The 72,089-nt window shown below is 32.6% G+C and overlaps 1 pseudogene; it reads right to left on the reverse strand.

The window, feature by feature from the left end:
* Positions 1-24,787: 24,787 nt before the first annotated feature.
* Positions 24,788-52,293, reverse strand: LOC118607728 (annotated as a pseudogene).
* Between the last annotated feature and the right edge of the window lie 19,796 nt (positions 52,294-72,089).

Consider the following 72,089-nt stretch of genomic DNA (forward strand, 5'->3'; position numbering starts at 1 on the left):
AGCAGATACTATTGAGAAAACAGAACAAATATCCAGGAATAATGAAATCAAGTAATCTAATAGACGCAAAGTTCAAAACACTGGTTATAAAGATGCTCAATGAACTTAAGGGAAGTGTAGGTGAATTCAGTGAGAGCTTTAAAAAAGAGATAAAAACAATAAAAATGAAAATGGAAATTATAAAAGGGAACCAGTCAGAAATGAAAAACACATTACTTGAGATGAAGAGTATATTAGAAGAAATCAACAGGCTAGATTAAAGAAAAGGAACAAATCGCCAATATAGAAGATGGGGAAGCCAAAGACACTTAATCAGAATGGCACAGAAAAGGAATCCAATACTATAATAATAATAATTTAAAGAGCTATGGGACACAATTAAATGCAAAACCTGTGTATAAGAGTATCAGAAGGAAAACAAGATGTTGAAGAGCTATTTGAAGAAATAATGATGGAAAACTTCCCTAGTCTGGTGAAGGAAATAGACATAGAACCCAAGGAAGCTCAGGGAGTCCCAGGAAAGATGAACACAAAGAGGCCCACACCAAGACACATCATAATTAAAATGCTTATGCAGGACGGAAGGATTGGCACAAAATATTCAATATGATGAAAACCCAATATCTACAACCAAGAATATTTTATCCAACAAAGCAATCATTTAGAGTCAAAGGACAGATAAAGAGCTTCCTAGACAAATATAACCTACAGGAATTTATCAACACCAAGCCAGTATTACAGGAAATATTTGAGGGACTTTTTAAGAAGAAAAAAGACATATCCTAAATATTAATAAAGCATGGTAATAACTACATTCCTATCAACAAGTACCTTAAATGGAAAAGAATGAAGTGCTCCAAACAAAAGATAGAGTGGCTGAGTGGATAAGAAAACAAGCCTCCTACATATGCTGCCTACAAGAGATTCACTTCATATTTAAAGACACACACAGACTAAAATGAAGGGGATGGAAAAAGATATTGCCTTGATGAAGCTATAAGGTGTTGCACTGAATGAAATATGTTGGATAGAGAAATACAAATATTACATGATTGTATGTACATGTGGAATCTAAAGAACAAAATAAACAACGATAACAAAAATGGAAATAAACTCAGATACAGAGAATATTTTGAGGGCTACTGGATGGGAGGTCATTGGTGGGGCAGTGAAAAATGGCAAAGTGACAAGTACAAATGGATAGTTACAAAATAAACATGGATATATAATTTGCAGCATAAGGAAATTAGTTAATAAAGTTGTAATAAATATGTAAGGGGAATAGAGGTACTAGAATTAGTGGGGCGATCACTTTGTGAATTCTGTAAATATCTAATCACTATGCTGTACAGCTAATATATTATTGTATGCCAACTATAATTGAAAAAATTGATTGAATTGTACAATATAAATATGAGCAATTATTGTCTATTATATTTCAATAAATCTGGGGGAAAAGTGTAGAATCATATATTCAAAGTTCAGAATAAAAAATGATCCAATTCATAATAATAGAGCTACAAAAAAATATCTTTCAAAAGTGAAAGAGAGGTAAAAACTTTTCCTGAGAATTGAAATCTAAGGGATTTCATAGGCACTAGAAGTTCCTTATAAGAAAAGCTTAATGAGAAGTTTACATCTGGAAATGAATGGAGACTAAAGAGAAATATTAAAACTTAAAAAAAACATAAAACTTGGTAATTAAGGTAAATAAATAGACAAATCAGAATACTGTAATGATGTAACAGTAGGCAATAGATCACATTTAATTCATGTATAAAAAATAAAAGTAAAAATGTATTAAGATATCTATAATTTTAAAATATGTTAATAGATACCAAATATAAGAGACATAAATTTTTACATCAATAACGTGAAATGTTGGAAGGAAAGAAGGAAAAGTGTAGAGTTTTTATATGTGATTTAAGTTAAGTTGCTATCTGTTTAAGATAAACTTATAACTATAGGTTGTTTTATTAATGCCCCTTAACAACTATAGAAAACTGAATCAAAACACAGAAATACAATAACTTGGTGAAGCACAAAGGATGACAGAAAGAGTAAAACAGGACAAATGCTTTATGAGGCAATAAAAAAAAAATAATGGCAGCAGTAAGTAAGTCCCTATTAATAATTATACTAAATGAAAATGGATTAAAATTCTCAATTAAAAGAGAGTAGCTGAATAAATAAAAATACATAACGTGGCCATATGTTGTTCAAAGGAAACTTTTTTTAGATTTAATAACATTCAAACTGAAAGAGAGCAATAGAAAAAGATATTAAATGCAAATTATAACCACCAAAAGAGATCAGGGGCAGCCATACTTATAGTAGACAAAATAAACATTAGGTCAAAATTATCACAAGACAAAAAAAGGCATTATATAATAGTAAAATAATAAACTAGGAAGATATAATAATTATACATATATATGCACCAACATCAGAGCACCCGAAGCAAATATTAATGCAACTAAGGGGGGAAATAGACAGAATAATGATAATAGTATAAGAAATTAATACTTCACTTTCAATAATAGATAAGCTATCTGGAAGGAAAATCAATAAGGACTCAGTACAACTGGACAAGACTTTAGAGGCAAAAGATGTAACAGATCTACATATATAGAATATTACACACATCACAACACAATGTACATCCTTCTCAAGAATATATTGAATATTCTCCAGGATTGATCACATGTTAAGTCACAGAACAAGTTACAGAAAATTTAAGAAATTAAATAAAAACAAATATCTTTCCCATCCATAATGGTATGAAATAAAAAACCAATAAATAGAACAAAAATTGGAAAATTTACAAATATGTGGAACTTAAACAATATACTCTTAAAAATGGGTCAAAGAAAAGATTAAAAGGGGAATCAGAAAAAAAAAACATGATATAAATGAAAATGAAAACACAGCATACCAAAACATATGAATGCAGCAAAAGCAGTACTAAAAGAAAAGTTTATAATGATAAATGCCTACATTAAAAGTAATGAAAGATCTCAAATAAAGAAATTTACTTTTCATATTAAGAAACTAGAAAAAGAAAAAAAAACAGTAAAGTTAACAGAAAGAAGGAAATAAAGATTAGAACACAAACATGCAAAATAGAAGTAAGAAAATGGAAAAAAATATTTCTGAAAAGATCAACATTTAACCAGACTGAAAAAAGAGAGAAAACTCAAATTTCTAAAAATCATTAATAAAAAAGGAGACATTACAACTGACAACTGAAATTTTAAAAAGTACCATAAGAGACTACAATGGATTGAGTAACTACACACCATTTAATTGGATTACCTAGAAGAAATAAAGTCCTAGAATCATATAACCTACCAAGACTAAGTCATAAAAATATATATGAACAAACTTATAACCAATGAAGAAATTGAATCAGTAATCAAAAACCTCAAAACAAGCAAACAAGTTCAAGATTAGACAGGTTTAACAATGAGTTCTACCAAATATTTAAAGAATTAATGCCAATCTTTCTTAAATTCTTCCAGAAAATTGAAGAGGAGGCTACAATTCTAAACTCAATTTATGAGGACAGACTTATAGCAAAGCTAGACAAAGACACTATAAAATATTATAGGCCAATGTCCTTGATAAACAAGATGTAAAAATCCTCAACAAAATACCAGAGAAAACTAAATTAATTAAAACAGTAGTAAGATTATACAGCATGACTAAGTGAAATCTATCTCTGGGATGCAAGATATTTCGAAAAACACGAATCAATAAATGTGATACACCACACTAACAGAATGAAGGATAAAAATCATGTGATCAACTGCATAGATAAAGTACAAGAATTGGGCAAAATTCAACATCCTTTTGTAATTAAAAGTGCTCAACAAAATAGGCAAAAAATGAATGGACCTAAGCATAATAAAGGTCATGTATGACATACCTACAGCTAACATAACACTTAATGGAGAAAGAAATTAAAAACTTTTTTTTCTAAGAACAGAAACAAGACAAGGATGCCCACGTACACAACTTTGATTCAACATAGTACTGGAAGTTCTGGTCAGAGCAATTGGGAAGAAGAATAAATAAAAGTAATTCGAATCCAAAATGATGAAGTCAAATTATCAGTTTGTCAATGAATAATCCTTTATGTATAAAACCCTAAAGAATTAATTTTAAAAATATAAAGTTAATAAACTAAATAAAAATGCATTATAGAATTTTAACATACAAAAAATACTTGCATTTCTATAAAACAAGAAATCATTAAAAAGAAAATTAAGAAAAAACTCCCATTTACAATAGCATCAAAAATAATAAATATACTATGGGGCTGGGGGCTGAGTGAAAATGGGAAAGGGATTAAGATGTACATATTTCCAGTACAAAAACAGTCATAGAAATGTAAATTACAGCATAGGGAACATAGTTATTTTGTAATAACTATGCATGGTGTCAAGTGGGTAACAAGACTTATCAAGGTGATCATTTCCCAAGTTATATAAATGTCTAATCACTGTGTTGTAAAACTGAAACTAATATAATATTCTACATCAATTGTAATTGAAAAACATTAAAAAATAAATATACTTAGCAATGAACTAAACCAAGTAGATAAAGGATTATACACTGAAAAATACAAAACATAGTTGAAAGAAGTTTAAAAATACACAAATAAATAAACAGACATCCTGTTTTCATAGATTAGATGACATAATATTGTTAAAATGTCCATATTCTCAACAAAATCTACATATTTAATACTATCCTCTTCAAAATCCCAATGGTTCTAAAGAAACTGAAAACAAAAATAAATTGTGGGATCACAAAAGAGCTTAAAAATCAAAACAATCTTGAGAAAGAAGAAAGCTGGTGACCTCACAATTCCTGATTTCAAAATATATTACAAAGCTACAATAATTAAATCAGTATACTACTGGCATAAAATCTGACAAATTAACCAATGGAACAGAATAGACATCCCAGAAATAAACATACATGATCATGGTCAACTGGTCTTTGATAAGGATGTCAAGAATACACAAAGGGGAAAGGACATTCTCTTTAACAAATAATGCTGGGAAAACTGTATTTCTACATACAAAAATAAATAAATAAAATGGATGTCTTAAATACACCATACACGATCAACTTAAAATGATTACAAACTTAAACATAAGTCTTGAAACTGTAAAACTCCTTGAAGAAAATTTAGACAAGCTTCTTGACATTGATATTGGCAGTAATGGGTTGGATATGATACCAAAAACACATACGACAAAATTAAAAAAATACAAAAGTAGGACTTCACCAAAGTAAAGATTTCCTGCACAACAAAGGGAAAAAAAATCTACAGAATGCAAAGACAATCTATGGAACAGGAGAAAATATTTGCAAACCATATATCTAATAAATGTTTAATTTAAAAAAAATATGTAAGAAAATTCTACATCTCAATAGAAAAAAAATAAAGTAACCTGATTAAAAATGGGCATATGGTTCACAGGGGCCAAGATATGGAAAAAAAAAACTGAAGTTTCCATTGATAGAGGATGGGATAAAGAAGATGTGGTACATATAAAAATGGAATATTACTAAACCGTAAGAAAAGATGAAATACTGCCATTTGTGACAACATGGCTGGATCTTGAGGTTATCATATTAAGAGAAATAAGTCAGACAGAAAAAGTTGAGAAACATATGATTTCACTTATATGTGGGATATAAAACTAAAAGTAACAAACAAGCTTGACAATCACAGACTCATGGACATGGACAGTGAATTAGTGGATACCAGATGAAAAGGGGGAGGGAGAGGTAGATAAGGGTTAAAGGCAGTAAAATATATGGTGGCAGAAGAAAACTTAACTTTAGGTAGTGAACACACAATGCAGTATACATATGATGTATTAGTGAATTGTATAGTTGAAACCTATTTGATTTTATTAACCAATGTCACTCCAATAATTTTAATAAAAAGTTAAAAAATAAAAAGTGAACTTATTAATCCATGAAAAAATGTTCAAAGATTGATTAAATATTACTTCAAAGAAGACATACGAACAGCAAACAGGTACATGAAAAGATACTCATGTTCACTAATTATTAGGGCAATGCAAATCAAAACTACATCGAGATATCATCTGTTATAATGGCTATTAATTTTTAAAAAGCAAAAAGTGTTGTGAAAGATGTGGATAAAATGAGAATCTTGTATAGTGTATGGAAATTCAAAAATTAAAACTAGAACTACCATAAAATTTGGCAATTGTATTTCTGGCTATTTACCAAAAAAATTAAAAAAATAAAGTAAAATAAAATCTGTGTCTGTAAGAGATATTAGTACTCCCATGTTTATTATAGCACTATGTATAATAGCCAAAATATAGAAACTTCCTCCAAATCCACCAATAAATGGATGGATAAAGAAAATTAAGTGTATCTTATAATTGAATATTATTCAGCCTTAAAAAGTAAGTAAATCTTGGAATATTCAACTTCTTGTTAAGTATTAAACTTCAATCTCATGAATCATAAAAGCATTGCACTAAGTAAAAAAATCCAGTCACATAAAAACAAATACTACAGAGTTTCACTTATGTAAGGTATCTATAATAATCAATTTCATAGAAGCAAAGAATAGAATATTGGTTCTCAGGGACAATCAGTATGTAAACATGAAAGTTGCTAATCAATGAATATATAATTGGAGTAATTTTTGAAATAAATTCTAAAATCTCATGCACATCTTGTGTCTGTAGTTAATACTGTATAGTACACTTAAAATTTTGCTAAGAGAGCGTATCTCACATTATATGTTTTTACAATAATAAAATACGATTTTAAATTTAAAAATTATCATAGAAAAAAATATTCTACTCTTCCATGGAAGAAAAATGAGCAAAATTTGTAAACTGAGGTGGACCCAAGATGGTGGCACAGGGGACTGCTGAGCTTTCCCCCTCCAAAGAATACTTCAAATGTGTACCTATATTTGAAGCAATTCCTCCTGAGAGACAACTGTGAGCCAATTGAACAACTTCTCCACAACAAGCAAGAGAGAGAGACCTCATAAAGAAGGTTGAGAAATCATGGAGATCTTGGGAAGGTCAGGGAACAATGCAGGACCATAGGAACTAGTGAGCACCATTGTTTATGTTTCCCCTGCATGTGGATAGCAGGTGAGAACTCCATCCAGGTTTGCTCCCCAGCCATTCCTCTGGAACTAGATCCACCATAAACAGGAGGGTACCAGAGCATGCATAGAAGGAGCCCCTTGAATTAGAAATTGATCTAATAGGTACAGCAGGATGCTGCTACGTGCACCCACTGGTTGAGCATTCACATAGAATTCTCTCACCTGCAATGACTGTGGAGCTATTAAAATTCTGCAGTACCCATCTGCAGGATTACACTGTCCAAATAACATGTGGAGATAGTGAGATACTCTTGTGTGTTCATGTGGGGCTGCCCCTCCTGGGAAGAGTGTGGAGCTAGTAAAATGCAGTGGTACTAACACACAGAAATTTCATGTCCAGAAAAAGTGTGGAGAGAGTGGGGCACTACTGCATCCAGACATGGGCTGCCTAACTCCAAAAAAGTGTGGAGTGAGCGAAACTTTGTGATACACACATAGGGCTGCCCCATGAAGAACGAGTGGGGTGTTGTGTCTGCACACGAGACTGCCTATCCCAGAAAAATCGCAGAGGTGGTAAGAGGTTGAGAGGCAAGCAGGCAGGACAGCCCCTCCCAGGCCCTCTACTGACAATAGACAATTAAAGTAAAAAGTCATTCCAAGAGAGCATTTAGCAGGGCTGTTTATACCAGGCAGCATCACCTAGAAAAGAAGGGAAAGGTACCATAAAACAGACTGCCCCATATGGAACCTACTTCTTCAGGTCAGGGGGCACACCAGGCATCTCAAGCAACCATATCTCAAGCAACTAACTATAATCAGCTGGCCAAAACTATTTGACATGTGGTCTACACAGAGACCACATCTTCAAGACCAAGAGAGATGGCTACTTCATCCAACTCATGGAAACAAGCACATTAAGTCAAACAAAATGGGGAGACAGAAGAATATGCTCCAAATGAATGAACAAGAAGTAACCTCGGAGAAAAAAGCCTAACAATAAAAAAAAGTCATTTTCCCGATAAAGAAGAAAAGAAATGGTCTTAAAGGTGGTCAACAAACTTTATAGTTGCATAAAGGAATTCAGAGAGATATTTAACAAAGAGAATGAATATGTACTAGAGAACCAATCAGAGATTAATATAATAATGGAAATGAAGAATAGATTAGAAGGAATTGACATAAATCAGTAAATAAAGAAGAACTGATTAGTGACCTGGAGGACAGAATAGTAGAAATCAGCCAATCAGAATAACAAAATGAAAAAAAAAAGATAAGGATAATATAAGAGATCTTTGGGATAACATCAAGCACCATAACATTTACATTGCAGGGATTTCAGAAGGAGAAAACACTACAAAAATAATAATAATAACTAAAGGTCAATAACCCTGATTAACATAGAAGCCAAAGTTCTCAACAGAATACCAGCAAACCAAATTCAACAGTACATTAAAAGGATTATCACCATGATAAAGTGGGATTAAAATCAGCAATGCAAGGGCAGTTCGACACTTGCAAAGCAATGAATCACATCAACAAAACTAAGGATAAAAATCCTATGATTATCTCAATAGATGAAGAAAAGCAGTTGACAAAATTCAACTTTCATTTATAATAATATTTTTTTAAAAACCCTCACAACAAAGTGGGTATATAAGTAACTTATTTTAACTTGAGAAAGGCTATATATAATGAGCCCACAACTAACATTATACTTGATGATAAAATACTGAAAACGTTTCCTCTAAGATCAGAAATAAGATGAGGATGCCCACTGACTACCATTGTTTCATATATTATTGGAAGTCCTAGCCATAACACTCAGACAAGAAAGAGAAATAAAAGGCATCCAAATTGGAAAGCAAGAAATAAAATTGTAGCTATCTGCAGATGACATGATAGCATATATATAAAACCGTAAGAATCTACTAAAAGTTAATTTAATTTATGAAAGAATCCAGTAGCATTGTGGGATACGAAATTTATATGAATAAATTCATCACATTCTTATACACAAATAACAAACAATTAAAGGCTTAAGAAAACAATCCATTTACATCGAAAAGAAAAAAAAAAATTACCTAGGATATAAATTTAACCAAGGATGTGAAAGACCTGCACTCTAAAAATTGTAAGACACAGAAGTATGAAAACAAAGTGGACAGAAATAAAAGGAAGGATATACCATGCTCATGGAATAGAACAATTTATATCATTAAAATTACCAAAGCAATCTATAGATTCAGTATAATCCCTATCAAAATACCAATAACCTTCTTTTATGAGCTAGAACAAATAACCCTAACATTTATATGGAACTAAAATGCCCCTGAATAGCCAAAGCAATCTTGAGAAATAAGGACACACTTGGAGGTATCATGCTTTCTTATATTAAACCACACTACAAAGTTATACCAATCAAAACAGTATGGTATTGTCACAAAAACAGACACAGATCAATGAAACTAAATAGAACCCAGAAATAAATCCTTGCTTATATGCTCAACTAATCTATGACAAATGAGGCAAGAATATACAATGGAGAAATGATAGTCTTTTCAACAAGTAATGTTGGTAAAATTGGACAGACACGTACAAAAAAAAATTGAATTTGGACCTCACTTACACCATATAAAATTATCTCAAAATGGATTAAAAATTTAAATGTAAGACCCAATACCATAAAATTCCTAGGAGAAAACGTAGGTATTAAACTATTTTAGAACAGTTTGAGTAATATCTTTTGGTATATATGCCTTGAGCAAGGGAAACAAAGACAAAAATAAATCGATGGCACTTCATCTAAATAAAAAGTTTCTACACATCAAAAGAAACCATAAACAAAACAAGAAGGCAACATATTGAACAGGAGAATACATTTGCAAATGACATATTTCATAAGGGATTAGTATACAAAAAATATGAGGAACTCATACAAATCATTAAAAAAGAATCTAATAATAAAGACGCAGAAGACATGAAAAGATATTTCTCTGAAGAAGACATACAGGTGTCTATCAGACATATGAAAAGGTGCTCGACATTACTAATAATCAAGAAAATGGAAATCAAAACCACAGTTGAATACTCCCTCACACCAGTCAGAATGTCTGTTACTAAAAATTCAACAAATCTCAAGTATTGGTGAGGATTTAGAGAAAAGGGGACCTTTGTGCAAAAAGGTGCTTCCTCTATGAAAATGGTATAGAGATTCCTCAGAAAACTAAAACTAGATATACCATATGACACAGCGATTCCACTTCTTGGTATTTATTAAAAAAAAAACAAAACAACAACACTAATTCTAAAAGATATTTGCACCCCTATATTCACTGCAGCATTATTTACAACAGACAAACTATAGAAGCAAACTAGGTGTCTATTGGCAGATAAATGGATAAAGAAGATGTGGTATATATAGAAAATAAATAATAGAATATTATATATCAATAACAAAGAATTAAATCTTTCCATTTGCAATGACATGAATGGACTTGGTATCATGCTAAGTGAATAAGTCAGACAGAGAAAGGCATATACCATATAGTTTAACATATATTTGGAATCAGAAAAAAATGAGCAAAACAAAAATATATTTATAGAAATAGAGATCAAACGGATTGGTGGCAGAGGAAATGAGAATGGGAAAATAGGTGAAAAAAGTGAAAAGGAATATAGTCAATAATATTGTAATAAGTTTGTACAATAACAGTTGATTAATAGAATTAGTGAGGTTTTCATATTATAATCTATAAAAATGTAAAATTACTATATTGTATACCTGAAAGTAATTTAACTAATATAATATTGTATACCAACTATATTTAAATTTTAAAAAGTTTTTTTCAATTAAAACCTCATTAAAGAATATAGGCAGGTGGAAAATAAGCATATGAAAAGATGCTCAACATTAATGTTAACAGAAAATGTGAATTAAATCAACAAGATACTGCACAGCACATAGAATGTTTATTCTAATTTAAAATAGAATGTTAATTCTAATTCAGAATGATGACAATTTCGAATTCTGGCAATTTTTGTAGCAACATGAATTTTCATCCATTGCTAGGGGGAATGCAAAATAGTACAGCCATTTTGGAATATAGTTTTCCAGTTTCTAACAAAACTAAACATAGTTTTATTATAATAACCATTAGTCATGCCCCTTGGTATTAACCCAAGTGAGTTGAAAACTTATATTCAAAAATAACCTGCACTGGGATTTTGATAATAAATTTATTAGCAATTGCTAGACTTGATAAGAACTAAGATGCCTTTTAATTTTTTAATGTATAAATAAACTCTGGTACATTCATATAATGTGATGTTATTCAGTGATGAAAAGAAATAAGCTATCAAGCTATGAAAAGAGATAAAGAAATATTAAAAGCATATTGCTAAGTTAAATAAATCTAAACACATACTTTATAATTTCAGGTACATGACATTCAGGAAATGGAAAACTATGAAGATAATAAAAAAGTTCAGTAGTTGCCAGGAGTTTGGTGAATGGATTAAGTGATGAATAGATGGAATATAGGGGATTCTTGGTAGGCACATGTCAATATGTACTTGTTATAACCCACAAAATGTACAGTACAAAGAATGAACCCTAATATAAATTGTGGACTTTGTAAATAATAATATGCCAATACTAGTTTATCAGTTGTAACATATATACCACACTAATACAAGATGTAAATAATAGTTTTAAAAGTTTGTGTTAGGGGTTGGCGTATGTGAAAACTCTTTGGATTTTCTGATAAAAAGATTTTGTAAATATAAAATTTGTATAAAAATCAAAATGTATTAGTCATTTTTTTTCCTCTGAATGAAAAGGAACAGTAAAATATTACAAAAAGCCAAGAAGGAAAGTAGTTAACAGAAAATAATCCCAATACTTGGATTTAGCTTACATAGGCTACATGTTATATTTAGTGGCAAAGAATTTTAAAGAAATTATAAATATATTTAAGAACTTAAAACAATTTTTTGGTTTTAATGAGTGATTGTATATGCACTTTGATCAGAGAAATAAATGAACCAAAAGGCAATTCTAAATATTAAACAAAAAACTACAAAACTTATATAATAAATTCACTGGCAGATATTTTAAAACAGTAGAAGATGGGACAGGAAACTTAAAAATAGAACTATAGTAGTAAGACAATTTAATATTTGAGAGAGAAATGATTGAATACAAATGTTAAAATAAGAAAATTGAGAAAAATTATGAGTAATGAATGATATTTTCCAACTTTTGGTGAATGACACGTATACCAATTTTGAAAGCTCTAAAAATCTCAAGTAGTAATAAATACAATAAAAAAACACAGTTAGACACATTATATGGTCAAACGGCTGAAAAGCAAAGATAAAGAAACTAATCAGAGAGATCACTTTGTAAATTATATAAATGTCTAACTGCTATGCTATACTCCTGAAATTAATATAAAATAATATTAAATGTCAACTCTAATTCAAAAATTAATATTAGAAAAGAGAAAATTTAGAAAGCAAACAAAGAAAAATATGACTCAGATATCCTTCAATAGGTAAATGGTTATATAAACTAGGGTAAATTTATGCCATGGAATACTACTCGCTGTTGAAAAGAAATACAAAATCGATACACATAGCCATATAGTTAAATCTCAAGAACATAATGCTGAGTGAAAGGAAAGCTCATTCCAAAATTTTACATACTGTGTGATTCTATTTACATAACATTCTTGAAATAAAATTATAGATATGGAGAACAGATTGTAGTTGATAAGGATTAATGAGATGGTGGGGGTTATTGTGACTATACAAAGGGTTATTGTAACAATGAAACTATTCCATATCATAATTGTGGTGGTGGTCACATGAATCTATAAATAAGTAAAAATGAATAAACTAAATATACACACAGTGACTGCATGGTGAGATTTTAATTCATTTGTTGTATTATATTGGTCAATATTTACATTTTGATATTCTAATATAGTTATATAAAATGTCACAGTTGAGAAAACCTGGGTAAAAGACTACAGGAAGACTACATTATTTTTTTAACTGCATGTGAATCTACAATTATCTCAAAGGCAAATAACTGGAGACAAAATGGACGGAAATTAGGAAATAAATAGTCAAATCTATAATCAAAGCTTTAGATTATAATACTTTCTCTAAGTAACTGATAGTTGATATTCACACCAATACGATTACAGAATATACATTTTTGTCAAGTGCACATGAATTATTTACAAAGTTGGACCTTGTGTAGTTTACTTACATGTCATTAAATTTTAAAAGTTCAAAATTGTACACAGTATAATTTTCCTAAAACTGAAGTAATTTAGAAATTAATTATTGCAAGCTGTCTTCAAAGTCAATAAATATTTTAAATTATCTAAAGCAATATTAAATAACCCACACGTTTTAAAAGCTACTATGTGAGAAATTTAAAAAAATATTTTAAATAAATGATGATGAAAATATATCAATATTCGATATTTGTTGTTTAAAGCAATTTAAAAGGAAATTTATAGCTTTATAGACTCTATTAACATAAAACAACTATTTAAAATATTTGATTTAAAGGTTTATTATAGGAATGTATAAAAATAAAAACAAATTAAACCTAAAATAAGTGTAAGAAAATCAGTCTTTAAACATAAGGGCATAAGTCAATGAAATATACAATAGACAAGCAATAGAGAAAATCAGTAATGATAAAAGTTGTTATTTTAAAATAAACAATAACATTGGTCAAACACTAATAATTTAATTCATAAATAGAGAAAACACACATTATTAATGTCAGGAATGAAAAGGTAGGTATCACCAGAGTTTCTATAATCTTTCATATGTTCATAAAGGAATTTTATTAATTTTGTTTAAAAACAAATTCCTTGGAAAATACAGTTTACCAACTGACTTAACCTCAGTAAAAAATCAAAATGGCATTGCAGGTTTTAAGAAAATATTTCTGGTTGTAAAATCATTTTCCAACATAAATTTCTGGTTTATATGGTTGCACTAATACTTTTAATAAACTACTAAAGGATAAATATTACAAATCTTACAACAAATACATTCAAAATTTAGAAAAGATGACTGTGTGTTCCAAATCCGTACTTGAGGTTACCAAAACTTTGATACCAATATCTGAGAAAAAACACTAGGAAAAATATATGTACAGGCAAAAATTCCTCATGACCATAGAGAATATTTACTGAAAATTTAAAAATTAAATGGAAAAAAATGTTCAGATTTCAAAGTAGAGTTTATTTTGAGGACATACAAAAATTAACAAATAAAAACAAATTTATGTAATTTACCACATTTACAGATTCAAAGAAGAAAACTGCATGATCATCTTATTATATACAGAGAAGGCATTTGGCAAAAATTGACAGCTATTCATTTTATGTTAGCAAGAAAAACTAGCAATAGAAATATGTATTTTTAAAAACCTAGCGCTACATCATACTTAATAGGGAATTATTTAAAATTTTGCCTTAAGATTATAAACAGAGCAAGGCTATTCATTCTGACCATTTCTATTCAATGTTGTCCTGAAGTTCTTATTTAGTGCAATAAGATGCTGAAAAAGAAAAAAAGATTTTAAAAGGAAGAAGTAAAATTTTGTATTCACATTTGACACAATTGCTTGTATAGAAATTCTTTAAAAATTACTTGAATAAATAAGCAAAAATCAATGAAGTCTTAGGCCATAAGAAAAACACAAAAATAAATTGTATAAAGTTTAACTGCTAGTATGTCAGTGTCACACACTACAGGTCAGCTATTCATTTGATAACTGGAAATGCTGGTTAAAAAGTCACCATCGGAGGTTTCTAAATAACAACAAACAACAACTAAGTAGATTGTAGTGGGGTTACATCTGGAAGATCAGCACAGAAATGAGTTTTCTTCATTAGTTTTTTGTTTGTTCATTTCTTGATATGTGACATTGACTCAAATATGAGCTGAAGTTATAGAGCTGAATGGTAAAGAAAACTAAAGCTCTGAAAGAGAGTGTATCATCATTCTGGCTAGAGCAAATGGGGAAAGGAATCCAAGTAACTTCTAACACAAAAAAGTAAGATATTCCAGATGAGAGAAAACTAAATATAAATAGGAAGAAGAAGAAGAAGAAGAAGAAGAAGAAGAAGAAGAAGAAGAAGAAGAAGAAGAAGAAGAACAAGAAGAACAAGAAGAAGAACAAGAACAAGAAGAACAAGAACAAGAAGAACAAGAACAAGAAGAACAAGAACAAGAACAAGAAGAACAAGAACAAGAACAAGAAGAACAAGAACAAAAAGAACAAGAACAAGAAGAATTCTTAGTATAAAGATTGTACAACTCTCAGGCAGAGCCAGACACAGGCATACACAGAAAAAAGTCGAATAAGAGTAGAAGAGCCTTAAAATTAAATATGATAAAAAGAACCACCAGTAGAAGTTAAGACAAAATTTATAGTCTGACTATAACATAGTTAATTGCTATAAAAAAAGTAAATAAAAAATCTGCAGAGGTCATACAGATCTGTAGATGTCCAGGGCAATAGATTATGAATAGTGGCATACAATAATAATCTAAGGCCCTGAGGTGGGAATAGGTTGGGCTTTTTTTTTTGGAAATTACAGCATTCAAAAGCATTCATGTATATGAGACAATCAAGTGAGTCACATGCGGCCCTAGGCAAGAAGCACATTTAGAGAACTGAAAATAAATAAATATACTTTAAACTCAGGATAACCTCAGCGCACAAAGAACACCCAGCTAAAAATTGGGTGACTGGTATGGAACAGAGTAAGTTTGCAAAAACTGGCAGAGCTGGTTGTTTTTGCAAATGCCTTATGTGTAACAACAACAACAACAACAAAATCACAAAGCATACAAATAAATGGGAAAATACAGCCCATTTATGGAAGAATATTAAATCTTCAAAACTATCTCTTAGAAAGCTCAGACCTTAGACTTACAAGACAAAAAAATTAAAATAACTGCCTTAAATATGTTCAAAAAGCTAAAGAAATATACATGCAAAAAACTAAAGTACATCAAGAAAAATGATATTTGACCAAAATAAAAATCTCAACAGAGATACAAATTATAAAAATAAATCAAACAGAAATTCTGAAGCTGAAAACTAAAATGTCTGAAAAGAAAAGTTCAATAGAGGGTTCAACTACAGATTTGAGCATGTGGAATAAAGAATCAGTGATCTTGACCACAGGACGTTTAAAATTATTGATTCTGAAGTAGAGAACAAAATAAAAATACTAAAGTAAATAGAACCGGAGACTTACAGAAAATTATCAAATACATCAACAAGTACATTAGGAGAGTCCCAGAAGAGATAGAAAAAGGGACAGGATAATTATTTAAAAAAATAATTTCTGAACTACTCCAAATTTGAGGAGATATAAATCTATAAATCCAAGAAGCTCGACAAACTCTATTTGGATATAGCCAAAAAGACTCACACCAAATCACATCATAATCAAACAGTCCAAAGAAAAAAGTTTTAAAAAGTGCAAGAGAACAGTGACATGTCATATGAGACCCTAAATAAAAAACTCAGAAAATTTCTTAGCAGAAGTCTTGGAAGCCAGAATGCTGAGAGATGATATACTTAGAGTGCTGAAAGAGAAAAAACGTCAACTAAAAATTCTGTATCTGGCAAAAGCGTCTTTCAGAAATGAAGGAGAAATAAATTTGTTCCCGAATAAACAAAAAGTCAAAAACATGAGAAAAACTGAAAATTAAAAAAATATATTTAAAAATCAAATAATAGCCAAGAGGTCGAAGAAAGAGAAATAAAGAAAATTAGTATGTATCTTTAGACAAAAGAACATGAAAACATCACATATTAATACTTGTGAAATGTAGTAGAGGTAGTGCTAAGAGGATTATTTATGGTATATGCTTAGATTGAAAAAGTGCAAATATCTCAAATCAATAACTTAACAATGCATAATAACAAACTATAAAAAATAAAATAAAATAAAACTAAGGCTAGAAAAAGGAAGAATATGGTATTGGTTAGAGCAGAGATAAAATAGATAGTAGGAAAACAATAGAAAAATCAATGAAATCAAGATTTTTCTCTTTAAAAATGAAAATAAAATTGGCAATCCTTTATTAAACTGACAAGGAAAAAGAGATGACTAAAATAACTGAGTAAGAAATTATCATGGGGTGTTACTACTAATTTTACAGAAATTAAAATGATAATAAGAAAACTATGAGCAAATTTACATCAACAAATACTATATCCTAGAGGAAAGTGACTAATTCCTAAAGATACACAACCTGCCAACACTGACTTGTGAAGAAATAAAAAATCTGAAGAGATCTATAAAGAGTAAGGAGATTTAATTAACATTGAAAAATTTCCAAGAAAAACCAAGATCAGATGGCTTCACTGATGCATTCTACTAAATAAAGAGGAATGATAATTATATTCAAACCCTCTCCAAAAATTAACAGAGGAAAACTTCTAACTTATTTTATCACTCTAGCACTACACTGATACTATAATAAGAGAGATATAAAAAAAATGCAGGCTGATAGAGCTAATAATTATTTATACAAAATTCTAAAAAAAAGAAAATTCAATTCACCATATTAAAAGGAGTACATATTATGACAATGCGAGATTCATTCATGGAATGCGAGTTGTTTTATCATACTAAAATTAACGAAAAACATCATATAAACAGAATAAAAGAAAAAAAAAACTTGATAAAGAAAAAGCATTTGGAAAAATTTAACATATTTTCATCATAAAAACACTTAAAAATCTAGTAATGAAAGAAAATATATTTAATATAATAAAGGTCATTAATGAAAAAATACAGATAATGTCATATTCAGTGGTGAAAGAATGAAAACTTCCCACCGAAGCACAGGTAACTAGACAAGGATACTTGTTTTTACCATTTCTACTTAATGTGTTGTCTCAAATCCTAGCTACATTACTTTGGCAAATAAAAGAAATAAAAGCCATCATAATTAGAAATGTAGAATTATCCTGATTGAGAGATAACATGATTTAATATGTTGATGGACAGATTATAAATAGATATTATACATAATCTAAGATGTATAAATCTTTAAATATTCCATGCAACAAACTGTTAGAATGAATAAATAATTTCATCGGAGTTTCAGTGTACAAAATCAACACATAAAAATGAGTGCGTATCTATAATCTAACAATGAAAAATTCAAAAACAAATAAACAAAAAAAAATTCCATTTATGCTGACCAAAAAAGTATGTATATATCTGGGATAAATTTTACCAGAGAAAAAGACTTGCACAAAGAAAGCTATAAAACATTGATGAATTAATAAATGAAAAGATATCCAGGCTCTTGGAAACATGGCACAGTCAGAGAAGTCCCCAGATCTTTCTCCTTGAAATAACAATAAGCTTAATATTTAAAACTCAACAAAAGACACACAAACTGCACACCAGTCCATCTGAGTGTGGGATCTGCACATAAGAGCGACCATAGGTCAGAACCCCTGACATTGGGCGGTAGACAGGAAGAAATAAAGAAGCTGCTTCTTGCAGCTGATGGAGCTAACTGTAGGAGAAGGGGGAGGAGAGAAGGAGCGGTGAATTCCTTGAAGAGCCCTGGCAGGGAAAGCTGTGAGCTCCCTGTGGCTGGCCGGGAGCAAGTTTCAATCATTAGGGAAGAAGGCAGAGAAGCAGGATGGCAGAAAAACAACAGTGGATTTTTCCCAGCCACAGCTGAAAACTCAAGGATGAGCCCAAGTTCCGATCCCCCCAAACAAAGGACCCCTTTTCCCATACCCTGTGAGATCGAACACTGCCGAGCCCCAGGGGAATCTGAGCAAACACTACCAAAATGGTTGCTAACACTGAAAGGGAGTGAAACTGAGGGTAATGAGCGTGATTAAATATCTATCATTTAAAAAAAGGCATATTTAAGTCTTTCTATAAAGCAGAAATCCAAGAAGCTTATACACCATGTACTGGAAACCAAAAGAAAAGCACCTTCCTTGCAGCAGGCTAAAGAGAAACCTTTATATAATAAATCTTCTTTCTGGAAAAAAAGGAGAATACATTTCCATTAATGCTCATGTGGAAAATAGTCCATTAAAGAACATGAAAAACCAAGGTGAAAAGGCATCACAGAAAGAAAGAGAAAAACCTCTAGAAAATAAACTTACAGACGTAGATATATGCAATTTAAAAGACAGAAGATTCTAAAAATACTCAGTGAATTCAAAATGAGTCATATCAACAATTTCAGGAATAGAAAAAAAAAAAAAAAACAAAAAACAAAACTAGATGAGTGCCGGAGCCAGCCGGCTAAAGTCGAACAGCACCTAAAAGAAGGGCATGAAGCCTAAGGGGGAAAAAAAAGACAGGAAAGTACTTCAGGAGGGCATACAGTCACTGCTGCAGCATTTATATATCTTTTTGAATACAATAGCAAAGCACAGGGTACAATAGCAAAGCACAGAGTACATACCATAGGAATGCTGACATTTACATAAGTTCCTAAAACATCTTTCCCTCAGAGTACAAACATCCATGCTTTCTGGGCTATAAAACATTCCAATATCTTAAAAAGGATTTCTTTTGGAGGCAAACCTCCCCTCCAGGGTCAGAAATGTTTAACTCAACACCCTGCTTCCTAGAACCATTGTTTAAGTAGTCTCGGCAGCTGCTTTATGGCTATCAGCTACGTGACTTCTTCAGTGTCTCATAATGGCTCCCGACAGATGAGCAGAGAAAGAAGATTGAAATGCTCAAAAAGAACCAAATAAAACTTCTGGAGCAAACATAGGAATAAATTGAGACAACAATGACTAAAAAAGGGAAGATTCAAAGATCAAAATTCGCAATGGGGAATGAAGATAAGTCACACACAGAATAAAATAGATGACTGTGTGTGTGTGTGTGTGTGTGTGTGTGTGTGTAATGATCTTTTACATACTTGTAATGGTAATTACGCACAAAAGATTGAGAACAGAAGTATATGTAACATAAAGCAAGAAGAACCAGAGTCAAAACCAACAAAATCCAACCAAAATAAAGAAGATAGAAATACAAGGACAAGAAAGCAGTGAAAACGCTTAGCTACCAGAAAGCAAAAATAAATAAATAAGTAAATAAAATGATGAAAAGAAGACCTCATATTTCAATAATCACCCTAAATGTAAATGGCTAAACTCACCAATAAAAAGGCACAGAGTTGCAGAATGTATCATTAAAAATATATATATATTCTGCCTCCAGGAGGCACATCTCAGCTCCAAAGACAAATATAGACTCAAAGTGAAAGAGTGGAAAATTATATTTTGAGCCAATGGCATTTAGAGAAAAATGGGAGTAGCAGTACTAATATGAGATGAAATAGACTTCAAAATAAAAAAAAGGTAAAGAAAGATACTGAGAGACACTTCATAATGGTAAAGAGGATCATAGGCCTAGAATACATAACTCTTATTAATACCTCTGCTCCCAATTAGGGAACACTAAAATATGTAAAGGAAGTATTAATGGAAATAAAGGAGAAACAGACCAAAACTCTATGGTAGTAGGGGACCTAAATACCCCACTGTCGAATATGGACAGGTCATCCAAAAAGAAAATCAATAAGGAAATAACATCCTTAAATGACACATTAGACCAACTGGACATAATTGATATTTGCAGAGCCTTTCCTCCCCAAACAGCAGCTTATATATTTTTCTATTGTGCACATGGAACATTCTTGTAATGGACCACAGACTGGGACTCATAGATAGTCTCAACAAATATAAGAGGGTTAAAATCATACCAACCACATTATCTGATCTTAATGTTTCTGAAACTAGAGATCAACTGCAAAAGGAAAGCAAGAAGAACCACAAATACATGGAGATTAAACAACGTGCCACTGAAGAATAACTTGGTCAGAGAAGAAATAAAAAGTGAGATCAAGAGATACATAGAAATGAATGATAACAATTGTACAACATATCAAAACTTTTGAGACTTGGCAAAAGTGATCATAAGAGGAAAGTTCATATAAGTACAGGTCTACCTCCAAAAAACAGAACCAGCCCAAATAAAGAACCTAAGACTTCATCTAAAAAAAAATTGGGAAAGGAAGAAAGAGTGAAGCCTAAATTCAGCAGAAAGAAAGAAATAATCAAAATTAGAACAGAAATAAATGAAATTGAAAAGAAAAATAGAAAAAAAATAAATGCAACAAAGATCTGGATCTTTGAGAAAGTTAATAAAATTGACAAAACCCTGGATAGACTCACTAAAGAAAAAATAGAAAGGACAAAAATTACCAAAATTAAGGATGAAATAGGGGAAATTATGATTGACATCACAGAAAAAAAAAGGATCATGGAAGATTACTATGAAAAAGTAGATAACACCAAATTTAATAATCCCGACGAAATGTGCCAGTACTTATAAAAATACCACCTTCCTAGACAGAATCAAGGAGAACCGGAGAATCTAAATGGACCGATCAGCAGTATGGAAATTGAAACAATCATCAAAAACCTACCAAAAAGTAGCAGTCATGGACCAGATGATTTCACCAATGTATTCTACCAAACACTCAAAAGAGATTTAATACCTATTCTCAAAATCTTCCAAAAATTTGAAGAGAAGGCAATACTTCCCAGATCACTTTATGAGGCCAATATTACTCTGATACCAAAAATTTGTAAAGATAACACACACAAAAAAACTAAGTCTGCAGACAAATATCTCTTATGAACACAGATGCAAAAATCTTAATAAGATACTAGCAAACTGAACACAGGAACATAGTAAAAAGATTATACACCATGATCAAGTAGGCTTCATCCCAGTGGCACAGGGATGGTTTAACATACACAAATAGATTAAGGTGATATACCACATAAACGAATGCAAAAATAAGAATCATATGATCATATCAAAAGATGCAGAAAAAGCCTTCGACCAAATACAGCACTGATTTATGATCAAAACACTTAACAAAATCAGTATAGAAGGAAAGTACCTTAACATAATAAAGGTCATATATAAAAAACCCTCAGTCAACATCACACTTAATGGTGAAAAACTAAAAACCTTCCCTCTAAGATCAGGAACAAGGCAAGGCTGTCCACTATCACCACTGTTATTTAATATAACATTGGAGCTCTTAGCGAGTGTGATCATACAAGAACAAAAAAATATATATGAAAAGGATACAAATAGGAAATAAAAAATTTAAACTCATTATTTGTAGATGACATGATTCACTATATAGAAAACCCTGAAGAGTCCACAAGGATACTACCGGAAACAATAAGCAAATACAGTAGTCCCTGGATAGAAAATCAACATTCAAAAATCCATAGCATTTCTATACTTTAATAATGAAGTGTCAGAAAAACAAGTGGAAAATTAATTCCTTTTGCAATGCAACAGAAAGAATAAAATACCTAGGAGCAAATTTAATGAAACATGTGAAGGACCTATATAATGAAAACTATTACACCCTATTAAAAAATCAAAGAAGATAAAGAATTGGAAAGATATTCCAAAGATTTTAGATTGGAAGAATCAACATAGTTAAAATGACCATATTACCTAAAGCATTATACAGATTTAATGTAATTCTCATCAAAATCCCATCTGTTGGGAGCCATTTTGAGACACGATGGGAGCCATTATGAAGCACTGAAGAAGTCACGTAGCTGATAGCCATGAAGCAGCTGCTGAGACTGCTAACACAATGGTTCTAGGAAGCAGGGTGTGGAGTTAAACGTACTGACCCTGGAGGGGAGGTTTGCCTCCTAAAGAAATCCTTTTAAGATATTGGAATGTTTTACAGCCCAGAAAAGGATGTTTTTACCCTGAGGGAAGGATGTATAGGAACTTATGTAAATGTCAGCATTCCTATGGTATTGTACTCTGTGCTTTGCTATTGTGTTCAAAAAGATATATAAAGGCTATGCTAAATAAACTCGAGCCTGCAGTAGTGACTGTATGCCCTCCCGAAGTGCTTTCCTGTCTTCTTCTTTTTTCCTTAGGCTTCACCCCCCTCTTTCAGGTACTGATTGACTTAGCCAGCTGGCTCTGGCACCCATCAGCGTTTTTTAAATAAATAGAAAAAGAAAGTCATCAGATTTGTATGGAGGCACAAAAGACCCCAAATTGCCAAATTAATCATGGCAAAAATAGCAAGGCTGGAGGCATCACTCTGCCTGACTTCAAATTATATTACAAAGCCACAGTAATCAAAATGGTATGGTATTTGCAGCAAAACAGATACACGGAACAGTGAAACAGAATTGAGAGTCCAGAAGTAATCTCATATTTACATGGGTGAATAATTTTTGACAAAAAAGCCAAAAACTTACAGTGGAGAAAAGAAAGCTTCTTTAATAAAAGGTGCTGGGAAAACTGGAAAGCCACCTGTAAAAGAATAAAACTAGACTGTTGTCTATCACCACACGTCAAAAATAATTCAGAATAGATTAAGGACCTGAATATAAGTCTTAAAAAAATAAAATCCATGAAAGCAAACAGGAACTAAACTCAATGACCTTGGACTTAAAGAGGATTTTATAAATTTGACCTCAAAAGCAAACGGACTAAAAGCAAAAATAAATGAATGGGACTACATCAAACTTAAAAGCTTCTGCTAAGCAGAAGAAATCATCAAGGTAAATAGACAACCATCAGAATGGGAAAACATATTTGTAAGCAACACCTTTGATTAAGCCCTAATATCCAAAATTACACAAAGAACTCATACAACCCAATAACAACAACAACAACAACAACAACAACAAATGATCCAATCAAAAAATGGGCAGTGGACCTGAATGGACACTTCTCCCTAGAGGATATACAAATAGCCAACAAATATATGAAAAGATATTCAACATCGCTGACTATTAGGAAAACGCAAGTCAAAACCAAAATAAGATATCATCTCATACCTGTTAGAATAGTTATAATCCACAGGACCATTAATAACAAATGTTAGAGAGGATATGGAGAAAAAGCACCCCTCATATACTGCTGGTGGGACTGCAAATTGGTACAGCCATTATGGAAAACAATATGGAGGTTCCTCAAAAAACTAAGAATTTATGTACCATATGATCCAGCAATCCCTCTACTGTGTATTTACCCCAAAGACTTGAAAACCTATATCCAAAAAGATATTTGCACAATGATGTTTATAGCAGCATTATTCACAGTTGTTGTGGAGATGGTTAGGAAGAAGAGTCGGAGTCTGGAAATGCTTTTACTAACATGGATAAGGGAGAGAAGGAATGGCAATGCTAGCATCCCCCACCCCTGTTTCCATGGCTTTTTATTCTCCCTCACAAAGCCGGCTTTGCAAAACATCATTAGTGACTATCAGGTTAGCAATACAAACTATAGCCAATTCCCAGACTCAGCCTCAAGGCCACTACTGTGTTATCAGCTATTTCTCCTCAGGTATCTTTTTCCCATCCTCATCCCTAGAGCAAGAAGTCCCAAAATAGGTCAATTGTGTGTGCCCTCCCTGCAATGTGTCCTTGTGTGCAAGTCCACATCTGCTTCTGATGACCTTGTTGCTCCAAGCACCAAGCATCCCACCAGGACTACAGGTGTTTCTCACAACATATCCCCCTTTTCCTTTTGTTGAATTTTATTCAGCGTTATTGAGAACACAGTGGCCTGAGTCTTTCTTAGTCTTTGGCTTCTTGAGAATCTCTTCCAGAATAAACAAAGAAAAACAAGTAACAATCAAATTACAATCCAAGAAGCGATAGATGAGCCAAATAACCCATGAATTTGTGGAATAGGATGTAAGTCTTCAATAATATTGACCATGCTTTGTAGCACTGCGATCCCCTGTAATTCAGGAAGCTGTTTTTGAAAAGTGCCAACAATATACATTTGTAAATCTGTAATTAAACCTGAAGCATTACCATACCCCTAAGTATGCTGTCTTGCTTTATCCCATTCAAACAAACTTTCATTATACAATACAGGAGTTCTGCAAAAAGAAGTAGTATTCCAATCACATTTAAGTTGCACTCGCTTCTGCAAACTAACAATTTGATATCCTAACAATATAACTGCTTGCTGTAATTCTGCCACTTGACTTTACAATACAGAGTCAACTTGTCTTTGAGAAATCCATAATTGTTCAGTATCCTGATGCCAGGTTCTAACATATTTAGCAGTCTGTACAGATTGATGCAGAGCCACTCCAGTCACCGCTGCAGCAGCAGCAGTAACAGCAATGATACCCACAACAGCAGCAATCAACATGCCAAGGAATCTTTTAGTTCTTCTTTTAACATGGTCCATCAGTTGCTGCAATATCATAGTGGCAGGGGAGTCCTGCCAGGGTCAGGACAACTTAACCAGCATCCATACTCCAGTTCTAGCTGTAAGAATGTATAAGCTTTCATGTGACCTGTTAAAAGGAATAGAAGAGTTAATGCAAGTGTAAAAGGGACAGTATTTACACAAAATATAACCTAAGGTTTTATTCCACCCTACTGTACCTTTCATAATGATATAGGACCTAGAGAAGTTCGCCACCTACCACCTAGACAAGACTAAAGACAATAAACAGAACCTGACAACAGGGCACAGGAGGCGGCGTCCCATGGCCTGGCCATGGTCCGGGAGATATGACTGCGTTCAGTCTCTCTACAGACCCCCGGTGACTGGTCAACAGAAACAGGAACAGAAAGGTACCTTAAAAAGCACTGAATTTTTAAATTTACTCATTACTTTTCTCATCTCTAACACAAAATCATGTTATCTTCACTGTTGACTCTATGCTAAAATGTCCTAAGTTTTAGACTAATTGACCAATAAAAGGAAAAGGAAATCATTAATAGTTTTTAAATTTTAAGTTAGAGAAAGAACCCTTACCACATAATAATGAAACCTGAGCAATGCAAGTTTGTGACTACAAGAGCGTCTTTCAATAATACAATTTTTTAAATTCCTTTTCCACCAGCAGCGTTAGTTCCTGAGGACTATCTAATGCTGTGGACCCTTCTAAAATAGAAAACAAGTTAGTTAAAGCATATGTGGGGATACTGAGAGAAGGACAGAGCCAATTTATAATGCCTACTAATTTTTGAAAATCATTAAGAGTTTTGAGAGCATCCCATCTAATTTCTGTCTTTTGAGGAGTAATTTTTTTGTTGCAAAATTTTATATCCTAAATATTGATAATGAACAAAATCTTTTATTTTTTTAGTTGCTATCTTGAGCACATACTTTTCCAGAGCAGTTTTTCCAAATGAAAACATATTTTCTAATATTTATTTCTGTTCATGCCCAAAAAGAATATCATCCATGTAGTGACACACAAGTCCCTGAGGGAATGGAACTTTTTCCTTACTTCTTGCAAAAACATATTCACAAATGCTTGCCACATGGTAGGACTATTAAGCATGCCGGGGGGGGGGTGGGTAATACTTTCCATTGATATCGATGAGTAGGCTGAGCATTGTTTAGAGTAGGAATTGTAAATGCAAACTTTTCTCTATCCTGAGGCTGTAAACAAATAGTATAAAAATAATCTTTTAAATCTATAATCTTTAAAAACCAATTTCAGGAATTAATGCAGGGTTAGGGAGCCCAGGTTGCAAAGCCCCCATAGGCTGAATGACAGCATTAATTCTTTGTAAATCTGTTAACATTCTCCATTTTCCTGACTTCTTTTTTATAACAAATACTGGTGAATTCCATGGAGAAGAGGAGGGTTCAATGTGATTACTGGCCAATTGTTTACCTACTAGTTGCTATAATGCTTCTAACTTTTATTTTGTCAGGGGCCACTGCTCAACCCAGACAGGCTGTTCACTGAGCCATTTAAGCGGAAGGGTGAAGCACTGAGCAGTGGCCTCTACTCTAAATTTGGAAACCCCAAACCATGTTTGTTGAATTTTGGAGATGTGGACAAGGGAGATACTATGCCTTCTTCTGTCTCACCTAGACCTTTGAAAGGATTATAATTCATATTAAACATAATATTTTGAGTAGCTTGTGATAAAGCAGGAATATTTAAAGAAGCTCCCCATTGTTGCAATAAATCTCTTCCCCATAAATTCACCACAATGTTAGCAACAAAAGGCTTAAAATAAGCTACTTGCCCCTCAGGACCACGGCAAGTTAGCAAGTTAACACTTTGAAAAATTTCTGTAAGATGTTCAATTCCCATGAAATGAGTTTGCATGGGATCATATAACCATTGAGATGGCCAATATTGTAGAGAAATAATAGAAATATCTGCTCCAGTATCAAGCAAACCTTCAATCTCTACTCCATTAATAAATATCTTTAATTTAGGACGCTGTTCACCAATCATAGTTTGCCAGAATATCTGTTTCCCTGTACTCCTAAATCCTCTAGTTATTTTAACTGGAGTAACCTTACCTTGAACATAAGATAATAATAATATTTGAGCAAATCTTTTTCCTAGTGCAATTTGGGTGGTGATGCTCGCACTAACCATAACTTTTATCTCTCTGTCATAATCTTCATCAATCACTACAGTGTGAACAAAAATTCCTTTGGAAGTATAGCTACTTCATCCTACTATTAAGCCCACTGTTCCTTCAGTTAAAGGTCCAACAATATTTGTTGATAATTTGTACACCCCTCCAGCAAGAATTAATGTAAAATGCTGAGGTTCAAGAATGTCCAAGGCAGAACTTTTGCAGTAGCATGAATTAGATCTCGAACACACTGCCTGGTGTATTCTGACTCTGCATCATTTGATGGGGAAGACCTGAGCTGATGGGAAATGGCAACCCCAAATTGTTTTCCCTGGGCCTCGGGGGCAAGGGCCCTGCTTCTTGTTTCCCGACAACCAGCTTCTATTTCTGTCCTTTTTAGATCTATAGTCACTAGTCCAATGAAATCCTTTCCCACACCTCCTACAGGATTCAGTAAGAGCCTGTCCCCTACCAGGGGGTTTTGAATACATCACTTTTCCTTCTTACTTATTCTCTCTCCTGTAGTCTTTTCGAAAGTGCCCCAGTTTCCCACATTGATAACATTTCATTCGAGAATTTTGAAACCCTTTCGGTAAAGCTCTTGCTAACAAATTAGCTTGATGTGTTGAAGAGCCAACATCATGACAAGCTTGAACATATTCTTCCAAAGGTGTTCTTTGAGCTTTCGGGGGCCTTAAAGCCCTTTGACACTCTGCATTTGCATTTTCATAAGCTAGAGATTCTAAGAGTAATTCTTGGACTTCAGGAAGAGCCACTGCCCTGACAATGGCCATATATAGCCAAGACAAAAAATCAGTGTAACTCTCCCTAGGACTCTGTATAATTTTAGCGAATGACTGGGGATGCTTCCCAGGTGGCTTGACTGGAGACCAAGCTCTTAATACTATTAATTTCACTTGTAACAAGGTTTCTTCAGTTGAATGACATTGCTGCTCATGAGTAGTAAAGTTTCCTGTACCTGTCAGCTCTTCAAGAGTAGCCCCTGGAGGATTTCATACAGCATTTCTACAAGCCACCTGTTGGGCTTCCTCTCTCCACCAGGTTTTCATTTGAAAATAAGGTTCTAACACAGTTTTTATAATAGCTTCCAAATCTGACACCAACAATTGTCGTTCTATGGCTATACCGTTTAAAAGACCTGTCACATAAGTGGACTGAATACCATACTGATTGATAGCTTATTTAAGTATTCTCAAGAATTTATGCTCCAAACAAGTATAATTCACATTGATACCCCCCTGAGGAAATTGAGCATTGGGGGGAAATGCCTGTCTCACTATAGGGAACCCCGTCAGCTGAGGAATAGCGGTCTGTCTAGGGAGATTTTCTCGACTACTCTCTTCATCTATTATTTCCTTAGTCAAATCAGGTGAAAGGGGAAAAGTAAATGAAACAGGACCAGCAACTAAAGGCTCGGCCCCAAATAAAGTATTTATAGGTGGTACAGAGGGCTTTCCTGGTTCTTGAAAATATCTTCCAGTTGGCCCCAATTGCAGTTGCTTCAACCTCTGATTTATTGCTTTTACTTGGGCCAAAAGAACCTGATATGACTCTTTACTAGGAGGAATGTGGCCTGCACATTCCTCTTTAGATGAGGACTCAGTAGATTCCTCTTGCTCTATTTCTATAGGATTTTCATAAACAGGTTCAGGTTCTTCTTGGCATGCAGCACCCTCAGAGTCAGATTACAGAGGCTGTAAAGCCTGAGAAATTAAAGTGCATAAAGATCAAACAGAAACAGGGATGGTAACCCCCTGTTGAAGAGCTCTCTGCAGAGCTCTTATGACTTGTTTCCACACTTTAGCATTTAATTGGGATTTTCCCTCTGGCTTGAACCAGTAGCAATGTCTACTTACATACAAAAACAATTCATGAAATTGGCTTTTCTTTATTTTTACTCCTGAAGATGGCAATAAGTGTTGCAATAATGTAATATATTAGGCCTCTACCTTTGACTGATAATTCCACATGCGAAAACTATGCCGAAAGTATCGCTTACTCATGAGGAAACTTATCCCTTTCAGTTTCCGGTGTAATCTGGAAATGTGCTAAAAAACAAAACAAACAACAACAAAAAATAAACTATGCTAAAAAACTATGCCGAAGGTACCGCTTATTCTGAGCGGATATGCCCCTTTCGGTGCTAAAACTATGCCGAAGGTATCACTTACCGTGAGCAGACTTACCTCTTTGGTTTCCAGCGTAGTTCCGCACCCTCTTCTCCGTGCCCCACGTTGGGTGCCAATTGTTGTGGAGACGGTTCGGAAGAAGAGTCAGAGACTGGAAATAAATTAACTAACATGGATAAGGGAGAGGGGATGAATGGCAATGCTAGCATCCCGCACCCCTGTCTCCATGGCTTTTTATTCTCTCTCACAAGGCTGGCTTTGTAATTTATTACTAGTTGCTATCAGGTTAGTAATTACAAACTACAGCCAACTCCTTGATTCAGCCTCAAGACCACCACCCTGTTAGCAGTTATTTCTTCTCAAGTATCTTTTTCTTATCCTCGTCCCTAGAGCAAAAAGTCCCAGAATAGGTCAGGTGTGTGTGCCCTCCTTGCAATGTGCCCTTATGTGCAAGTCCACATCTGCTTCTGATAACCTTGTTACTCCAAGCACCAGGCATCCTGCCAGGACTGCAGGTGTCTCACACAACAACAGTAACCAGGACATGGAAGCAACCAAAATGTCCTATGATAGGTGATGGGCTAAAGAGCTGTGGTTCATATACATGATGGAATATTACTCAGCCATAAGAAGAGATGAAATACTGCCATTTGTGACAAAATGGATGGACCTCAAGATAATCATGCTAAGTGAAATAAGTTAGACAGAAAAATTTGAAAATCACATGATATCACTTATATGTGGGATATAAACCTAAAAGCAAGAAATGGACAGGACAAACAGAGATTCATGGACATATACAATGGACTAGTGGTTACCAGAGGGTAAGGGGTGGGTGAGGAGGTTGTAAACTAGATGGTTAAAGCAGGTTAAATATAGGGTTTAGGGGAAGGGTGAAGTGGGTAAAGGGGATCAAATATATGATAGCCGAAGGAAACTGGACTTGCACGATAAACACAATAGAATATGTAGATGACAAATTTTAATGTACACTTCAAAATTATATAATTATACTAACCAATTTTACCCCAATAAACTTAAAAAAAGATGTCTTGTTTTTATGAATTGGATATTTTAATATTAAAATATCAATCTTATTGAAATCTACCTGTTGGTTCAATGTAATCCCTTTTTAAACTCAAACAAAATCTGGTAGAAATAAAAATCCCATTCTAAAATTCATACAGAGTTTCAAGAGGCCCCACATAGTAAACACGATCTTGAAACAGCAATTTTTGAGGTCTCACATTTCTGGTTTTCAAAACTTACTACAAAGGTACTCTACTAAAAATAGTGTAGTAATGGCAAAATAACAGACATATTAGGCAGTGATTGAACAGTATGTTCAGAACAGAACTCTATCATATTGTCACAAGATTTTTGTCAAGTGTACCATGACCATTCAAGAGAGAGAAATCAGTCTTTTTAATAAATGGTGCTGGAAAAAGTAGATATTCACATGGAAATGAATGAAGTTGGACCCATACCTTATACCAGGTACAAAAATTAACTCAAGGCAAATGAAAGACTTTAATATAAGTGGAAAATTTTTAAAACTCTAAGGAGAAAACATAGTTAAAAGTATTTATGGTGTTGAATTTGGCAATGATTGCTTGAATATAAAACCAAAAGGCATAAATAAACGAAAATGTACATAGATAAATCAAATTTTATCAAAATTAAAAATTCATTGAGTCAAAAGATACTATCAAGGATGTAAAAATCTTCAAAATAGAAAACAAAACAAAAAAATAGAAAAATTAATGCAATAAAGAACTGGTTCTTTGAGAAGATTAATAAAATTGACAAATTCCCATTTATACTCACTAAGGAAAAAAGAGAAAAGACTCAAATAAACAAAATCAGAAATAAAAGAAGAGAAATTATGAAAATACCACAGAAATACAAAGAACTACACAACAATACTATGAAAGACTTTATGCTACCAAATTCAACAACATAGAAAAAAATGCACAGGTTCTTAGAAATATATAACCTTCCTAGACTAAATCATGAAGAACTAGAAAATATAAATAGACTGATCAATAGTAAGAGAATTGAAACAATCATCAAACACCTCCTAAAAAGCAAAAGCCCAGGACCAGATGGCTTTACTAGTGAATTCTAACAAACATTTAAAGATAATTTAATATTTATCCTTCTCAAAATCTTTCAAAAAAATGAAGAAAAGGTAATAATTTCTAATTCATTTTATGACATATATTACACAAACCATTGATGAATATCTCTGATGAATACAGATGCAAAAATTTTAAATAAAATACTGCAAATCAATCAATGCCATACACCACATAAAATAAAGAATAAAAATCATATGATCATATCAATTGATGAATAAAAAGCATTTGACAAGATACAGCATCCATTTATGATTAAAGCAGTCAATAAAATGGGAAAAAATGTACCTCAACATATTAAAGACAATATATGACAAACCTTCAATTAATACCGTACTCAATGGCGAAAAACTGAAAATCTTTTGTCTAAGATCGAGAACAAGACAGGGATGCCACTCTCACCACTGTTATTTAATATAGTATTGGAAGTCTTAGCCAGAGCAATGAAGCAAGAGAAAGAAATGAAAGGCATCCAAATTGGAAATGAAGAAGACAAATTGTCTTTTTTGCAAATGACATGATTTTTTAATACGAAAAACTAAAGACTTCACCAAAAAAATATTAGAAAAATAAGCAAATACAGTAAATTTGCAGGATAGAACATCATTGTAAAAAAATCATTGTTTTTATATACTAAAAATACAATTTATAAAAACAAATAAAAATAATTCCTTTTGCAATTGCAATGGAAAACAACAAAACACCTAGGAATAAAATTAACAAAGGATGTAAAGGACCTCTACACTGAAAACTACCAGACATTATTAAAGGACGTTGAAAAAGATGCAAAGAAATAGAAAGATACACCGTGTTCATGCACTACGAGGATCGACATAGTTAAAATGGTTATATTGCCCAAAGCAATATACAGATTTAATACAACCCTCATCAAGATCTCAATGATAATTTAGAAGAAATAAAAATAAAATTCATCAGATTTGTAAGGAACCACAAAAGACCCTGAATAGCCAGAAAAAAAAGAACAAAACCAGAAGTATCAAATACCCTGACTTCGAATTACTGCAATGAGACAATAATCAGAACAGAATTGTATTGACAGAAAAAACAGACACACAAACCAAAGGAATAGAATTGCAAACCTAGAAAGAGAACCCAACAAATATGTGAGCAAATAATTTTGACAAAGGATCAAAGACATACAATGGAGGAAAGAAAGCCTCTTCAATAGATAGTGCTAGAAAAATCTGTAATCGGCCTGCAAAAGAATGAAACTAGACTGTTGTCTATCACCACGCAACAAAATTAACTCAAAATAGATTAAGAACCTGAATATATGACCTCAAACAATAAATTGCATAGAAGAATACATATATACTAAACTCATGGACCTTGGATTTAGAGAGCGTTTTATGAATTTGACCTCAAAGGCAGGGGAAATAAAAGCAAAAATAAATGATGAGGACTATATCAAATTAAAAAGCTTCTGCACAGCAAAAGAAACCATCAACAAGGCAAATAAGGTACCATCTGAATGGGAAAATATATTTGCAAACAATGCCTCTGATAAGAGCCTAATATCCAAAGTATATAAAGAACTCATACAACTCGAAAACAACAAAATACAGGATATTACAAACTTAAATATTATATGATGCTTAAAAGAGATAAAAAGAACTTTTTCTCAACAGTAAAACAAACAAACAAAAAAACTCCAAACAGTTCAATTATGAAATGAGTCGAGGACCTGAATAGACACTTCTCTCAAGAAGAAATAAAAATGGCCAACAGACAAATGAAAAGTTTCTCAACTACACTAGCTATTAAGGAAATGCAAATTAAAATGAAAATAAGACACTACCTTATACCTGTAAAAATGACTATCATCAACAGGAAAACCAATAACAAGTGTTGGAGAGGTTGTAGGGAGAAAGGCACCCTTATACATTGGTGATAAGAATGTAAATTGGTACAGCCACTATGGAAAACAATATGAAGTCTCCTCAAAAAAATAAGAATAGAATTACCATAAGACCCAATAAACACTCATTTTAGTATCTACCCTCTACAATTGGTAACATTTATCTGTAAAGATATTTGCACCTTGATGTTCATAGCAGCATTATTCACGGTGGCCAAAAAAAAAAAAAAAAGGAAAAAAACACACAAAAAACCTAAGTGACATTCAATAGATGATTGAATAAAGAAGAAGTGGTGCATATATACAATGGAATATTACCTAGCCATAATAAAAGATGAAATACTGCCATTTGGAACAACAAGAATGGATCTTGAGAATATCATGCTAAGCAAAATTAGTCAGATGGAAATGTTAAGAACCATATAATTTTACTTATGTGTGAGATATAAAACTGAAAGCAACAGTTGAACAAGATAAACAAATAAACAAAAACTCATAAACACTGACTATAGTATATTGGTTTACCAGAAGGAAAGGGGCATAGAGGTAGAACAAGGTAAAATATGTCAATATATGGTGATGGAATGAGATTTGATTTTGGGTAATGAACACACAATGCAATACGCAGATGCTATGTTAAAGAATTTTACACTTGAAACTAATTTAATTTTATTAACCAATGTCACCTCAATAAATTTAATAGAAAAGTAAAGAGGCAACCTACAGAATAGAAGAAAATATTTGCAAATTGTATATATAATGAGATTAATATCCACAATATATAAAGAATTCCTACATTTCAACAACAAAAATAAAACAACCAACCCATTTAAAAAAAATGTCAATGACCTGACGTGATATCACAGTTAATTTTCAGTGATACAATACACACTCCCTCTTGAAAGGGTAGCAGCAACAGTTTGGAGGCCCTATGCCCCCCACTTGAAGCAGCAATCAGGAATGATGGAACTCAGTCATGGAAAGCAGTATATAGCCAACTGTTACAGTAGACAGAAAACATATAAAGACAAAATTCTCTTCAGTAAGACCATAGGTCTGGTTCCACCCAGATTCACCCAACTTGTAAGTGGGTTTTTCCTCTATCATTAGAGGTACATTTCATAACATCTTCAAGACTGAAACAAAAAAAATACTAGGAAAAGCCATCCATGACAATTCAGGGCAAACAGCACATGCATTAATTAATTATGCTCACTCTAAACATAAAAAAATAAACAGAATCCATTAGTAAAATATGAAACAAAAAGAAGAAAATTAACAACTCAAGAGAGAACATTCACATTTGGGTAAAATACTATAAAATTACTTTTTAAATCTTTATATTGAAGTATAAATTATGAACAATTAAGTACAAAAATGTTATGTGTTTATAAAATGTTGATGTGTTTATAAAATTCTCAGCATCCCAGAAGACTCCATTGGGTCCCCCATCAGCTAATACCACTCCCTGTAAATTTCATGAGTAATTGGTTTTCTACCAGCATAGATTAGTTTTGCCCGGTTTCAAATTTTATGTAAATATGTTATTTATTAAGCAATATGGATTTTTTGCTTTATATTTTTTCTGTGATACTCATTGATATTGTTGTAAGTAGCAGTATATCATTTTACCATTGTTGTATTATTGTTTTCCAATGTATGAATATACAAGTTATTTTTAAAATAATACTTCAAAACTTTAATATCTCATTTTCAGTAAAAGACAGAACAGACAGATCAGTAAGAAAACAGAATTTGAATAAAACTATAGACTAATTTGAACTAACAGAAAAATACAGAATACTCCACATAACAATAGCAGAATTCACACATTTTTCATGTGCACATGGAACATTATCCAGGATAATTTATTTTCATTCTACACTTGATAAATATTTAGGATGTATCCAGTATTTTGGTAATAATGACTAAAACTCTAACTAACAAAACAAAACAAAAAATATATAGGCAAAGGACTTGATAAACATTTCTTAAGAAGGTACACAAATGGCCAATAAAGACATGAAAAGATGCTGAGTATCACTGGTCATTTGATAAATGGAAATCAAAGCACAATGAGATATAGTTTCATATTAATTAGAATAATTATTACAAAAAATAAATGAAAAAAATAAGTTGGCAAGGGTGTGGAGAAGTTGAAATCCTTGTGCACTGATTTTAAAACCACTGTGAAACATAGAGAGGTTGTGGTTCCATGATAAAATAAACAGAATTACCATATGATCCAACAATTCCATTTCTGGATATATATCATGCAGCTTTATTCACAATAGCCAAAAGACGGAAAAATTCCAATGACCATCAACATATAAATGGATAAACAAAACATGATATATGGAATATTAAACTTTAAAAATGAATGAAATTCTGATTCAGGATGCAACATAAAAGAACCTTGAAAAAATCATACCAAATGACATTAACCAGGCAAAAAAAGAAAACATATTTTGTAATTTCACTTATATGACTTACACAGAATCATCAAATTTAGCCAGAGGGAAAGTAGAATAATGATTAGCAGAGACTGGGTGAAGTGAGGAATGAGGAGTTATTGTTAATGGATATAGAGTTTCAGTTAAGGATGATAAATAAGTTTTGGAGGTAGTGGTGATGGTTGTGCAACTATGTGAATATACTAAATGCCACTGAATTATACACTTCAAAATGGCTGAAATTTAAATTTTACTTTATGTATATTTTATTACAATACAAATTTATATGCTTCATAAAAGTAAAAATTACAAAATACTTAATGTGCCAAATAAAGAGAGTTTTGGTTGATATTTTTATGTGAGAACTACGTGTCTATTACTTTAATTTTAAACAAAACACATCATTTATTTGAAAAGAAGTCTCTACATATGAGATTTTTCAGGAAAACTGATTATTTGGAGCTTTCTTTGATAAGAAAATAAAACTCAAATTGCTATTCGTTAGTTATTTTGATGTCTATACCATCTTTCTATCACCTAGGACATTCAGTTGAATGAGAAATAAATTATAGACTTTTCATACTACTTGATGCACAAGAAAAGCCTAAAACAAATTCAATTTCATCAAATCAGATTTATAGAAAAAAGGGTAAACAAATCTATTGAACATAGGCTATAATAAAGCAAAGAAGTGCCCTGTCTGAAAACTATATTTAAGAAAAAAAGTAGGTACAAGTTGTTTCATTAATTTGATTTAATTCCATGACAAATGAAGATTTCTCTGTGAATCAAATATTAATTTCTAACTCTGTTTAATTGAAGTACAATAAAGAAAATAAAAGCAGTAAAGCTACAAGTTACAGAAATCAATTTCTTCTGTAGAGTTGATGACTGAGCAAAATTTAAAATAAAAAAAGAAAAATCAGAGAGTTAAGAGTTTAGGCTTTGAAGTCAGTCTATAAGGATTTCAAATTTGACTCCACAACTCATTAAGTGCATAACCTTAGGCAAGTTACTAAATGATTCCAAACCTATTTTCCTCATTTAAAATGAAGATAATAGCTTAACCTCATAGGGTTCTGAGGATTAAATTACTCAATCTATGTAAATCAATTGCAATAATGCCTGGTACATAGTAAGCACTAAAGAAACATCATCTTTTTAAATTTTTTTTGCTGTGGTTTACATTTTTTATTAATTTATAACATATATACAAAAAGTACAGAAATCAGGGGTGAATACATTAAATTATAAACTAAAGAAATTTCAGAAAGTTAACACATTCAGGTAACCAAGATGTAAGTTATAAATAAAACATTTTTATAGCACCCAAATATCCTCTTCTTGCTTTCAAAGGTAACCGCTATCTTGACTGCTGACCCTATTAATTATTTTCCTTGCATTTGGAAATGTGTAAAGAAATAATACAATTTGTTTCATCTGCTCAGAATTGTATTTCTTCTATTTCTTCATGTTTATGCCTTAGCTGATGCTAATTTGTTTTTTACTGGGGGATAGTACTCTATTATGTGACTATACTGTAGTTTATGTGTCTATTATAATGTGCCCATAAATTTGGCTTGATTCCAGGGTTTTTTTTTTTACTATTTTAATTAAAGTTGTTATGAACATACTTGTATGTATCTTTGAGGAAACATACAAATACATTTGTGTGAGATATATATAGGAAGAGAATTACTGGGCCCTATGATATTCATACATTCAGCCTTTGAGGATATTTTGAAACTGATTTCCAATACGGTTATACCAATATATACTCTCATCAACAATGAGCGAAAGTTCCAATTGTATCATATCCTTGCAAACAATGATTTTATCTTATCTACTTTAATGAATGCATACAGTATGTTGTTGCTGTTTCAATCCAAAATTCGCTTATGACTAATAATGTTTAGCATCTTTACACATATTGACCATGTCAATATCTTCCTTATTGAAATAATGACTTCACAGTTTTGTTCATTTTTCATTGAGCTGTCTACCTTTTACTTATTGATTTACAAAGCTTTTCTTTAAATATATTATGGATATGAGTCCTTTGTCAGATGTATTTCTTATGAATATCTTTTCATATTCTAGACCTTGTTTTCATATTTTTCTGATTTCTTATAATGAGCAAGTTATTTTAATTTTAATGAAATCTTCTATATAATATACAATATATAAATAATAAACTATATTATTAGTTTGTATGTTTATTTATACATATTTACTAATACAAATGCATATATAGTATATATAGCATTACATATATTAATGTATATGTATGCAATGCAAACATATATTAATATATAAAATATAAATAATGAACTATATATACAGGTTGTTTTTTTACAATTAATGCTTTTTTGTGTGTCATTTAAGAAATTTTTACTTTCTTCAAGCTTATAAAGGTACTCTTAAATATTTTCTAATGGATATTCTTTGTTTTATTTCTCACAATAAGGTCTACAATCATTTTGTGCCTGGTGTCATATAGGAGCCAAGATCTATTTATTTTCCATATCAATATCCAAATGACCCAGGAATATTTTTTGAAAATTCAATCTTTTTCTCACAACACTTCAGGGGGATATAGGATATAGCATAGGGAATATAGTCAATAGTATTTTAATAACTATGTATGTTTTCAGATGGGTACTCAATTTATCAGGATTATTACTTCATAAGTTATATAAACGTCTAATCACTATGTCATACACCTGAAATTAATATAATATTGTATGTTAACTGTAATTATAAAACGAAAATATAAAAATTAAAAAAGAAGAATGAAATCTTGCCATTTGGAACGACATGGATGAATTGAGATTATCTTTTGCTGAGTGGAGTAAGTCAGACAGAGGAAAAAAATGCCACATGGTTTCACTTACATGTGGAATCTAAAGAGCAAAATAAATAAACAAAACAGAAACAAACTCATAGATACAGAGAATGTTCTGATGATTGCCAGATGGGAGGGTGATGGGGTTGTATAAACAAGGGGAAGGATTAAGAAGTACAAATTGGCAGTTACAAAAATAGTTATTGGGATGTAAAGTACAGTATAAGGAATACAGTCAATAATATTGCAATAACAATGTATGGTGTTAGATGCATACTAGATTAAGCAAGTGATCACTTCATAAGTTATGTAAATTTCTAATCATATGTCATAAACCTGAAACTAATATAACATTGTATGCTAACCGTAATTAAAATGGTTTAAAAAACCTATGTGTAACAATGTAAATAGTAAGAGTAGGGGAATTATTTTATTTTAATATGGACTATACAAGAGTATTTATGTAATTATCAATAATAAAATCAGATTAGAGTTCTCAATAACATCCCAAAAGTTTACTTCCTTGGGACTTAGAGGGAATGCACTCATATTCAAAAATGAAAGCAAGCACATTGAAATCATTAATATATTAAAATTTCTTCTACAATAATTATACTAAACATATGTATTTTTTGAACAAGCACACAAGTATTGCATTTTAATTTTATCTGCAACTATTTCTAAAGTAATAATGGAAATAGAGGATCTATTTAGAAGTAGTGGTAAACCTCACAGACACATGAACTCTATGTGAGCTATCATTCTGCTACCGCAAACACTAGGTTAGTAGTGAGTGCCACATTAATCAAATCTCATATTAGCCTGTTCATTTAAAAAAGCTTTGAATTTGATAATCTGTATCTGTTCTATAAACTAAATTGTTTTCTTTCTGTGGATTAAAATAAGAAGTGAGGGTTCCAATATTATAAAGTCAAACATCAAATTCTGAGCATCAATAATTCTCGTATTTGTTGTGCGCTCAAAAGAAAAAGACCTTTGCTTTTCTATTTGCAATTGTGTGCTCATAAAACAAAACTTTTATATTATTTGATAGGAAAAGTATTAGAATTCTTTCAGCTCTCCAGCCAAATGTCTCTTATAATTCTTAAATTGACACTATTTCTGTGAGGAAATTTTTGCTCTTTTCTGAGTAAAAATTGATTTTTAAGTTCAGATTCCTGCATAAAATTAATACTGTGTTGCAATGTAGATACTTTTCATTTTTTCTCTTTGTTCTATAGAAGCCCATAGATGCTCTCTATCTGCAGAAGATTGGCAGCTCTTCTTACTGAATAAAAGTGTTTTTTTTTGTTTTTTTGTTTGTTTGTTTGTTTGTTTTTTGCCTTTTCAACATGATTAACAAATAGTATCTGGTATCCTAAATCATAATGGCTTTCTGGAAACAGAGCAGCCTTTCTTCTAAGTATTCTATAATTTCTCCAAGTCTCATGGGTCATTCTTCTCTAAGAGAAGTAACCTCACACGTTAGCCACAGTTTCTACACAAGTCCAAAAATAACAGCTTCGTTTCACTCAAAATGCTTTAGTATTGGGGGATGTATGTCTCTTCACTGGTGCCTTCTCTTCTTATAATTCATAATTTCAGGAAAAACTCTGAAGTTTCTGAAGGAGTTTCCACTTAAATGATCCATTACCGAATCATAATTTTTTAGAGTCTGATGACTTTCTATGTGATGACAGCTTTGCTTTCTTTTTGAAAGAGGTTGGTAGTGACTTAAAAGAAACTAAATGTATAACTAATTATTATCTCAAAATTATTGGATCCATAATGCTGAATGAAGAAGGAATACCCACCGTACCCGCTTTCCCCTGCCTTGCTATATCTGGAATGTTGTCAACACCCCAAATAGACACAGCCACTATTTCTTTTTTACTCTGTGCACATCTTCCTACCTGTCTGCACATTCATTACTGACTTGAGAATTCAGGCCCTTAGCACTGTAGCTGTAGCAACCAGTATATTCACATTTTTTTATTTGTGCTATAATTTACATAAATATTACAGTGTTGAAGTTGGAAGTAGCATTTTAAACACATTAATTCTAATCACAAAAATAATTTAAAGACCTTTTTATCTTCTTGTCTACTTACCTATAAAACCCTCTCGAAAGGCAGTTGTTTTTTCCAGGTCTGTCTCATTTTCTTAATGGAATAATCAGGCATATGTATGTGGAAGAGATAGGCTTACTACAAGAAAATATTCCGTGATTATTGAGAAGTTATTCTACGCATTATACTATAAAATGACAGAATAAGAATCTCAGAACTGACAGGCACAAATGCATTATATAAATTAGCATTTTGTATTTAGGGTATGTTGCCCTCAGTCAAGGCTGTCAATATTCTGTTACTCAGTCATGCAATTCTCAGATCCAACCATACCTTGACCTCAAATTTATAAGATAATTCACTTAGCTGCGAAGGATCTTAGAGATCTGTAGTTGTGCTAGGCACCACTTTTCTTAGAGAAAATGAAGCTGACATGAGTGGTCACTTGGGAGGCAGTGTAGTTGATGCTGAAGGGGTGATTAGTACTTCTCTATGTGGTAAAACTTCTTAGCATATCATATACAAAATTTTTTATTTGAAACATAAGACTGCTACTCCTTCATCTGGAGGTCTGAAGACTTTAACAAGACACAATGAACAAGTATATATAACACATATACTTTTTGTATATGTGTTAACAGGATCTTTATTCCTTAAGACTTGTCTATAGTAGGGTTGTTGTGAAGATACTTCTAGAAAAAATTAAGGCTGCTCTCCTTGTAAGCCATAGTTAATGTCCTGAAAGTTGTCAGCACAGTTTCTGAAAAGAGGCTGAATCTGTTTAGATCACAGGTTAGATTTTCATTTATTTTCATAACAGTAAGGAACTCTTAGAAATCCAATTTAGTGGGACCACCTGGATTTGCCAAAGAAGAGTAACTATTTCCATAATCCTTGGCCTCTAAAACACTATCTTTAAGGAAAGTAGTTGGAAACAGCAGCTTGGATATGCTGAGTTTTTAGAACCAAGTTACCTGATGCTTGGAGTTGCATTTGTAGCCAGGTGTCATTAATGTTCTGTCTATGTACACTAAACATTCTAATACTTCCATTCTAGAATCAACAATTATAAACAAAGAAAAAATAATTGTTAAATGTTCTTTTCTGGTAGTATAATAGGGATTTTTTTTTCTTTTTTTTTGATTTATTTTTTATTGAAGTATAGTTGGCATATAATCTTATATGGGTTATACTAGTTTCAGGTGTGCAATATAGTGATTCAGCATTTTTATACCTTATCATGTGATCATCCCAATAATTCTAGTAATTATATGTCACCATGTAAACTTATCAAAGTATTATTGACTATATTATCCTTTCCTTTTCACCCACCCCAACCTCCTCTCTTCTGGTAACCATTACTTCAGTCTCTGTTTCTATGAATCTATGTTTGTTTTGTTTGTTTATTTTTAGAGTCCAAATATACGTGAAACTACACAGTATTTGTCTTTCCCTGCCTGACTTATTTCACCTAGCATAATACTCTCTAGATCCAAATAGTGTCACAAATGGCAAAATTTTGTTCTTTATTATTACTACATAATATTCCATTATGTATGCTTGTGTGTGTATACATATATACACACATATCACATTCTCTTTATAATCTATCAATGGACACCTATGTAACTTCCATATCTTGACTATTCTAAATAATGCTACAATGAACATAGGGGTGTATATATCTTTTTGAATTAATGTTCCTGTTTTCTTTGGTTAAATACCCAGAAGAGAAATTGCTGGATTATGTATCTATTTTTAGTGTTTTGAAGAATCTTCATATCGTTTTCCATAGGGGCTGCGCCAGTTTGCAGTCCCACCAACAGTGCACAAGGGTTCCTTTTTTGCCACATCCTCACCAACACATGTTATTTGCTGACTTTTTAATAATAGCCACTCTGACTGGTGTAAGGTGGTATTTTACTGTGGTTTTGATTTGCATTACCTGATAATTAGTGATGTTGAATGTCATTTCATATATCTGTTGGTCATCTGTATGTCTTCTTTGGAGAAATGTTTTTTCATTACCTCTGCCCATTTTTTGATCATATAGTTTATTTTTTGTTATTGAGTTGTATGAGTTTATCATGTTTTGTATATCAACCCCTTATTGAATATATTATTTGAACATATATTCTCCCATTCAGTAAGTTGCCTTTTTGTTTTGTTAACATTTTCTTTCACTGTGCAGATTTTCAGTTTAATGTAGTCCCATTCCTTTATTTTTTATTTTGTTTCCATTTCTTGAAGGGATGCATTCAAGAAAATAATACTCAGACTGATGTCAGATAGTTTGCTTTAGGTTTTCTTCTAGGAGCTTTATGATTGCAGGCCTTACATTTAAGTCTTTAACCCATTTTGAGTGTGTTTTTAGACATGATGTAAGAGAGTGGTCCAGTTTTATTTATTTTTGCATGTATCTATCCAGTTCCCCCAATATCACTTGTTGAAGAGAGATTTATTACTCCAGTGTGTATTTTTACCTCCCTTGTCATAGATTAATTGACTATATAAACAAAGGTTTATTTCTGGGTTCTCTATTCTGTTCCATTGATCTATGTGTCTGTTTTTGTGTTAGCACCATACTGTCTTGATCATTATAGTATTGTATTATAGTTTCAGATCAGGGAGCATGATACCTCTGAGTTTATTCTTGTTTCTAAAGACTACTTTGGCTATTTGGGGCTTTTTTTGGTCTATATAAATTTTAGGATTATTTTATTTCTGGGAAGAATGACTTGGTATTTTTATAGGAATTGCACTGAACCTGTAAATTGCTTTGGGTACTATGGTCATTTTAACAATATTAATCTTTCCTATCCATGACTGAGATATATTGGAAGGATTTTCTTGAAATGTTAAATTAAAGACCAAATTAGTAAAAGTACATTTATTTTAATATCTATTTGATCTTTCTTTTTCTCCTTTTAATTTTCCCCTGACACAGAAAAGCTTCATATATTTTTCTCTCCCCAGGAAAAAAAAAAAAAAAAACATTTTCACTTTTCCTCTGTATCTTTGATATAAAAAGCTGAACCAAAGAAAGAGGAAAATTTTCATATTTCCTTAGTAATAGTGTTGGATCGTTTTTTGCCTTTTATTAAAGCATAACATGCATATAGTGATATGCAAAGGTTTAAATATATAAGATAGCAATATTTTATAAAATTAAGACACTGAATAATACCAATAATAACTAATAATAATATCACAGTACTTGATACCTCTCTTGGTGCTTAGTTTCAGCCATTCTCACCAACTATAATAAAAATAAATATTTGCTTTCTATATCTATTTTAAAATCATATGATTTTATCTTTTATACATATAGAGGGTGAATTGCATTGATTCATTTTTTAATGTCAACACAAATTTGCGCTCTGACTTGTTACATGTTTTTTTTTATTTATTTGGTTGTTTTTGCCTTTGCATTCAAATCAGTGAAAGGGGCTGGCTTCTAATTTTCTTTTTTTCTTTACAGAACTTATTAGGTTTTGCTTTCAAGAATGTAAGTTAGAAAGGATATTTTTTTCCTGTCTACAAGAGGTGTAATGTTTGTGTTATTTCCTTTTTTGGAAGAATTTAGCAGGAAAGACTACGGATCCTGGAGTGCTTTGTTTTGTTTGTTTTGTTTTTCCAGATGAAATTTATGATAACAAAATTATTTATTTGTTTCAAATAAGAATATTTATATTTTTTATCTCTTACTGTGTCACTTTTTGTAAGTGGTGTTTTCAAAGAATTCGTGCATTTATTAAAGCTTTTAAAATTTTTCAGCATAAGGTTATTTATTATATCCTCTTCTCTTCTTTAATGTCTACAGGATCAGTAGTGGTGTCCAGTATTTTTATTTCTCTAATGAGTAATTTGCATCTTCTCTATGTTTTTCCTGATCAGTCACATTTTTGGTTTGTCAATTTTTAATTTTTTTTAACAAAGCAATTTTTGTCTTTGATGATTTTCTTCATTATACATTTGTTTTTTTTCTTTATCATTTTCTGTTTCATTAATTAAATTATTTTTTCTATTAGCTTGCTATTTTTATATTTTATTACTATAATTTTAGCGAAATATCATTGTGACTTATTGTAGTTTAATATCAATTACTATTTTTACCATTTTGCAATTAAATATCTCACAAAACTTAATTATATTTATATTCTTTACACTTTCATATTACTGTTTTCAGTTATTTTAATTCTACATGTATTTAACATTGGAACATTATTATTATTGTTTTATGCTTTATGGAGTTAATATTTATTTGAGTTTACTACATATTTATCATTTTTTCTCTTAATCCATTTCTGAATCACCATATTTCCAGGATCATTTTTCTTTTACCTGAATAACTCTCTTTAATATTTTCTTTCAATGTGTGTCGTCTTGTGTTAAATGCTGTCAAGTTTGTTTAAAAATGTGTTTATTTCACCTACATGTTGAAGGATAATTTCACTGTGTATAGAACTGTAGGTTGGCAATTATATTTTCTCTGCATTAAAATATGTCATTCTGTTATCTTTTGTTCCAGCATTTCTATTGAAATCTTAGCTGTCAGTGTTCTTATATATGAGATGTTTCATCTGTTCCAATGTGCCATATAAGGCCAATGTTTCTTATCTGTTTCTGTTTTACTGATATATTTATTGATGTAAATAGAATGTTAAAGTCCCCATATTATTATTGTATTTCTGTCAATTTCTCCCTTTAGTTCTGTTAATATTAGCTGCATGTATTTTGGTACTCTTATTTTGTATGGATATATGTTTGCAAATACTATATCTTCTTGTTGGACTGAACTTCAACTTTTATTACAGTCTTTATTTTAAAGTCTGTTCTGTGTAATATAAGCAGAGTTATACCAGCTTTCTTTTCATTTCTGTTTGCATGGAGTTTCATATTCAATTTCTTCACATTTAGTCTCTGTGTAACTTTACTTCTGAAGTCTCCTATAGACAGCGTATAAATGAGTCTTGTGATTATTCATTCAGACATTCTATGTATTTTGAAGGGAAATTTTAGTTTATTTACAGAAGGTTAGTCTATGTTTTATAGACTATAGTAAAGTCTTTGACTGAGTGGATCATAAAAAGCTATAGGTTATTCTAAAAAAAATGGATATGCCTTTTGATGATTGTCATGTGGAACATTTATGTGAATAGGAAGTCACTGTCAAGATAAAATATGGAGAGACAGAATGATTTTCTATAGGCAAGAGATCAGACTAAGGTGAAATTATCTCCCTGATTGTTTAATCTGTATGTAGAACATATTACCCAAATAAACGGGACTAGTGTCAGATAAAGAAGCAAAAGTTGGTGGAAGATATATTAATAGCTTTAGATATAGAAATGACACTGTCTTACAAGCAGAAAGTACAAAGATTTGAAATGATTTCTAATAAAATGAAAGAAGGACATGTCAAAACTAGATTTGATTAGAACATTAAGAAGACAAAAATCACAACTAAAGAAGACACTCACGACTTTAATACAGACAATGAAGGCATCACAATTGTTAAAGATTTTCCTTACTTTGATTTATGATTTAGTCACCAATTCAAATGAATGAAGACTGCAGCCAAGAAATCAAGAGAAGGCTGAGAATCTGAAGCACAGCAATGGAAGAATTAGAAATGATCATCAAGAGCAAAAACATTACATTAGAGATCAAAGCTAAAATCATTCATAGCCACATATTCCCAATTACTATGTAGAGATGTAAAAACTGCACAGTAATGAAGGCTGATAAAAAAAAGAATATTAATTTATTTAAAATATGGTGTTGGTGGAGAGCTCTACACATACCCTGGACCACTAGAAAAAAGAACAAATGCATCCTAGAGCCATTTAATCCTGAAACATCACTGGAGGCAAAAGTGACAAAACAAGCTCTCTACATTGGGCACATCATGAGAAGGCAGTGTTCTTTGGAAAGACAATGGTGAAGACAGAAGACAGCAGGAAAAGAGAAGAACCAAATATGAGATGAATTGTCTCTATAAAAGAAGATATAGGCATGAGTCTACTGATAACCAAGGATGTTGAGGAGAGGACATTGTGAACATCACTCATTCACAGAGTTTCCAGAAGTCAGAGTTGACTCAGTGGCATGTAACATACATATGTACTTATTGTCATTTTAAAAATTGCTTTCTGGCTGTTTTAATAGTTTTGCTCTCTTCTTCTCTTTCTCTCTTCCTTTTTGGTTTAATGATTCTTAATGTTATGTTTAGATTTTTTTTCTCATTTTCTTTTGTGTATCTAAGTTTTTGTTCTGTGTTTACTATGAGGTTCAAATATAACTTCCTATGTATATGATCCTATTATAAGTTGAGAACAACTTAAACTGAACACACATTCCAAACTTCTACATTTGTACTCACTGCTCATGCATTATGTTTTGGATGCTACAATTTACATTTTTTATGTATCCCTTAACAAATTATTAGAGTTTTAGTTAATGGTACTCCTTTTGTCTTAACTTTCATACTAGTTTTATATGCAATTAATCCATTATTTTAACTATGTATTTACTTTTACCAGTGAGATTTTTTTTACTTTTATATTCTCCTTTTTAATTAGTGCCATTTTTGCCACTTAAAGACATCTTTTAACATTTTTTGTAAGGCAAGTTTGATGCTCATGAATGCCTTTAGATTTTGTTCATCTGGAAAATTCTTCATATGTTCTCAATTGTGAATGATAACTTCGCTGGGTAGAATATTATTGGTTTTAATTTCTTTACTTTTAGAACTTTAAATATGTCATATCATTTCCTCCTATCCTGAAAAGTTTCTGCTGAAAAACTTGCTTATACTCTTATGAGATTTCCCTTGTATGTAACCGTTGTTTATCTCTTTCTACTTTTCATATTCTCCCTTTTATTCCAGATATTTTTGTCTTGGTGTGGATCTCTTTGAGTTCATCTTTTTTGGAGCTCTATGGGCTCCTTCAACATAGATGTCTATTTCCTTCTTCAGGTTAAGGAAGCTTTTAACCATTGTTTCTTCATTTAAGTTTTCTACCACTTTTTCTCCTCTCCTTCGGGTACCCCGATAATATAAATGTTATTCTAGTTGATGTTGCCTCAGAAGTTCTTTAAGCCATCTTCACTTGTTTTATTCTTTCAATTATTTTGCTGCTTTGTGTGTTTAAATGCTTTGTCTTTCAGCTCACTGATCCATTCTTCCGCATTACTCACTCTGCTGTTGAAATCCTTTGGTGTATTGTTCAATTCTGTTATTGTACCCTTCAGTTCTGTGACTTCTGAGTGGTACTTTATACACACACACACACACACACACACACACACATATATATATATGTATATATATATATATATATATATATAAAGTACATATATATATAGTTGTTGTTGTTTGTTTGTCTTTCACAATGTTCTCACTGCATTTATTCAACCTTCCCTTGAGTTTAGTGAGCATCTTTATAACCATTACTTTTCATTCTTTATCAGTTGATTACTTATCTTCATATAATTTAGGTGTGTGTCTAAGATTTTGTTTTGTTCTTTCATCTAGAATATATTTTTTGTTCATTTCGTCTGACTCTCTGTTTTTGTTTTGATGTATTAGGTGAAACAGCTCTCTCTCTGTCTTAAAGGAGTGGCTGTGTATAGGTGATGAAACTTATTTTTCAACCTTTCTCTAGCTCTTGGTTGTCTCTTAAACCTTTGCGATTCTCTAAACAACCTGATTTATTTTTAATAGTTTCTCTTTGTGAGGTTGTACCAAGACCTGTCGGCGTTCCAAGGTGAGGAATCTCATTTATCACTGAATTTCAGGTTGATTGGAAGCCAGAGCCTCAGGCAGTAGCTTTAAAAGTATGCACTGTATGCAGTGCTGTGTGGCCACAGTAGTAAGCCCTGATGGTTTCCAGACCAGGATATCTGGAGTTGTCGCCTGGAAAACAGCTTAAAAAATCTGGGCTCTAAATAAGTGTATAAGCTCTTTTCTAGGAGGTATCATCCAGTTGTATCATGGTCAGTTGGAGTGTGGGAGATCCCATTCCAGTTTTTGTGGAAATATATTTTAGATCTTGATTTTTATATTTTACACAATGAATCTTTTTTTCAAATATTAATTTTGGTATTTGTTTTAAAGGTCATAAATATTTTATATCTATCTGAATAAACCCTATATTTTTTTCATTTTATTATTTTTTGTTGTGTTGTTTGGATGTTCGAAGAAACATTCAAAGATGGCCTCTTCTTTCACACAGAGTGAATAATAAGGTATGCTTATTGCAATCAGGACCACTTGGAAGATTTTCTTCTATACTGTCTTTTTGGACAACTGCTGTAGATAATTGTAATACTCCTTTAACTTATTTTAGTTCCTTACCCACTACAATTGTCCTTCTCTTTCAACTGGTTAAGTATCTTCTATATAGCCATAGATACAATTTGGGGAGAGATTCTAGTGAAACTGTGGTGGATAATGTAGAGGCGTGGGCTACCAGCTCATGTATTTTACTTATGCCCTCTGATTCTCCTTGGATTGATGCTGGATGTACCATTTCCATCTTAATGTTGACTGCTCTTGTATCCATCAATTTTATGACTTGTCGTGTCTAACAGAACACGATTCATGATGGGAAACTTAAAAACATAGTTATTTGGTGCTCCATGGTCAAACATTTTTTTTTTTAAATCAGGGCTCCCTATCATATCAATAACTGTTTTTCAAAGGGAATATAATTCTATGCTGTGGTTGGCATAGATTTGCTTTAGAATTCCAATGGTCTATACTGTGACTATCACTTTGGAGCTTGCCAAAACACAGTATCTCATCAATGTTAGTGTGTCTAAGGGATCATATGTCTTTAGTGGCAAGGATGATTGCACTATAGCCTAGACCTACTCCAGAGACCCCTCCTGCTCCAGGCTCTACTCAGAGATGGCAGCCTTTATTATCACCCAGTTTGTGAGCTATAGGAGAACTTCTAGGTGACAATGAAGCCTTGAAAAGCCAAAGAAGCCTAGTAGGTGTTGTGCTCTCTTCTTTATGGTAGGAGAGGCAAGATGCACCTATTTTTATTTTACTTTGGAAAGATATCCATGTCCTTGGAGATTATATTCCAATACTTTTAATTAAGTGGCAAATTCCCAAATCTTCATACAATTTATTTTTTATCTTCTAAAGCACATGTGTCTTACCATGGCCTCTAGTGGACTAACCACTTCTTGCTCATTGTGCTTCATATAATTTATTTTTTTTATTTTACAAAACATGTGTCTTATAAAAGCCTCTATTGTATTAACTGCTTTTTGTTTTTCATCATCAGTTACATAATTTCATTAATGTAAGTTATCAGTATGATGACCGTAGGAAGTTTAGATAGTCTCAATTTATTTGAGTGCATTATAACAGAGGATGGAAAACTTAACAAAGTTTAGAGGCAGATCTTTAAATAAATATTGTCATCCCTCTACATGAATACAATATATTTCTGGTCTTTATTTCTAATTAAGATTGAAAATAATGCATTGGCCATATCACTGGCTGTATACCATGTATCTTAGTACTTATTAATCTGCTATAGCAATAATACCATATTCAGCACAGCAGCTACGATTGTCAATACTTTTTGGTTAACTTCGCACCAATCTTCAGTCATTCTCTATGAGCCATGCTTTTCTGCAGTGATCCAACTGGCAAATTAATTGAAGATATGATAGGAACCAATAACTTTGCATGTTTTTGTTTGTTTTTTCTTTTATTTTTAATAGTGATAAAACATCCATGATATAACATTTGCCTTTTTATCCGTTTTAAATGTATAATGCAGTGGCATTAAAAACATTTACATTGTTTTTTTTTAAAACCATCCTCACTATCTCTAGAACTTTTTAATCATCTCAAACTATAACTATGTAAAAAATAATTACCCATTACTCCCTGGCTTCAACCCCCAGTAACCATTATTCTAGTTTTTGTCTATATTAATTTGACAATTCTAGGTACCTCATGTAAATGAAATTATATATTATTTGTCCTTTTGTGTCTGATTTATTTTGCTTAGTATAATGTTTTTTAAGGCTCATCCATGTTGTTGTAACACCTATTAAAATTTTGTTCCTTCTAAAGATAATAATATTTCATTGTATGTATATACCATATTTTGTTTATTAACTTATCTGTCAATGGTTACTTGGGTTATTTCCACTTTTTGCCTATTGACTTAGGTGAACACTGCTCTTATGAACATGATGTACAGATATCTGCTTGAGGTCCTGCTTTCATTTACTTTGGGTATATTCTAAGAAGCTGAATTTCTGGACCATATGGTAATTCCGTATTCAATTTTTTTGAGTAAGTGATATAGTATGCGCCACAATCTGAACACTATTACTTCAGAGCCTTGTCATTCCCATAAATATTATTAGCCTCAGTCTGATCTCCTTCTGTCAATATTACCCTGCAAAGAAGAGCTATAACCAAATTTCTCAGTCATGCTGATGACCCTCTCATGAACACATTCCTGATAGCTTTCATAAATGTTTCCTCTAGGCCTTTCTGTGGAAGATAATCCTCTTTTGAGTCTTCAAATTTGCATTATATATCCATTCAGACCTGTCTATTTCCATTAGCATTTTTGTTCTTTCCTCTGTTGTTTGTTAGAGCAGCGTGGACATTTCTATATTACTTGGAGTTTACCATTGCTTTCTGCAGGCCTCTAAGAATCACTTAAGTTGAGAATTTTCTTCATCACCTATGAGCCTTCCCAAAATGTTCACTAATGCATTCTAAGGAAGTGTCTTCCATGCAATGAATTCTTGCATATCCAGTTTTAAATTCTAGCACCCTTAATCAATCACCTTTACATTTTAATTCCAATGGTACTCCCTTTGTTCTTACTAATAATGTGTTAGTTCTTAAGACTTCATAATTATACACACTTTTTCTTCTTTTATGAAGTCCAGCATTTCCATTACTTGTTTTATTTTGGTATATAATACTAATTATCAGCCTAACCAAGAAAGGAGGTGAAACAGTTCCAGATGGGGGCATTTCTTACCTTGTACTACTTGGAACTCTGAATAGCCTTTCAGCATGGATAAATTAAAAGTTGTTACCATGAAATAGTGTGCCACATTTACGAACTGTAGTGTTTCAAGGGATTCTGCCATGGTCTTATCCTGTTATCCTTATCCTGTTTCGAAGTCCTATATTTTCCCCAAAATAGATCATAGCCTACCATAGTGACCTCGCTTAGCTAAGCTTTAAATGATTTTGGAGCTCTATAACTCTATTAGAACTTCAGCTGAAAGCTTGATTGTGTCTGCTCTTTCACTGTAGGTAATAAAGGCTTTTTGTAAACTACCTAAGATGCCTCCTGGCTATATCACACATAGTATTTAACATTGTGTTCATGGCTGTCAGTTTCTCATTACAACTCTGAATAGCACCTATATAGCTTAGCAATAGTTGGGGAACTATGCAAATACAGAAGAGCTCCCCAACTATTGCTAAGCTATATAGGTACTAGTCATTATATACAAACATTGTCCTTTATCAGCATGCTTTCCTGAGACATATCCAATAATATATTTAGCATTCGGAATACCACCAGAGTGGTGGGGAATCACAGTAACTGAGCTTTCATAAAGCTATTCCTATATTTTATAAAGCCAGCTGCTTCAGAATGAAGGACAATGTATAAGATCAGTGAATTCAATTATCATGGTCCCATTGCTACACTTTACTTGCTGTGAAATGAGTTTCTTGATCAGAAGCAATGCTGTATAGAATGCCATTATGGGGGATAAGACATTCTATAAATCCACAAATGGTAGTTTTGGCAGAGACATTGCATGCAGGGAAGGCAAATCTACAACCAGAATATCTATACTATAAGAACCGAATGAATTATCTTCCATGATAAAACCAGTCCAAAGTAATCTAACTGTCAGTAAGTAGCTGTCTGATCATCTTAAGAAATAATGACATATTTAGGCTCAATGTTGTTTTCTGCTGCTGGTAGATTGGGTGCTCGGCAGTGGCCATAACTATATCGGCCTTGATGAGTAAAATCAATGTTATTGGGACCAAACATAGCCTAAATATTTTTGCATTATGGCTACTTTGTTCATGAGTCCACTGAATAATAAGAAAGATGGTTGATGATAGAAGATGACTGGTATCTACAAAACAGGTCATCCTGTACACTTAATTATTAAAAATTCTGTTGATGTTACTCTTTGCTGAACATTCACATGGTACACAAATATCTTTATATGTTTTGTCCATGTAGAGAGGTTTATCCACATATCTCATCCCCAGGACTCCTTGTCACTTATTTTCCCATTGCGTTCCTTTCAAGTTCCTGATTGTTCTCCCAAACAATTAACCATAGCCCATAAATCAATGTATAATTATATGTCTAATCATTTTACCTTTTTTACAAGCAAGTTAAGCAATCAGGTGCAGAGTGCACTGCCACTGAGAGAATTTTCGGTCATGCAGTCCCTCAGGGATAGCCCAAATAGGGGCTATCAATTTTGGGATAGTGTCTGCATATCATACATAACCAAATCAGCTCTGAGTTTTTTTTTCTTTCTTAGTAAAATGATGGTAAGGAACTCCCCATGAGGCCATAAGTTTGAGCTAGGGTCATGAAAATAATATGTTAAATATGGGAGCCATGGACATGTGGACCCTTTCATCATGTAACTTATTTGTATCCTCAAGTCCTGATCAAGCTCAATGTTACATATAACACTTCCATTTTATGATAAAATGCTCTGTGCATGGCCAATTTATTGGCTTGTTGGGTCAGACAATACTAAATTCATGATGGACAAATCAGGTTAAGTGATAACTTGGTGTCTCATTGTTAAGTATTTAGTTTCTACTGAGGCCCAGTACCAAGCCAAAAGCTATTTCCTTAAAAAAAAAGAGTAGTCATCAGCAGTGGATGACAAGGCTTTGTTTCAAAATCCCAATAGTCCGTTCTGCGCTTCTCTCAATGGGACCTGGCAAAAGTTCCAAACAGTAGCTCTATCTGCCACTCAAGCACCATTGGATCTTCTGGATAACATGGCCCAAGTGGTAGAGCAGCTTTGCAAGTAGCCTGGAGCCCTTGCAGCACCTTCTTCTGTTCCGGAGTTCCCCAGAATTAAGTTACTTGGTAAATGGGACATAGTACTAAACCAAAATGAGGAATACATTCCCTCCAAAATCCAAAGAGGCCTATTAGGCACTATGTCTCTCTTTCGGTTGTAGCGAGGAACAGATTTAAAAAAAAAAACTTATCTGTTATCTTAGAAGCAATATTTTAATGTTTCATATCACTGGACCCTAAAAATGTCCATGATATGGAAGGTACCTGAATTTTGTCAAATTTATTTTTCACCCTCTGACACACAAATGTCTCATCGATAAGTCTAGATTAGTTTCCACTTCTTGTTCACTAGGTCCAATAAGCATAATGTCATTAATATAATGGACCACTGTGATGTCTTATAGAAGGAAAAGGCAATCAAGTTCCTTATTAACAAAACTATAATATAGGGCTAAGAAGGTCATATACTCCTAAGGACAGTAAAGATGAACTGCTGAATCAGGCAGCTGTAAGTCAACTACTTCTAGTAGTCTTTAGTAATAAGTATCAATAATTAGATATTTGCCAGATTTATGGTAGCATGCCTGGTACTAATATATGTGTTAATTTGCTCAAGTCATTTAACCACATTTGGAACAGCAGCTGTGATTGCAGTCACCAGCTATTTAAGTTTTTAATAATCCACTGTCGTTCTCCAAGATCTGTATTTTTTTTTCTGCACAAGTCAAATAAACAAGTTGAATGAGGGTATGATGGGAATCACTACCCCTAAACTTTTCAAGTCCTTGGTGCCGGCAGTAGTCTCTGCAGTCCTTCCTGAAATGCAACACTACTTTGGGTTTATTATTTTCCTATATAGAGATAGCTCCACTGTCTTCCACTTGGCCTTTCCCACCATAATAGCTCCTACTTCACAGGTCAGGGAACCACTGTGGGTATTATATCAGTGCTGAGTATGCTTATTCCAATTACGTATTCTGGAACTTGGGAAATAAACATAGAATGTGTTAGAAACTCCTTGATCCAACTGGGTAATGGAATTTAAGTAAAATTGCAATGATCACCTAACTTCCATGAGCCCCTACTCTGACTGGTGGACCACAGAATGTTTTGTGTCTCCTGGAATTCACATCTGTACAGAGTTGGTGTCCAATAAATTCCCCTAAAGTCTGATTATTTACTTTTTGCAGTGCACAGGCACCCTTAAAAAAAAGGTCATTGGTCCTTTTGGGAAGGCTGAAGACTAAGACTATATTTTTTTGGCTGCGTTGTGGGGTGTTTCCCAGGAGGATTTGAACTCTCCTTCAAGGGGTTCTATATCTGAATCCATAAGCTGGCCCAAGTCTGGGTATTGTTTGAAGAACTACTTCGTAGACTGCTCATCTATTTCACTTTTAGAACACTATGAGCTATTAGCCAACACTATAGGTGTCTGTGAGTCAGATAATTCTGATTACTACTCTGTGTCTTCTGTTCAACCAAATATACCTTGTCTTCCGCAATTAAATGCCAGGACTTGATCCTTGCCCCTACAGGATTAAATTAACCTAATTGAATTCAATTCAGTAGCAACATTTCTCACTGTAATATCTGACTTACAGAAAAGAGTAACCACAAAGCTCTTCATGGATACTGGGCCTCCCCTCACAAATTTGTTTCTCACAGTTGTAGCGGAAGTTATATCATTTGGACTCTCCCAGATTGAGTTAACATGTCTTTAATGATCCTTACACTCTAACAGCCCAACATCCCTAAGCATTTGGATACCTTCCTTTGCAGTATACAAATGCTATTCTGGCATTTCAACTTGATTTACTGTGACTATCTTTTTGATTCATGTTTCTTTCAACCAACCAAACTGTTAGAGCATTTTAAAACTCCATGGGATACAACATTAAATCCATAATCTGTGTTTAGAGTGCTGATATCAATAAATTTAAAATGTTCAAAGTTTATGTTACTCTCACCATAATCCTACAAACTTAATAAATTATCACACATACTCTCTGGATTTTTGTTCATATAAATTGATAAAAGGTCATTCTTTTGGAGTGTACACACATTAGCATGAGCCAATAACTGTACATCACTTTTTGAGCCCTACTATTACTTAAGTCATTATAAATCTAGAAGCAAATGTGTTGGTAGGGGTGGATTGTACTATGAATCAGCAGTGTCTTATAAATTAGATACCTTAGGAGAAGCCATTATATTAGATCTTAGTCAAAAGACTGAGAGGGGATGAGGAGAGTCCATTAAAAATTACTTAGCTAAAACAGAGTTAAACTCTTCAGGTGGGAAGAATAGTTGATTCTACTGGAAATAAAGACTCAGAAGAGTTTGATGGTTTAATAACTTCAACTTTGTCAGAATAGGTTTATATTTTCCAATTCTTGTTTCAAAATTCCAGCCCTTCCCAATCAGTGTCTTCACTTTAAAAGCAGGCATCTGTGAAGTTGGAAATCCAATTTGTAACTTAATCACTCACAAAATGAGACTTTAGTTTTTGTTTCCAGTAATCTCAGCTGTGCAACTAAAAATGTTTTTTTTTTTTTTGGGGGGGGGGAAGCAGATATAAAACATTCAAGTTATTTATGTGGCCTTATTTAGGTAGGGATCTGAAGCTCTGAGCTCATCCTTTTCTTTCTCTGCTTTGTCCAGTGCCATTAGGAGCAACCATCCAATCTCAATATACTTGTTAGTTTGATAATAATTTTAAATTATGTATTGATATTTATTCAACTATTGTGTACAAATTAATGTTCTTCTGTGAAATAATACCAATAGAATTTTCTCTCTGTTGATGGGAGAATAGATATAGAAAAAGAGAAATACAGAAATAAAATATAGATATATAATACATATACATATATAGATTGAAAGGTATCTTACTTATCATCTATCTATCAAACTATAAATCATATATCTATTTATATATCTATCTGTCTATCTATCTATCTATCTATCATTTACCGAGAGAGAGAGAGAGAGAGAGAGAAATAGAGAGAGAGAGAGAGAGAGAGAGAGAGAGAGAGAGAGAGAGAGAGAGAGAGAGAGAGAGATTAATTTATTGCACAGAATTGAATCTAACAATTATAGGGGCTGGAAAGTCTAAATTTTTAGGCCAGACAGAATTTCTTCTTTTCTGGAAAACCTCAATTTTTATTCTTAAGCACTTCAATTTATTAGATGAGTTGCATGCACATTTTGGAGGACAATCTGCTTTACTTAAAGTCAACTGATTGTAGATGTTAATCACATATAAAATGCCTTCAAAAGAACATATCGACTAGTGTTTGACCAAACAGATGAACAGTATATATTAGCTATGTTGACATATAAAATTTACCATTATACATGAATAACGAGCCAGAAGAAGCTGAAAGAAATTTCCTAATCTTATGTAGCTCTAACTGTTGTGGAAGTGCCAAGGAAGAAAATTTGGGCAAAAAAAAAGTTTGACTTCAGTGTAGGTCTTACAATGTTTAGAAATGTAAAAGCATAGTAAATGAAAAGTCTTCAAGCTTAAGTGACCCATCAGATATGTCCCATGACTTAATATCTCTGCCATACTCAATCATTGGCTGGGAGTAGCATGGACTCTACATAAATATGAAGATAGATTTCAAAACACAGCAGCTCGAATCATCATTAAATTGTGCTCCCTGAAATCAGGAATCTGAGTGATGCATTTTCTTAGTTAACCTCAGTTGCCTTTTTAAAAACACATTTCAAAATCTATTTTGGTACTTATTTCTTTAATTATTATTTATTTATTGAGCATGTATACATGATTAGTATTAATGTTAAAATAGTACATGAAATATAGACTCCATATTCAAGGAGCTTAGAGTTTACCAATGTATAAATAAAAGTAAACAGGTACCTACAATAGAGTATGTGTGAATAAAGTTTAGAAATGTAAAAGCAAACTCACATGAATCATAGATTTAACCAAGAGCCAAACTCTACTAAAAATGCAAAATATACAGCCCGACAATATGGACAGAAAAAGTATTCATTTATAATGAAACCAGAAACCGTCAGATGCAGTCACCTAAAAAGGCCTTTTTCTCCATTATTTAAAAACACTTTGATTTCAAATAAGTCTAATTTTAAATAATGTATATAGAAGTACTGTAATTAATGAATACCATTTTGGTGTTAAAACATTTCCATTTTATACACTTAATTACACAGCTCCCTATTTTCTAGCAAATGGTGCTCCATCAATCCATACCAGTTTATTTGAAAGAATCAATCTAGAAAGACCTGTTTTGCCTTGCTAAAACATTTCTATAGGAAGAGATTTCTCAGTGTCTTTCTGATTGTACATATCACCAGTACCTTTACAGGGAGATCTAATAGAGGTAATTTATTCCCCAGCTTTCCCTGGTGTCTCAGGTGGAGAAGGAATCAGATAGAGTCCTATTGTTAGCCCTTTCATTATCATAACACAAAGCCTATAGTATGAAAAAGATCATTTGATGATATCAAATATTGACAATGATACAGAACATAAGAAAATCTTATAAATGCTGTTATGAAATATGAAATTTGAAATTTTAAACTTTGCTGTTATGAAATATGAAATATGAAATTTTAAACTTTGAGAGAAGAGTTGGCAATGTTTAGTAAATTAGAATCTGCTCACACCTTGTAACCTATCAGTTTATGTTCCAGGTGAATTCTCTAGACATTCTTGTTACACATATAAACAAGAGGATGCACACACAATCATTTCATCACTCATTTATAATAATTAAGAATTGAAAACAAGTCAAATGTTCATTGATAGGAAAATAGATACATGCATTTTACTATAGTCATATGATTTAATATTAGGCAGCAGATAAAATGAGTATACATAATCTACATGTATTAACCTGGATTGTTTGGGGGAACACATTGAGAAATAAAAGCTTTGGATTAATAGACAATATAATGTAATTTATATAAAGCTTATGGATACATTTATTTACAGTTAAAATATAGAAACTTACATTGTAAGTATACAAACAAACTATGATAGAGTGAAGAAAAAGAAACAAAATGGAATTAGGGAGAGGGGTCTTCAAATGTATCTATTTGTAAAAGATTTTTAAAATAAAGATAAAACAATCAAAGTTATTTTCATTTATTTTCTCATGTTTTCTCTCAACAAATTTGTGAAGAAACTATCAATTTTATTCTCTGGGAGTGCAAAATTTTCCAGAGTTTGACAACTCACATCAAAATCAAAGTTAATTAGTGACAGTGTGGACTAGAAAGTCCACATTTTCTGACTTTTTTTTTTCTTCTCAGTCATTGGTTTTCAATAATTCTCACATTGCACTGGAAACACTTTAAATATATATGGTCAAATACTGATTAATCAATATAATTTTTAGCTATATTTTCATATTTAATAGTGTTACAAAAAAACTTTGAACTAAGTAAACCACGTATTACAGCTTGAACCAAAGCTGTCATCAATTTAAGGCCTATTTATTTATTGTTAAGCGCAAGAATTTGTTTTCATGAGTGTATAAGAAGAAAGCATGGTTATAAGATTGAGAAGTTCTCTTCTAATACCTGCTGATAAGTAAACAATAAATAGTACAGTAATGGAACTTGCTTTTAGGATTGCTGAAATATTGTATTCACATAGTAAGATTACTTTGTAATTATTTTCCCTTAAGTCAGCTAATGTTATTTTGGAGTCATTTAGTTCTTTTTGAAACTTTAATTCTATAAGCCTGTAAACAAAAATTTTAGCCTGTGCAATGTTTCAATAATAAAAACGTTTGAACATCACTAATCTATTCATAAATTGGTCTAAAGTGCTGAACTTTAATGCTTAGAAGTTTAACTTTCATTTAAATGGATCATATAAAAAATGGTAGGCCTATCCATAAAGCAAACTATTAATTTGAATAGAGCTTATCTAAATACCAACACACATACAAAAAAGACAAACACTTGAATTTGCTATTTTGAAAACACCAGGCAGTTGTAAATAGCTGATTATTTACTTTTCAAAATATTTTATATGTACACATCACTTAATAGAAAAACGATAGTGGGATAAATGTATTTCTTACAAGCCAAACTTTATTATGCAAATCTTATTTCCTTTTATTTTTAAAATTTGCTTTATTATTATTTTTATAGTGACATTGGTTAATGAAATCCAGTAACTTTCAGGTGTACAATTTAACTGTAAGGCGCATATATATATATATATATATATATATATATATAGCATTGTGTGTTCACCTCTCATAATTAGATTTCTTTCTGTCACCACTTATTTGACCCCCTTTATCCCATCTGCCTCCCGTCTCACCCCTCCCCTTGACCTTCTGGTAACTACTAGTCTATTGTCCATGTTCATGAGTCTCTGTTTGTCCTGTTCATTTATTGCTTTTAGGATTATATCCCACGTATAAGTGATATCATGTGGTTTTCAACTTTTTCTGTCTGGCTTATTTCACTTAGCATGATTATCTCGAGGTCTGTCTATGTTGATGTAAATGGAAATATTTCATCTATTCTTATGGCTGAGTAATATTCCTTGTATATATGTACCACAGCTTATTTATCCACTCATATATTGAGCTATATCACATTGATTTACATTTGTTAAACCATCCCTGTGCTTTTGAAATGAAGCCCACTTGATCATGGTGTATAATCTTTTTGATTGTTGCTGTATTTGATTTGCTATTATATCTAAGATTTTTGCATCCTTGTCAAGAGAGATATTGGACTGTGGTTTACTTTTTTCTGCATTATCTTTACTGGGTTTTGGTTATAGGTAATGTTGGCCTTATAAAATAAATTAGGAAGTATTCCCTCTTCTTTGAGTTTTTGGAGAAATTTGAGAAGAACGGGTATTAAGTCTTTGAATGTTAGGTAGAATTCACCGAAGAAGCCAACTAGTCTTGGACTTTCACTTTTTGGAAGTTGTGTGTGTGTGTGTGTGTGTGTGTGTGTGTATGGTTGTTTCGATTTCCATAATGTTGATATGTCTATTTAGAGTTTCCAGTTCTTCATGATTCAGTCTAGGAAGGTTGTATATATCTAAGAACTTGTCCATTTTATCTAGATTACTAAATTTGGGGGCATATAACTGTTTACGGTATGATCCTTTCTATTTCTGCAGTATATGTTGTATCATCTCTTTCATTTATGATTTCATTTGTGTCCTTTCTCTTTGTTCCTTGGTGAGTCCAGCCAGGGGTTTATTGGTTGTATTAATACTCTCAAAAAACCAGTTCTTTGTTGCATTATTTTTTCTTTTGCCTTTTTATTCTTAAATCCATTTAATTCTGCTCTAATTTTGATAATTTCCTTTCTTTCACTGATCCTGGGCTTCATTTGTTCTCCTCTTACTATTTTTTTTTTTACATTGTACAGTTCCATGAGTCTTATTTTTTTTTTATTTTTTCAATTATACTTGGCATACAATAATATAATACTTTCCGTTGTATGGGCTAGTGATCAGAGATCTACATAACTCACAAAGTGATCACCCCACTAAGTCTAGTGCCCCTCTTTCCTTTACATATTTATTACAATATTATGAACCATCTTCCCTGTGCCATGCTCTATTTCTCCATGTCTATTCTGCAACTATCCATTTGTACCTTTTAATCCCTTTGACTTTTTCTGTCATCCTTCCAAAATCCTTCCAATCTAGTAGCCTTCAAAATATTCTCTGTATCTATGAGTTTATTTCCGCTTTTGTTGTTGTCATTGTAGATTTTATTCATTACATTCCACATGTACATGAAATCATGCGGTATTTCTCTTTCTCTATCCAACACATTTAGTTCAGCTCAATACCCTCTAGGTCCATCAAGGCAATATCTTTTTCCATTTCCTTCCCTTTAATCTGTGTGTGTCTTTTAATCTGAAGTGAGTGTCCCATAGGCAGCATATGTAAGGGTCTTATTATACATTTAGCCACTCTCTCTTTTGGTAGGAACACTTAATTATTTCCCGTTTGAGGTATTTCTTGATAGGAATATAGTTTTTACCATTCTTTATTCCTGTTTTTCATACACGTTTTTTTCTTCCTAAGTCCCTCCAACATTTCCTGTAGTACTTGCTTGGTGATAATAAATTCCTTTAGCTGCTTTTTGTCTGTGAAGATCTTTATCTGTCCTTCCACTCTAAATGATAGCTTTGCTGGATAAAGTATTCTTGGTTGTATATCCCGAGTTTTCATCATGTCAAATAGTTTGTGCCAAGCCCTTCTGTCCTGCGAAGGCATTTTAATGGTGATGTGTCTTGGTGTAGACCTCTGTGGGTTCTCCTTTCTTGGGACTCTCTGAACTTGCTGGGGTTGTATGTCTATTTCCTTCACCATCTGAGTGATGTTTCCCATCATTATTTCTTCAAATAGCTCTTAAATGTCTTTTGCTTTTGTTTTTGTTTTTCTTCAGGAACTCCTATGACATGAATATTTTTACATTTAATTGTATCCCATAGGCTACTTAAATTATTATTATAGTCTTGGCTTCTTTTTTCTTGCCATTCTAATTGAGCGTCTTTAGTTTCCCTATCCTCTATATCATTTGTTCGATCCTCTTCTTTATTCATTCTGTTGATTTCATATAATATACACTTCATCTCTGATAATGTGTTCTTTATTTCTGAATGGTTCCATTTTATAATTTCCATTTTGTTGTTATGTTTTTATTTCTTTTTTAAAGTTCTCATTGAATTAATCTATATTCCCCCTAAGTTCATTGAGCATCTTTATAACAAGTGTTTTGAACTTTGCATCTGTTAGATTGCTTGACTCCATTATTTCTGGATCTCTGTTCTGTTCTCTCATATGGTTTCTGCTTCTTTGTCTTCCCATTTTAGCTGACTTTCTGTTTCTGTTTCTATACAATAAGAAAAGCTCCTAAGTCTCCAGGTCTTATTAGTGCAGGTTTCTGTAGTAGGTGTCCAATAGCAAAGTCATTTGAAGGGTTCAGCTGCAGGCCAAATTTGGTCCCAATCTGTGCCCTTCCAAGTCCACCTGTTAAGATTCAGCAAGTAATCCACAGGTGCTGTGGCTATAGTTGCCTTAAGAAACCACACCAGAAATGAAGGCCAGCTGCCACTACTGTGTGTCTTGGCTCTGTTCAGCAAGATACACCTGACTCGCTGAGAATGCACAGTAATGTGGCTTGGTGTGACAGAAGTTGGGGGAGGCTCAGTTTCAGGGAATAATCTAGGTGGACTAACCACTGTTATCCAGTTTCTGTCACAACTTTGATTTCATTGCAAGAGTGATGAACAAATTTTCTATCATATATGCCATTTTATTTATTCCTCCTCTTTCTACTTTTTAAGATGTAAATGTAAGTTGTTTATTTGAGATCATTCTTGCTTTCTGAGTTAGGCTTGTAATGATATGAAATTTCCTCTTATTGTTTTGGCAGTGCCCCAATAGTTTTGATATGTTGTATTTTCAATCTCATCTGTTTCTATGTATCTCTTGATCTCTCCTTTTATTTTTTCTATGACCCAGTCTTTCTTATTTTTCCAATTTTTTAATATAACTTTAAAAAAATTAATTATTTTTCTGGTGACATTGGTTAACGAAATCTGGTCTTTCAGGTGTACAATTTAACAGTAAGGCATATATATATATATATATATATATATATATATATATACACACACACACACACACATACATACATACATACATACATACATATATACATATACTGCATTGTGCATTCACCTTCCATAGTTAGATTTCTTTCTGTCACCGCATATTTGACCATTTTTACCCCATCCGCCTGCCTCCCTCCCCCTCCTCACCACCCACTGGTAACCATGAGTATATTATCTGAGTACATGAGTAACTATTTGTCCTGTTTGTTTGTTGCTGTTAGGTTTATATCCCACATATAAGCAGTATCATGAGATTTTCAACTTTTCTTTCTGGCTTATTTTGCTTAGCATGATTATCTCAAGGTCCAGCCATGTTGTCGCAAATGGCAGTATTTCATCTCTTCTTATGGCTGAGTGATATTCCTTTGTATATATGTACCACAGATTCTTTATTCAATCACCTGTTGCATGACACTTTGGATGCTTCTATGACCTGGCCAAAAATGATTAATGCTGCTATGAACATCAGTGTGCAAATATCTTTTGGATATGAGTTTTCAAGGCTTTGGGGGTAAATACTTAGTAAAAAAAATGCTGGATCACATGGTAGATCAATTCTTAGATTTTAAGGAATGTCCATACTCTTTTCCGTAGTGGCTGTACAAATTTGCAGTCACACTAGCAGTGTATGAGGGTTCCCTTTTCTTTTCATCCTCTCCAGCATTTGTTCTTACTCGTCCTATATAGTCTTCCATTTTCTCCTGTGAGTGCCGTATCTCCATTGCCCTCAGCGAATTTTGATCTTTGAATCCTCCCCTTTTCAGTCATTGTTGTCTGAATTTGTCTGTATTTATGCTGAACGTACATTACTATCTTGCTATAGCAAATCTTCTCTTATTGTTTAAGCTTATAATGCCCTATTCTTAGTAAGGTTTGCACTCCTCTGCTTCTCTCTGCCTACTAGTCACCTTATTCCTAATTATGTGTTTTTTTTTGTCATTTTATTTTAGGTGAGTTGACCCCTTTCAGTATTTCCTAATACAGGTCTCATGGTTGAGAGTTCCTCAGTTTTTATATGTCTGGAAAAGTCTTTGTTTCTTCTTTCTATCTAAAGGAGAGCTTTGTTGGATACATTAATCTTGGCTTGTAGTTCCTTTCATTTGATTGTTTGAATATTTGATACCATTCCTTTATGGCTTGTAAGGTTTGTGCTGAGAAGTCCAATGATAATCTAATGGGTTTTTCTTTATATGTCACCATCATCTTTTCCCCAGCTTCCCTGAGAATTCTGTCTTTGTTGCTGAGTTTTAATAATGTTAATACAATATGTCTTGGAGAGGTCCTTTTTTGGTTTAGATAATTGGGTGTTCAGTTGACTTCTTGAATTCCAAGCTCAATCTGATTCCTTAAATTTGCGAAATTCCTGTCAACTATTTGTCTGAAAATGCTTTCTAATCTTTGTTCCTTTTTCTCCCCTTCAAGCATGGCCGTATTCTTGTTTCTTCTCCTGACGGTATCAACTAGTTCTTGTATTTCTCTTTTATTATTATTTTTTCTTTGGTTTCTCTCTTTTTTCTTCTGATTTATTTCTAGATTTATATCTTCAATATAACTGATCTTTTCCTCCATTCGGTTGACTCCGTTTCCCAAGGTTATTATTTCATTTTTCCTGTTTCAGTGTGTTCTTCATCTCCAGAAATTCTACTTGGTTCTTTTTGAAGGTTTAAATCTTTTTGCTAAAGAACTCATTCTGCTCATCTAGTTGTTTTTTCAATTCCTGAAATTATTGATATGAATTATTTTGGATCTCACCGAGTTTTTTTTTTTTTTTCAGAAGTACCATCCTGAATTTTATTTCAATTAAGTTGTATATTTCTATGTTTGTAATCTTATTTTCTGGAAACTCTTTTCTTTCTTTCTGAGCTCCCTTGTCACCATGGCTGTTCACGGTGTTTAATGGACTATTTATCCACGTGGACATTAATAGAAGTGTATTCTGCTTTTTTACAGAAAGAAGATTTCTTATAGAAAGGTCTCTCTTTAGCCTGTTGAAAAGATGGCATTTTTCTTTTCATTTCCAGTAGGTGATGACTAATCCTCTTGGATCCCTTCTTCATATAAAGTCTTAATATTTTTTTTTCTTTTAGACATTCAATCACGCTCACAACCCTCAGCCTCAGTCCCTGTTAGTGTTAGTGACAGTTTTAGTAGTGTTTGCTCAGATACCCCTGGGGCTCCGTGGTGTTAGGTCTTGGAGGATATGTGGGGAGCAGACCTCTTGGTTGGTGAATGGGATCTGTGGCTCAGCCTTGCTTTTTGCAGCCATGTCTGGTAATAATCAACTGTTGTTTCACTGCCATTTCCCTTCTCTATCTTCCCCATTTCTCTGCTTTCTACCCTGATGCTTAGGCACTGCTGGTAGAGGCATAGATCTCACAGCTCTCCAAGGCAGAGCTCTTCAGTGAATTCACCACATCTTCTCCCTTCTCCTCTCCTCCTACAGGGAGTTTTGCTGTGAGAGGCAGCTTCTTTGTTTCTCCCAGTCTACCACTGGTCTCTTGGGGTTCTGATCTGTAGTAGCTCTAATGTTTAGATTCTACACTCAGACATGCTGGTGTGCAGTGTGTGTGTGTGTTTTCTTTTTTTTTAGTTTTAGATGTTCGGCTTATTGTTGTTTCAAGGGGAGAAATCTGGGAATGTCTCTGACTCTGCCATATTTCTGACGACAACCTAGTTTTTCTTTAGCAGCATGTTGTTTAATCTTCCTGTTTTGTGGTTCTTCCTGCTTTCTATTTACATTTGATCTCTAGTTTCAAAGCATATTGTCAGAGAATGAGCTTTTTATGATTTCAACCTTCTTAAAAATGTTGAGGCTAGTTTTGTGTTTCAATATATGGTCTATCTTTGTGAATATTTCATAGTCACTAGAGGAGAATGCATAATGTGGTGAAATGCTCTGTATTTGTCGATTATGTACAATTGATCTAATGTGTCATTTATGGATGTTATTTTCGTATTGCTTTTCTGTTTAGATGATCTATCTGCAGCTGACAGTGGGGTATTTAGGTCCCCTACTATAGTGTTTTTTTTTTTCAGTTTCCCCCTTTAGTATTGTTAGTAGTTGCTTTAGATATTTTGGTACTCCCTAACTAGGATCATGAATATTAATATGTGTTAAGTCTTCTCGATGCAGAGCCCCCTATATCTTTATGAAGTATCTGTGGTTGTCTCTCCTTACAGGTTTTGTTTTGATGTCTATTTCATCAGTTATATATTTGCCTGCACATGCTTTTCCCTGGATGGCATTTACCTGGATCATGGTTTTCCACCCTTTCACTTTGAGTCTCTTTTTGTTCTTGCACCTTAGATGTGTCTCGTAATGGCTGTATATAGTTAGTTGAGTTTTGGGTTTTGATTCAATCTGCTACTCTTTGCCATTTTATTGGTGAGTTAATTTCATTTACATAAAGGATGATTATTGAAATATGAAGTTTTTATGGCCATTTTATTTTATTTTTTTTGTTTTCTGGCAGCTTGATGTCTCTACTGTTTCTTTGTCCTTGTGTTTCCGTCTGTTATTTTAATTCGGTGGTGTTTTATGGTTTTCTCTTTGTTTGCTCTTGTTTTATGTTATGTTTCTCAATTCTGGATTTATTGTGTGTGATTACACACACACACACACACACACACACACATATATATACACACATACATAAATAAATTTTTTTCTCCTGTGTGTGCAGATTTGATCTTTTTTCTTTCTCTTTTCTTTTTCTTTTTTGTTGCCTCATTTTGTCCCTCTTTATGCTGTATGCTCTTTTCTAACTTTCAGTAGCCATTGTTTTCTTTATATTTAAGGTATATTTTCCCTTTAACCATTATGTAATATTTAAGTTCATAATATCCTGTTCTTAATAAGGATTGCACTTATCTGCTTTTGTCTGCCTGTTGGTCATTTTATACATAGTGGTATATTTTTTCTGTCATTTTGTTTCATGTAAGCTGACCCTCTTCTGTATTTTCCATATTGCAGAACCCGTTGTGGAAAATTCCCTCAGCTTTGTGTGTCAGGAAAGGCTTTTATTTCTCTTTCACATCTAAGGAAGAGCTTTGGTGGATATATTATTTTTAACTGATAATTTCTTTCTTTTGATAGTTTAAATATTTGGTTTTGCTTCCTCCTAGTGTGTTAGGATTGTGCTGAGAAGTCTAATGATACTCTAATGGGTTTTTCTTTATATAGTATTGTCTTCTTTTTTCCTGGCTTCATTGATAATTCTTTGTTGTTAATTTTTGACTGTTTTAATATACTATATCTCATAGAAGACCTTTTTGGATTGAGATAATTGGGTTTCTCATTAATTTTTGTATTCCAGGATGCAGGTTTTTTTTTTTTTCATATGTTTGGGAAATCTCATTGACTGTTTGAATATGCTCTCTGTTCCTTTCTCCCTTTCTTCTTCTGGAGAACATTATTCTTATATTGCTTTTCCTGATGATGTCAGGTAGTTCTTGTAGTTATTTCATTTTTTTTTTTTTTACTCTTAAGGCTTTCTCTTCTTCCTTCTATGTCATATCCAGATTTCTGTCTTTGTATTACTAATTTTTTCCTCCATATGGTCAGGTCTATTTCCTAGGCTTGCTCTTTCATTTTTTAATCTTTTTTAGTTAGTTTTTTTTCTCTCCAGATGTTTTATTTATTTATTTATTTTAGAGTTTCAATCTCCTTGAACAAACATTCATATTGTTTATTGATTTTGTTTCTGTTTTTGGAACTGTCATTCAGAATTTTCCTGCAACTCAATGAGTTTTTTTTTCAGAAGTGCAATCTTGAATTCTGTCATTCAAGTTGCATATTTTCATATATTCTAGCTTATTTTATGGAGATTTTAACTTTTCTTTCTCAATTGACTTTTCACCTTAGTTTTTCATGGTGTTTGATGAATTATTTCTTGGCTTAGGTAATAATGGGTATGTAATCTGCTTTTTTTACAGGGAGGGGAGATTTGTTACAGAGCGATCTTTAGCAGTTTGATAAAAAGAAGTTTTTCTTTGATTTCCAGTAAGGGACACCCAAGCCTCCTGCACTGCCCAAGCTTGCTATAAAGCTAATTGAGGTTAAGAATGTCCCTTTTTTCTCTGGAAAGGTGTGTGTTTCCTTTGTGACCAGGCCACCTTGGTCCCAGGGATTCATCCTCATGGGATTGTGAAGAGTGATGGTATTTTGAGCTTCTGAGAAGGCCTTGAAGCCCCAGTACTGCTCCAACTGTCAGGTGCAATTCTCCTCTGCTTCCTTGTGCATCAGCCTGACTGGATGGGGTGGGGCATATTGGGAGAGGCCAACTTTGTGTGTGACTATTTTCCTTTCAGTGATGCTGGCTCAGACTTTAGCTGCTTTCGATTTATATTCTCTCTCTTTTCTCTTGGATCAGCTGCTGTGTATGTTTCAATTCTGGGTGTGAGATACCCCCTGCAGTTCAGTGCTCACACTTGAAGAGTAAGGGTCTGGGGAAAGGCAAACTCTGAGATGGTGAGGGATGGCAGCTTGGATCCAGTGAGTCAATGTTCTGCCTGGCAAAAGCAGTTGCTAAGACACAGTTGCCGCCCTTCTATGCACTGTCTCTGCCCTGCTCCCTGCCCTGCTCCCTGGGTTCCACTGCGTGGGATATGCTTATCCTTCTGGCAGGACTATTTGAGGCTTCTAAAGACCATGAAACTGTCGTGTTGTTGTTCCCCCTTCCCCTTTGCTCTTTGGGAAGTTTTGGGGCTGTTTTCTACAGCATTTAGTTTTGTCTCTGCTTTCCTGTGTCGAGCACCCAAATAACACCTTCTGATGCTCTGATGCACAGATCTCTCAGACATGCTTGTGTACAGGTTGAGTGTTATTTGTTGAGATGTCAATATTCAGCTGCTTATAGTTTCAAGGGGAGAGATCAGGAGAGATTCTTCATACTGCCGTGCCTCTGACATCACTCCCAGTCTTACTTTTACTTTGAAATATGCCATATCTTTACAAATATATGACAGCATGAGTAATTATGAAAATACTTTAATAATGTTTATTTAATAATTTTTTATTTCTTCAAATATTGAATCAGTATTATATCTCCTGTATAAAGAAATTACATTCCAGGTTTTGAGAAAACTTGCTGATTGGCTAGTTAAATTTTTATAAATAATATTTAAAAATTATAAAGAATAATGGTAATATTTTTCCAAAATATCAAAAATAAATAACTTGGACATAATTTGAAAAAAATAACAGAAAGTGGTTTATTATTACTTTAATGCTTGGGTTATTAAAAGTCTGCATTTATTCACTAAGAACAACAAATGCTACAGAGACTATTTTTCTTTTCATGTTTACGTCTGTATTTTTTCAACAAAGTGGGGCAGTAGCATACTTAAAAAAAACATTTTATGTTATTATCAGTTTCAACTATACATTACATTGGTTACATATTTACGTAGTTTACAAAACGATCTCCTGGATTTCTCTAGCACCCATCTGGCTCTACACAAAGCCATTACATTATTGCTGACTACATTCCCTATGTCATACCCCCCTTCCTCATGACCACCTCTCAAATACTAATTTGTACTTCTTTAACTCTTCATCCCTTTTACCCAGCCCTCCAACCGTCCTCCCTTCTGGCAGTCACCAGACTGTATTTTGTATTTGTGAGTCTGTTTTTGTTTAGTTTGTTCTTTTTGTTCCTTAGATTACTCATATAAATGAAATCATATGGTATTTATCTTTATCTGTCAGACATGTTTCAATCAGTATAATAACCTCTAAGTCCATCTATGTCATTGCAAATGGTAGAATTTCATTTTTTGTGGATAAATAATATTCCATTGTATATATGAACCACAATTATATGTTGATGGGCATCTTCCTTGCTTCCATTTCTTGGTTATTGTGGATAATGCTATTGTGAACATAAAGATGCATTGATCTTAATGAATTAATGTTTTGGTTTTCTTTGGAAAAGTACCTAGTGCAATTGCTGGTCAAAAAGTAGATCCATTTTTAATTTTTTGAGGAAACTCCAGACTATTTCCCATAGTTGCTGTATGAGTTTGCAATCCCACCAACAGTGTGTGAGGATTTCCTTTGCTCCACATCCTCACCAACACTTGTTGTTTTTTGATGTATTGATAATAGCCATTCTGACAGGTGTGAAATGACATTTCATTGAGATTTTAATTTACATTTCTCTTATGATTAGTGACCTTGAGTACTTTTTCATATGTCTATTGGCCATCTTTTTTCCACTTTAAAGAAATATCTTTTCAGGTCTTCTGCCCAGGTTTTGATTGGATTGTTCATTTGTTTATTTTTTGTTGTCGAGTTGTATGAGTTCTTTTATATATTTTGGATATTAACTCCTTATCAGATGTATCATAAATGAATATATTCTTCCGTTAATTAGGTTGTCTTTTTTTTATAATTTCTTTTTACTGTGCAAAAACGTTTTAGTTTGATGTCATTTCGTTTGTTTATTTTTCTTTTATGTCCCTTGTCTAAGGAGATTTATCTGAAAGGAAACTACTAGTAGCAATATCAGAGAGTTAACTGCCTATGTTTTCTTCTAGAGGTTTTATGGTTTCAAGTCTTACATTTATGACTTTAATCCATGTTAAGTCTACTTTTGTACATAGTGTAAGAAGGTGGTCCAGTGTTATCATTTTTCATGTCTCCATCCAGTTTTCCCAACATCACATCTTAAAGAGAACCTCTTTACCCCATTGTATATTCTTGCCTTCTTTGTAATAGATTAAATGACCATATAGGCATGAATTTATTTCTGGGCTCTCTATTTTGTTCCATCGATCAATGTATCTGTTTTTAAACCAGTACAATGTTTTGATTACTTTAGCCCTGTATTATAGTTTGATATCAGGTAGTGTGTTACTTTCAATTTTGTTCTTCTTTCTCAAGATCTCCATGGCTATGGGGAGCTTTTATGGTTACACATAAATTTTAGGATTATGTGTTCTAGTTCTTTGAAAAATGTCATTAGTATTTTGATAGGGATTGTATTAAATATATAAATTGCTTTGGGTACTATGGTTATTTTAATAATGTTGGTTTTTCCTACCCATGAATATAGTGTATGCTTCCATTTATTTGTATTTTCTTCAATTTTTTTTTTCTGACATAATTTTCTGAGAAAGATCTTTTACCTCAGTGGTTAACTTAATTCCAATGTATTTTATTGTTTTCGATGCAATTGTAAATTGAATTGTATTCTT

This window comes from Rousettus aegyptiacus, unplaced genomic scaffold, assembly GCF_014176215.1.
Source record: "Rousettus aegyptiacus isolate mRouAeg1 unplaced genomic scaffold, mRouAeg1.p scaffold_m13_p_9, whole genome shotgun sequence".
Lineage (NCBI taxonomy): Eukaryota > Metazoa > Chordata > Mammalia > Chiroptera > Pteropodidae > Rousettus > Rousettus aegyptiacus.